General features: G+C 35.3%; 3 protein-coding genes across 4 annotated transcripts; 2 read left to right on the top strand and 1 right to left on the bottom strand.

Moving 5' to 3' along the window:
- Positions 1-23,657: 23,657 nt before the first annotated feature.
- Positions 23,658-33,765, bottom strand: LOC114188915 (stomatal closure-related actin-binding protein 1-like). Of its 2 annotated transcripts, none has more exons than XM_028077584.1 (13): positions 33,498-33,765; positions 32,828-33,127; positions 32,497-32,625; positions 31,714-31,806; positions 30,955-31,095; positions 29,709-29,777; positions 29,509-29,592; positions 28,885-29,065; positions 25,450-25,566; positions 25,221-25,279; positions 24,821-24,952; positions 24,335-24,484; positions 23,658-24,048 (listed from the first exon to the last, which is right to left on the bottom strand). In XM_028077584.1, the coding sequence occupies exons 2-13, from the start codon at positions 33,107-33,109 to the stop codon at positions 24,004-24,006; spliced, it is 1,482 nt and encodes a 493-aa protein (XP_027933385.1). In that variant the 5' UTR covers positions 33,110-33,127; positions 33,498-33,765; the 3' UTR covers positions 23,658-24,003. The 2 variants fall into 2 exon arrangements, with proteins under 2 accessions (XP_027933385.1, XP_027933386.1); XM_028077585.1 differs by lacking the exon at positions 33,498-33,765 and adding an exon at positions 33,270-33,481.
- An 11,000-nt stretch (positions 33,766-44,765) lies between these two features.
- Positions 44,766-46,403, top strand: LOC114188386. The gene is made up of 2 exons (XM_028076975.1): positions 44,766-45,756; positions 45,868-46,403. Exons 1-2 carry the CDS (start codon positions 44,766-44,768, stop codon positions 46,401-46,403), a joined length of 1,527 nt encoding a protein of 508 aa, XP_027932776.1.
- Positions 46,404-48,577: 2,174 nt separating this feature from the next.
- LOC114189125 lies at positions 48,578-49,322 on the top strand. Its single transcript, XM_028077835.1, has 2 exons — positions 48,578-48,868; positions 49,100-49,322. Exons 1-2 carry the CDS (start codon positions 48,593-48,595, stop codon positions 49,169-49,171), a joined length of 348 nt encoding a protein of 115 aa, XP_027933636.1. The 5' UTR covers positions 48,578-48,592; the 3' UTR covers positions 49,172-49,322.
- Positions 49,323-72,089: the final 22,767 nt, after the last annotated feature.

Raw genomic sequence — 72,089 nt, 5'->3', positions numbered from 1 at the left:
AAATAACATGAGTCGCCTGGCGGCTTTGAAAGCCTACCAAACGGTTTCTAGATATTTCTAGAAATCCAACACAGTCTAGAGAAAAATGAATAAATAAATTTATACATCTCATACAAGTCATAGTTACGAAATAAAAATTCTAAAACACATTAAACATCTCCCCTGACCTGGTTTCCTTGCTCAAGTGTGCAAAATTCCTAGAGTCCTTAATCTCAATTTGCCTTAGCTCTTGATTCCTCCTCCAAGAATCCCTCTCAACTCTCACTTTTCTCTCTTTCCACGTCATTTTCATCCATGCCAAAAAGAACTTTGGCAAAAAGGACTTATTTTGCATAAGCCAAGGTTTAAACACACAACCACACAATTACAAATAAAGTGCTCAACTAAAATAACACACAATGACATACACAATACTAAAACCCAAGTCCTTTCATAATAATCAAATACTCTTAACCATTTGAGCTAGTACTATTCCACATCATTAATCTCATCATTAAATGCCATAATTATTTCCACTACCAGCATTTATTAAATAATTATTTATTTTATTTAAATTTCTTGGTTCTTACACTAGTTGTGGGTTCTACTAACCATATAGTCGGAATTGGGGTTGTAGTGATGTTGCCTTTGTAACCCTATAAGTTCTCCTTTGGTTTCAAAAGGTTTTTCAAGTTTCAATTAACAATACTAAATTGTTAAAACCTTTTGCCAAGAGTTTATTGTTCGGAAATGTGTTTACGATGGGATTGAAATAAATGTACATACCATAAGCATGTTTTTGAAGACTCCAATGGGATTGAAGTTAATGACCCTAATAAATCTTGTCTTGATTAAAGTTTTGAAGGTTTCACTTTTCTTCTTTTTTGTTTTAATTCATCAACCCAACTCTTCGAATGTTTATATTTCTTTTTCTTTGGACCATATTTGTTCATAAAGCAAATACCTTTGGATGTTGAAGGTTCAGCCACATGTTAGTGGTAAGATGAGTACCATGTCATTGATGGTTCAACCAAATTGTAACTACTTTCTTCTCAAGTTCTAACACCCTTTCATAAACCACAATGCATGCTTCTATATAATATGATATATCATGGGCTAATCTTAAAAGTCTTGAACATAGTTGCTTATATTGTTTTGAGCTTTCCAGTCTAGGATTATAATTATTGGCTTTCCTCCATTATCAACTATTTATATATGAATTAATGCTTTCACTTAGCTTTGTGCTTTTCATGCCAAGCATAAAAGCATTCTTCATATCACATTGCTGCCCATTTCACTTATATTTTGATATATTGAATTCAACCATGTATTTTCTTCAAATTGTATTTCACCAATAAATCTCTTCATGAGTTTTCAAAATCTATTTTTTATTAATAATCATACATACATTAAATGTGAGTTGTCCTTCATTAAATTTTCGAGATGTTTTACTCCACCCCTCATTATATGCCATGTGCACAAACCATGCTTTTTCACCGGTATAATCTCCTATAATTCTTTTTTCATGGTTTTGTCTTGATCAACAAAAATAGTTTGTAGATTTTTTTTTTCATTGTATGCCTGCAAAAATGTTTAAAATAACCATTTCAAGTACTCAATAATTTCATCACACAATAACGTTTCCCCAAATATCACCCCTCCTCTATAATGATTAAATACTAAGAAAATTACAAAGGGCCTATGATCTCCATTTGTACAATATGTTGTATCCAACGAAATGACATCTCCAAATCATTGATAGTAAAATAATATTCTTGCATCAACCCAAAATATGTTTGTCATTTGTTCTTCCAAATCCATTAGGTAGGCATTAAAAAAATGAAGGTTTATCTATTAGTTGTCGTTGGAAATATTGTAACAAGTTTCAGCTTCACCGTTTGTTATATCTTTCTGCCACTTTGAATTTAGATAGTTCTTTGCATCTTCTCTTGTATAGCCCAAATTTTCTCTACCTCTTACATATTTTTGCTCATCAAATCAATTGATGCCTTTTGTTGAATCCTTGCATGTTTTTCCGTTTTAAGATCATATGATTAACAATCTATTATTTTTCATTGAGAACCTAATGGATGAATTGCTTTTGGTGGAGTAAGTGGGTGATTATGATCATCAATAAAATCAACTACTCTATATCTTTCATTTGCTCTTATTTAATTTTCATTCTTGCAGCACATCCTTGTGTCAGGTTGAGGATTATTGGTCTTAAAGTCTCTTTCATCTACTTTCTGAATACCTTCCTTAGAACATATCTGTAAGAAGTAATAAACCTATATTTCTTACTTTTAAAAGGGTAGTGTTTTCTAACTCGAAAATCTTTACTACCACTATAATTAGCCAAAAACTTCCATGCATTTTTTAGGTTATCAAATTCAAGACCAAGTTTAAGACTCAAACTTGTATCCATGAATTACTCCTACAAAAAACATGAATAAAACTAAAATAATTTATTAAATTTGTTATGAAACATAAAGACATGAATATTCTTAAGAAAAAGCATGACATGAAGACAATAATATATGTGTTTTTATTTTTTTGAAATATAATTATTGTGACAATTTTTTTTATTTTATCACTATTGTGAAAAGTATTTGTGATAAATATAAAATTAGTCATAATTAACATGTAAATAGCAACAATATTTTATTTATCGCTATTAGTTGCATCTTCACTAAATAAAATAATAACTAAAAAAAGATTTCACATCTAATTTCTTATACATATAATTTCTTATTAAATATAAAATAAATTTATTATATAAATTATTCAGACAATGATTTTAGCATTTTAATAAATAATAATTATTAATTTACAAATTAGTAAGGTGTATTTTAATTTTATAATAAACTTAATGTGACATTTTTTCCATTTTGTCACTATTATAAATAATACTTGTAACAAATAAAAAATTTGTCACAACTATTATATTAATAGTGACAAAATTTATCCTCGACACTATTTGTTTGTCACAAAAGGTTACATTTCTTGTAGTGAATGTTAAGAAAGTTGCCTGATAAACTTTGAAGATAAAGAAATAGCTACAATAATACTATTTCATCCATTTGAGGGTTTTTATAACAATAAAGAATGCATGTATAAAATGTTACCATTTAAAGGTATCGTTAAAGCTGCAAAACATATTTTATTTTCTAATTTAAGTGGAATGACATCGTTTGGAGAACTCAGCAGATGCATAACATTTCTTTTCCCAACAAAGAAACCAAACCCTAAAATTAAAAGCTCACACTATAGTTTGCTCACAAGCAAACCTAAATCCTCCACACAGATATATGACACAAATGAGTGTGTTGCTCTAGAGTCAAACAACACATCTGCCCATTTTAAGAGATATTTTTGTATAAGGTTAACTAGTTGAGTTGCCTATGCTCTTGTTAGGGATTGCAAAAAAATTCATACTCATGAAAATCCATGGGTGAAATATGTGATGGATACTAAATGGGATCTTTATGGCTACATGTATTTAATTATATATTTGCTAATGGGACGAGTACAAGTATCATGGTTTTTTACTCACAAATGTTTGTTACACACTCATAATTATTTTTTATATTTTTTCCTAGATAATAAATATTATTGAGTTTTATTTTAGTAAGTTTTTTAAAATCAAGTGATCAAAATAAAGTTACTAGTGAATGAAATATTAATTATTAAAGAATGGTTTAAAATTTGATTTCTTCTATTTCTATTTACTATTAAGCCCTATAAAATTGAAGTTATTTTTAAAAATATTAAATTTTTAAAATTCATATTTTAGTACAACTCGTTCAAATTTGCATTGCATTAATATTTTAGTGAGTAATTTGATTTAAATTGTACTTTAAAATTATTTTTTATTTAATTTAATATTTAAATTTTTTAAAAATAAATTTATTTAATATATATATATATATATATATATATATATATATATATAACCCATAGTACAAAGAAAAAATCGTAGATATTTTTGAAAAATATCTTACGTATAACGGTGCAGGTATGATGAAGGATTATGTTGTTTTCTTTTAAGATTATTGAATATAGTGTGAGTTGATTAAGAAAGCTAAGTGAAATTCTCACTGTACATTAAGATAGCAAGCTATCTAGATGTAAAGTTTCCTTTCACAAAGCTCAAGAGAAAAAGATGATGGATTGATTCAAAACAAAAAGGAAATGGAAAGCACATAAACCACAGAAAACAAAGAATAATTAAAGGAAGAAGAAAACATAAAATGGAAAGGAAAGAAATGGTAAAAAATGTGAGAAGCACGCCACTACAAGGCTCGGCTAGAAGCCATGGCAACCTTGAAGATGAGTGGATGTGTGCCGCCACTTGTTATGCAAGATAAGGCTTAAAAGTATTCACTCCCTAGGGAGGAAACTCTCACAAATGGTTGAGACACAAGAGTGTTTTTACTTCAAAATGTTCAACCCTTTTACATGTCTAGGAGCACCCCTTATATAGAAGAGTTTAAGGGCCTCTAAGCAAATAAAATATACCTAAGGATGTCTCTACAAAAACCTAACTCTAGCTTCTAGAAACTAGGTCAAATAAGGTTACAAAAAATGAGAGACAAAAGAGCTAACTATGGTGTGTGCAAGGCTAATTTTGTTCCAGCACAGAAGGAGACAAAGAATGTGTCTCATATGTCTCCAAAAAGTGGCCAAAGTGTACTAAAAACAAAGGAGACAAAAGGTACATAGGTACACTTTCTTCATGCCTTTTACTTTATGCTTTATGCCTTTGCTTTACTCTCTCCTCCACATCATTTATGCTCCCCAATCACCATGCGCCACCTAGCATTGCTTTCTTACTCCTAATTAACCTACAAAGCAAATAAACATAGATTAGCATGTTGGCTTAAGTCAAGTCAACTATAGTCAACAAGTCAAACCTAGTCAAAGGTCAATAAGTCAACTAAAGTTGATTCAACTAAGTCAACTTTGGGAATCAAAAATAACAAACACAAATGAAAGGGATGAAGGATTAGTGAACTTCCTTTTTAAACATGCTTAGTCTTCTTAAGCATGTGCCTCCCTCCTTGGTTGGGGTCAATCCTTCATCAGGGTAACAATGCATTTTTTAGACAGAACAATAGCAAATAGCAACTACTCATACTCGACCAGACCTATTGTCATCCCTAGTTCCCATCATAATAAACACCTCATTTGCAACTTGTGGTTTACCTCCATATTTCCTCGACAATACTCCTCCGGCAATGCCTAACATTTCTTTATTAGGATAATCTTTAACGATGTATCTGAACTTATTGGATGAGTAACATTTCCTTTCATCTTCTTTAGGACACTCCCTTCCCTAATAAGGCCCTCCAGAGTTTTTGCAATGCTTCTTAATAACCAGCTTAGGATGTAAAAGCGGGTTGTATAAGCTGAATTTCATTTAAGGCAAGTTTTTTCAAAGCTTCATTTAATATATTGAGTGTATGATTGTACATATTAATTACTCCACATTACCATGGATAAAGAAATTGGGAAAGAATATAGGATGTAAAAGGGCTTACTTCACACGTAGCTTGCTTCTTTAAACTCTTACAACTAGAACAATGAATCTAGCCACATTTGCATTCACAAACATGTCTTTGTGGTCCAGCCTCATGAATTCTGCCATGTTAGCAAATTTAGCATTATTTGGAAAACCTTTTTTCGTAAAAATTTGTAGCATTCTCATCCACCAATACTTTGCTTCTCCTTATAACAAGTGTGAAGCAAACACCACCCAAACACCATCTTCCTTTCTTCGAGGCAAGTGATTGCCCTAAAGATCTTCTTCATCTCTCTAATCCATGTTTCTGCTTCATCCGAAGTAGCGTTCCCAGTAAAATTGGACGTGTTATGTCTAATAAACTTTCCTAGCTAGATTATTCATGAGGGTGATCGTTATTTATGATATTTGCTCTAGTAGCTTCCCATTGTTGCAATGAAACCCGATAACTCTCAACCATCATAGCACTTTACTATTGGATTGCAAAGCCTTGTGGAATTCCATTCATTCCCTCAACGGTTTGGATTCAAGCTGTGATACTAGGAGGAATCTCTAAAAAATATTAACTATTATTTTGAACAAACTAGATAACACATTTTAAAATAGATTGACGATGCATATTAGAAGCATTACATGCTCACTCCCAACAAATTACCCATGATTCAACGCCTCTCATATTGAAAATGTAACTCACTATTTTTTTCGCTCTCATAGGGTATATAACTACACGAATAATCCTATTTTAAAAAATTACTTTAAAAATAAAATCTTCACTACTTTATTAAAATTCAAATAAAAAAGAAATTTGTTTCATACATTAGGGTACTTTTATTAACTTGACACCATTGTAAAATAAAAATGAAACAAAACGTCAAGCGTCAAACGTCAAGCGTCTTTCAGTACTTCTGCCACACAACTTTCTCCTGGTGGGACCAACCCTGCCGCCAGGCGCCACACACGTCCAATGGCCACTGCCACTATTTTGGGTATCTATCGCCTGAAACTCGACCCGCGCCGCCAGGTGTCATACTAGTTGCGTAATGCTATTGGTTTTTGGCATATTAAACAGGTTCTAAGGGACCCCCAATTGCACAATACGCAAAATTATATCACAATTACAATTATCCAATCATAATACTATGACTAAATCACAATGCACACATTTAATCATGCCACCAAATCAATCATTATCATGTCTACCATGTTCTCCTTCATTTACTAATTGAAACATGCCACATTCAACTCAACATACTACAGGTCTTATAGTCATACATATTAATATTTATGTAACTCATGCCACTAAAAGTTGTCAATATTGCACGTATACTTTAAAACAACACAACCACCACACCTGCCAATGACCAGGGAAGTACACAATCCAAACCACCTTTCACAAGATCAATCTCATTCATTCAGGCATAGTCATACAACTGAATTGCACTTTCTCACACTTCATTTAACATATTTTCCCAATTAATAGCATATCTTTCTTCAAATAGGTAGAAAAATACCACACATCAATTGTAATATAAATTAGTCCAATTTGGACTCATGTACAGTTCCCAAATAGGTACTGAAACCATTTAAATTAATACAGCCAACCACTTTTATGCTCATTCAACCTTGATCATCACAAAGTTATACATAACTTTATCCATATACATACGTGTTTACTTTTCCATACTTTATACATACTAGTTCTGTTTTCACATCAAATTATTCAGTAAAGTCCAAAATGCAAAATAACAGAACAAGCATTAGGTTTGTCCTTGTTCTGAGGTGTCGCTTGGCGGCAGTTCCTGCGCCGCCAAGCAGTGCATCCAAACCTGGGTCCTGCCTAGATTTCCCCACACATGTACGCACCCCAAATCTCCATCCAACCAATCTAGCACGTGCTTTAACATGAATTTAAGGTCCAATTACATACAGAGATCGTTTATGTTCAATTTTAACATTATTTTCTTACACCATACCTTAAATCATACTCAAATACCACATTTATTCCTTACCTCTCTTCCTTACGAACCCCAATCCCAATTTCATGCAATATTCATACATTCAACATTACCTACAGTCAAATATACCCATCAAAATTCATATTCACGCATATAGAACATCATTGCAACATCACAGATAACACAAAAATCCAAGGCAACCAAAAAAACTGGGCACCCCAATTCGCGTCGCCTGGCGGATCATCCTCCGCCACCAGACGGTTCATGAAGAAAACCCAGAAATTTGGGTCTAGAGCTTATGTCGCCTGGTGGGTTGCGCATGATCGCTAGGCGGTTTCTGGAAAATTCCAGAAACTCGAACGAAACTCGAATGACATGGGAAAATGCATTCCCAATTCCTTAAGCATAGCACGAGTACATACAATTAAAGATTAAAACACCAAATACCCCCATAACCTGGATTTCTTGCTTAATTTGATAAATCCTCTAGTTGCCCCTTGATCAAGGCTAGCTTAATGATCATTCAATGGATGTTTTGAGACATTTTTTTCCAGCCATCCTAGGTGTCCTCTGATGTCTAGGGTTTGTCTGACTCTTCACATTCATGCCAAAAGTTGATTTTAGCAAAAAGAACGTTATTTTGCTTAATCCAGGTTCAAACCCATAACCCTCCAATATCAATGCAAATGCACAACCAATTCAACCAATTCATGTTTCTTGATAATTTCTAGAAATTTAGAAATTTATACTCTCTTATCACGCTCGCAATATGGTAAAATAATACAATTTAAATAACACACAATTGGCACACATAGGACTTGAACCCAAGTCCTTTTAACACAACTAAGTACTCCCAACCACTTGAGCTAGCACTATTCCACGTCATGAAAATTAGTATTTAATTCCATAAAGACTTCCACTACCCGCATTTATTAAATAATTATTTATTTAATTATTTAAATTTCGCGAGTTTTACATTGATCAAGCCTTGTATGTGTGCTCTCTATCTGGATTAATCATGGGAAAAAAAGCTTGAAGATTGTAATTCATGTTGTAAACCATTCTGCATATGGGGTCTTAGTTGTGTCTTTTAATTTTCAACAGGTTAAATGGTGTCTTTTAATCTGTTGAATGGGTTTTTAACAGATTAAAAGGTGTGCTACAGTAGTCTTAATTCGTACATATTCAATCAGATGATTTATTTTGTAATCGACTTATTTCACTTAAGTTAAGTGAAATCAACCGATTGATTTGAAAATCAACCTATTTAATTTCGTAACAGTTTGACTATAAAAGTTGTATTTTTCGAAAGAGAGCTAAGAAGACCATTTTTTAGCACGAAAACTTTCTAGAATTTGTTCTCTCTTTAGTGATCATACGGTGTGCAGCTGTTGAAGATTGATCTTGGATCATTCTTGGAGGATTTTGCTTGGTGTTTGAAGCTTGGAGAAGGTGGTTTTGGTAGGTAAGGTCGTGCTACCATTGAGGTTTGGTCTTTCTCAAGCTTTTAGGTTGTGCCTAGTGGTTTTCCAAGTCTGCAAGAGGTGTCTTGTTGTGCTAGTTTGATTCTTCTGTGATTCAAGAGTCATTGTGTGGTGTTCTTGCATATTTTGAAAGTATAATGTTGTGAACTTTGTAAATCTTTTGAAATAGTGCAAGGTTAGGCTCAGGTTGCTTTGACCAACTAGATGTAACTTAGGTTTGAGTGAAACAGTATAAAAATTTTGTGCATTGCTCTTTTCTCTAACCCTTCTACTTGTATTGCACTTTAAAATTTAAAGAATTTTGATTTGAACCATCTTTTTGACATTCTTATGTGATCTAGCACTATCTGCAACATTACTCATGTTTGTCTAACTCAATTGAACCTATCTTGATTCATCTTTCATATTGTTCCTGACTTAAATCACAAATTCACATTTGTGCATTTTTCCCAATTTTTTAGTCAACTATTTTTTTGATTTAATATGTTGATTATATCAGTACTGTATTTGTTTAATGAAATCAATCGGCTATCTCTATTTTTGGTCGATTGAAAGTGTCCAATCCAAGAGTGTTTGCATCCATACTTGGTGATTGATTTGATACAATTGAAACTATTTTAGGCCTTTAAAAGTCAACATATTTTTTAACTAGCCAATTGAACCCACCCTTCTTGGCATTTCAACCATTTCAATACTTACAAATTCTCCTTTGAAACAACTACTAAACGAGTTTAGTAATTAAAAAATTGATTAAAAATTGAGCACACAAAAATGAGTGATTAAACAACTACTAATGTTTATAATTCTTAGAGAGAAGATATAGCAAGAATTTTCAAAAACACAAAAATGAAGAATACAAAGGTTTCAAACTAGGAGCTATAAGTTTGGCCTAGAGGTAAAATTAGAAAGGTGGAAGAGGTTGTGGGTTCAACTCGCCCCTCTAACATTTGGGAGATATAAGGTTGGTTTGAAGGATTTGGAAGAAAGAGTGGGAGAAGTGGTGGGTTTAACTTCCCCACTAACAAAAACTAAAAGCTAACATTTGTCATACTTATTATCTCGACTACCTATATACTTAAGTATAACTAACACGGGCTAGTTGACTCATCACCATTAAACATGAATATTGGAATAAAGAATTTTGAGATAGCTATTGAATAATAAACATGTCTAGACATTAACTGAGAAATTTTTTTTTTTTTGTGATATTCTTTTCTAAAAGAGATATATAATATTTTACAAAAATTATCAATTATTTATTTTGTTTATATATATATATATATATATATATATATATATATATATATATATATATATATCTCGTATAACATTAATTATCATGTTAAGCCTCGAATTTGCTTGATAATTAAAATTTCAAAATTCTCATTAATTATCATGTCGAGTCAGGTGAATAAAAAATAATATAAAGGAACTAATAATTGATTAAGACGAACTAATAATATATAAAATGAAATAAAGAAAAAAAGTTAGGTGAAAGGAAAAAGACTCATATTTGTTGATGTTTGCATTGCTCTTTTTGAACCCTTTTTCTGATATTTATAGCTTTAAGCTTCATATGACCAGACTACTTTGCACACCTCTATTTCTTATGTTTGCACCTCCATTATTTTTCTTTGTGCACCCTATGTTTTAGTATTTGCACTCCTCCAATAATTATTTTTCATAATTTTAATTATCATGTCGAGTCGTAGACTTGCTTGATAATCATTTTTCATAACTTTAATTATCAAGTCGAGTCCCAGACTCACTTGATAATAATTGTTTTTCATAATTTAAATTATCATGTCGAGTCCCGAACTTGCTTGATAATCATTTTTCATAACTTAAATTATAATGTCGAGTCTTAGACTCGCTTGATAATCATTATTTTTCATAACTTTAATTATCATGTCGAATCCTGATAACCATTATTTTCATAACATTAATTATCATGTCGAGTCTCGTACTCGCTTGATAATCATTAGTTTTTATACTTTTTAATTGTCTTTTTGGGTCCTTGACTAGTTTGATAACTACTTTTTACAACATACAAAACTTCTCTAATACAATTTGAGTTTACAAACCCTTACATCTTTTTCAAACATTTTTTTATTCTATTCTAGAACTATTTGATCCCTGATCCTCCATTCTGATTGGAGATACATAGAAGCAAGGTCAATCCTTGTGGGGTTCACTTTCCAAAAATCATATCTTTTACAATATATTTTTTTCATCTAGAACTATGTGATCCCTGATTTTCCATTCTCAATGGAAATATGTAGGAGTAAGGCCAAGTCTTTGTCGGGTTCGCCTTAAAAAAAATTAAAATATTTTCAAAATCATTTTTCGTAGTCTTTTATTTAAAACTACGTGATCCCTAATTTTCCATTCTGAATGGAAATACGTAAGAGCGAGGTCAAGTCCTTGTCGGGTTCACCTCCCAAAAATATAAAATCTTTGTTTTTTCAAATAGTTTATAAAGAACTACGTAACCCTGATTCTCTATTGCAAATGGAGATACGTAGGAGCAAGGTCAATCCTTGTCGGGCCAAAATAAAAATTTCAATATTATTTTCTTTAATGTTCTTAAAGGACCGAGGTCTATAATCCACAAATCAACCAAGGGTCTTGTACGTCTTTTGGGGGCCGGTCTTCTTTCGTCAAAGGGGGCCTTGAGGGCGGCGCAGGGGACCTGCAAAAGACACTCCGATGCCTAAGTCAGCACTGGTGATGTCAGGGTTTCAGAGAATAATTAATGCGTAATGAATGCATGGGATAGTGTGCTATTTATACCTTTTTACCTGTGGGTCCTACCTGGGATGGGCTTTCTGGCCCAATACTCCTTTTTAGCCATTCTTGGATCTAGTGTAAAAGTGGAGAATTTACCAGGGGGTCCCTCAGGTCCTTCAGGTGTTGGCGGCGTCCGGTGCTCGGCCATGAGATGCGTAAAAGGGGGCTTTCTTTTGGGAGGGTGCCTTTGGCGTTGGAACCGGCTGTCGGGCTTCGGTATGCTGGCCGCGTGGTTTAACAGGGGGTGTGGTGCCAGGTGGGGACCGTGTTGTCCATATGAAGGGGCTCTTGTGTGGTAAGCGGCTCTGCGTGGTAGGCGGCCATCGCGCTCTCGGATGGCTGCCTGGTTCTGTGCGAGGGCGTCTCTGTGAGGTAGGCGGCCATTGTGCTCTCTGATGGCCGCCTACTTGGGTATGGTTGGGACAGCGGCCATTGTGCTCTCTGATAGCCGCCTGGTTTTGTGCGAAGGCGTCCTTGTGAGGTAGGCGGCCATTGTGCTCTCTGATGGCCGCCTACTTGGGTATGGTTGGGACATCAGCCTCCCAGTCTAGAGGCAAGAAGTGACGTGTAGACTTATTTTGCAAATTTCATTTGTGGTTCTTGGCCGTGCACCATACTCACCATACTAGCCTCCCAGTCTAGAGGCAAGAATTGACGTGTAGACTTATTTTGCAAATGGCCGTGTCGTTGTGGTAATTGGGCCGATATCTCTTAAGAGGTGCTAGGGGGTGGTACTGTTTGATCTGACATTTGGTCAGGAGTTAGGTGGGGTGAAAAGACGTGACTGTTGGTTAGCCTGTTGGTGTCAGAGTTGGCTTTTCGAGGAGATTTTTGACGGCTGGGCCTTGGGCCTTTGGGGGGTTTGGTGGGAGGTGAAGGGTTTTGGCTAAGTTCGTTAAATAGGAGCGGAGCCATTGGTTATGTTCATCGCTCTTAGTTTGTGGTTTCGCTGTGGTTGCTGCGTTGGTGGTTTGCTTTGTTGGTGTTCGCGTGCCGCCTTCTGTTTGACCAGTTTTGAGGTATGTCGACTACGTCTTCTAGTGGTTCGAATGATGGTGATTCGGGTGCGAGCTTTGGTGGGCTAAGGTTAGAGTTCTTGAGTTCGTCAGAGACGTTGCACATTGAAGTTGAGCGGGAGGTGCGTGAGGACCCGGCCAATGAGCACGCGGAATCGCTCTGGCCGAGAAGGGGTGGGTACGAGTGGGTGGCTGAGGGGGTGAGGGCGTGCTCTTCCAAGTATCGTTGGTCTAGGTTGCTTAGATCGTGGATGAATAGCATCTATTTGTTTGAAAGGGGGGCGGACCCTGGTATGGTGGCTATTGAGAGGGTGAGTGCTGTGGAGGCCGTGTGTCATGGTCGCGAGGGGTTGGAGGGTGATTTTTTCTATATGTACGCATGTATGTTTACAAAGCTTCATGTTTGGTTGCCGTTGGATGATTTTTCGATGGGGGTCCTACGGCTTTTAAACGTTGCGCCGACGCAATTGCATCCGAACAGTTGGGGGAGTTTGCAAGCTTTTCGGTTGATTTGTAAGGCGCTTTATCTGACGCCGACCCCCGAGAGTTTCCTGTACTTTTACATCACGCGTCCGAGGGATCCGTTGTCTTGGGTATCTCTGGTGGGCAGGTCGAAGATTAGTTTGTTGGACGGCTTCACGCAGTCGTTTAAGAGGTTTAAGGATGGGTTCTTTCGAGTGCGGGTGTTGCCTGCCGGGAGGCGGGTGTATTATGATGATGAGGGGCGGCCCAGGTTTCCTTTCTACTGGACGAGTGCGCCGGCGCGTAGGGATGCATTGGCGAAGGAGGCTTTGGATACGGATAGCCGGAGGGTGGTGGAGGTGTTGGAGATGTTGCCGGTTAGGGTGCCGGGGAAGTGGGTTGTTTGCTGTTATTTGACGGACAATCCTGGCCGTGATTTATGTGGTATGTTGATTTATTGTTGTTGGTTTTGTGTTGGACTAATCTGAAAAATTTCCCTCTGTGCAGGTGTGATGGCGCATCATGCTAAAAAGGTTGGTGGAGAAGTGGACTTATTTGCCAAGATCAGAGACCAGATGGCGAATGCCGCGAAGGGGGAGGGGCAGTCGCAGGCTCCGAACCTCGTTGGCCCGGTTGTGGATACTTATCGACCTCCTGTTGCCAAGAGACCGGCTCCTTCTAAGATGAAGGGGGTTGGGAAGGATCGTAAGAGGCTGAGGGCTCTTGCGAAGACCGGGGGTGTTGGGTCCAGTGGGTCGAGTAACCCTGATCTTGGCGATTTTGAGAAAGTGAAGATTCAAATGAGGAAGGGTGTGGAGCTCAAGCTGAGTGACGAGGAGGTGGCCGTCGTGGAGGCCGCTGATCCGGGTCTGACTATGCGAGCCATGAGCGAGTACTTGGCGCGAGGTATGGTGTTGAGTCGGCGGGTGGCGACTTTGCTGCAGGGGGAGCTGGCTGCGGGTGATAAGAAAAAGTTGGCTGAGGAAGTTGCTTCATTGAAGGTGCAAAGGGATCGCGAGCAGGTGGCTTGGGCGGATGAGAAAACGAGGCTGGAGGCTGAGGTGAAGAAATTGAAGGGGAGCGTTGTGGGTTTGGAGAAAAAATTGAAAGCCAAGCAAACGGAGTTGGATGGGGTGAACGCCACCAAGGAAGCTGCTGCTGAAGAAGCTGCTAGTGAAGTCTTTGGTCTGCAGCAGGCCGTGTATAATGAACATGTGAATGGTTTCCAGAAGGCTTTGAGGCAAGCCGAGTTCTTGTACCGGGAGGTGTCCGTGACCGACTGTCGCTTTAATGTAAATCTGGATGTGTACGATGGTTGTATGCTGGATGTTGCGGAGATTAGCCGGCTCAGGGCTGAGAAGGAGGCGGTGACTATTGCAAATGAAGATACCTTGGTGACGACTCCAGCGGCCACCATGGTTGATGAGGGGGTGGGGTAGGTGGAGGTTGGTGATGAAGAAGCCGATGGCGTGGAGAAGGACGCGGTGGGCGACGAGGTGGATGAAGCTGAAGAATAACATTAGTGTAGATATTGGGGGCGAGGACGCCGAAATTTGTTTAGTTTTTTTGTATGTCCATGTGGGGACTATAATTTGAATTGTCGGTGTGTTGCCGATTTGTTTTGAGGGCGAATGTGCCGGTATTGAACTTTGGGGAGAAGAATGCTATTATTGTAATTATATTTTGAAATTTATGGAAATGGTAGTGTTATCAGCTTTTCACTTCTGTCGATTTCAATTTTACGTACAAGAATGTTTAACTTTTCTCGCGTAGCGGCATGTGGTTGTTAAGTTCGTCTAGCGGTTTTTTAGAGTAGGGGCTAGGGGTTTACCTATTCGACTAGCAACTCTTGAGAGTGTTGCTAGGAGATAAGTTAAGTTATTCGACCAGCGGTACTTATAGCAGTGGCTGGGAGTTTACTTATTCGACCAGCGGCACTTAGAGCAGTGGCTGGGAGTTAATTTATTCGACCAGCGGCACTTAGAGCAGTGGCTGGGAGTTAATTTATTCGACCAGCGGCACTTAGAGTAATGGCTGGGAGTTAATTTATTCGACCAGCGGCACTTAGAGCAGTGGCTGGGAGTTAATTTATTCGACCAGCGGCACTTTAGAGCAGTGGCTGGGAGTTAATTTATTCGACCAGTGGCACTTTAGAGCAGTGGCTGGGAGTTAATTTATTCGACCAGCGGCACTTAGAGCAGTGGCTGGGAGTTAATTTATTCGACCAGCGGCACTTAGAGCAGTGGCTGGGAGTTAATTTATTCGACCAGCGGCACTTTAGAGCAGTGGCTGGGAGTTAATTTATTCGACCAGTGGCACTTTAGAGCAGTGGCTGGGAGTTAATTTATTCGACCAGCGGCACTTAGAGCAGTGGCTGGGAGTTACGGTGAATGAGAGATGCATGAACTTGTATTTCATTGATGGGTGATGCCTCATTAAAACCTTCCCAGCCAAAACCCTCCTTAGGGAAAAAATGCTGGGGTAGGAAAGAGTACATCAGATTACAAGTGTAGTTCAGCTAAAATAGAATTTGAGGTGAGAGATGTTCCAAGTGTTGGGAAGCGGCTCTCCGGATAGTTTTTCGAGGCGATAGGCTCCCTTGCCGACCTCTTTAAGTACTCGGAAAGGTCCTTCCCAGTTGGGTGAGAACTTGCCTTCGTGCTTGCGGGCTTTGCTAGCCATCCTCCACACGAGGTCTCCTTTGTGAAAAGAACGTGGTTTCAGCTTGGAGTTGTACCTTCTTGCTGCCCTCAATTTGGTCGCCAAGTCCCGGATCCGTGCCTTTTCCCTTGTCTCGTAAAGGAGGTCGAGGTGTGTGGCCATGCAGTCGGCGTTTATCTGCGCGTCGTGGTGTTGTTGGCGGATTGAGGGTTCCCCGATTTCCACTGGTATGACAGCGTCTGTTCCGTAAACTAGAGTATACGGTGCTTCGTGGGTTGAAGACTGGGGGGTGCACCTATATGCCCATAGCACTTTGAGTAGTTCTTCTGGCCATTTACCTTTGGCTCCGTCTAAGCGTTTCTTTAATTGCCCGAGGATGACCTTGTTAGCGGCCTCAGCCTGGCCGTTGGTTTGAGGGTGTTCGACGGAGCTCGTTATGTGGGTAATGTTCAGGTTGTGGTAGAAGTCAGCGAGGCCCTTATCTATGAACTGGCGGCCGTTGTCGGTTATGATTGTGTGAGGGATTCCATAGCGGCAAATGATGTTTTTCCAAACGAAGCGCTGGACTTGGTTGGCTGTGATGGTGGCTAATGGCTCTGCTTCGATCCATTTGGAGAAGTGGTCGACCGCGACAAGAAGGAACTTGACTTGGCCTTTCCCTGCTGCAAAAGGGCCGATTATGTCCATCCCCCATTTTGAGAATGGCCATGGTGAGGAGACGTGGTGCAGTTCTTCCTGGTGCATGTGTGTAACCGGCCCGTGCTTTTGGCATTGGACGCATTTTTGGACGTACGTGGTGCAGTCTTCTTCCATTGTGGGCCAGTAATATCCGGCGCGTAGTATTCTGGCGGCCATGGTTTTGGGTCCGGAGTGGTAGCCGCAGATGCCTTGGTGTATTTCTTGGGTGATATAGTCTGCCTTTTCCTTAGTTACGCACTTGAGCAGGGGCTTGCTGAAGCCTCTTCTGAATAGTTCGCCTCCAATGAGTGTGTATCGTGCCGCTTTCCGCACCCACCCTTTTTCTTCACTTGGCGGGATGACCCCTGTTTCTAGGTATTTGATGAAAGGCTCCATCCAAGTGTTGGTGGTAGTAATGTTGAAGCACTGGTTTTGTTGCTCAATGGAGGGTGCGGTTAGGGTGTGTTGGAGGAGTGACTTGTAACGACCTTTCTTTTTGGTACTGGCGAGCTTTGAGAGAATGTCTGCCCGGGTATTGTCGCTTCGTGGGACGTGTTGAATTTGGAAAGTGTCGAAGTGCTCAGCTAGGGATACTACCATGTGGTAGTATTGTGCAAGGGTGGGATCTTTGATTTGGTACTCACCGTTGAGGTGTCCTACGATGAGCTTTGAGTCTGTTTTGCATAGGAGTTTGCGTGCGCCAACGTCTTGTGCCAAATTGAGGCCGGCAATGATGGCCTCGTATTCAGCTTGATTGTTGGATGTTTTGAAGGTAAAACGTAGAGATTGCTCTATGAGGACGTTGCCGGGTCCTTCCAGTACGATGCCGGCGCCGGCCCCTAGCGGGTTTGAGGAGCCGTCTACGTGCATGGTCCACCAGGTGTCGCAAGGGGCTTGCTCTTGAAGGTCAATGGCGAAGTCTGCCAGGCACTGTGCTCGGATGGGTCCGTGTGGTTCGTATCGGATTGTAAATTCTGACAGTTCGACGGCCCAGGAGGATAGCCGACCGGCTAAATCAGGTTTTTGCAGGATCTTTTGTATGGGATGGTCCGTTCTGATGATGATTGTGTGTGATTGGAAGTATGGTCGTAGGCGACGCGCCGCTGTTATGATTGCGAGGGCTACTTTCTCTACCACCTGATATCGTGTTTCGGGGTCTTGGAGGATGCGGCTCGTAAAGTATATTGGGTGTTGGGTGTTGTCCCTTTCCTGGACGAGTGCAGAGCTGATGGCGTTTGCGGATGCAGCTATGTACATAACAAGGGGGAGAGAGAGAGATCGGGTTTGGTCAGGACCGGGGGGGTGGTGAGGAGTTGCTTCAGAGTGTTAAAATTCTGCTCGCAGGTGTCATCCCAGGTAAACTTTGTCGACTTTCTCAGGAGTTGGATCATTGGTTTGATCTTATCTGCCAACTTGGGGAGGAAGCGCGAGATCGCGGTTAGTCTGCCCACCAATCGCTGCACCTCCTTGACATTCGCGGGGCTTCTCATGTCGATGATGGTTTGACATTTTTCAGGGTTGGCCTCGATTCCTCGCTGCGTGAGCATGAAGCCCAGGAATTTTCCGCCGTCTACTCCGAATGTGCATTTTTCAGGGTTGAGCCTGATGTTGTAGGTGCGCAGGGCTTTGAAGACTTGCGCTAGGTCTGAGGAGTGTTGTTGTGCGTTGGGGGACTTGACGATGATGTCGTCGACATATACCTCTACTGTCTTGCCCAGGAGTGGCTGGAAGACTCTGTCCATCAAGCGTTGGTACGTAGCGCCGACGTTTTTGAGGCCAAAGGGCATGACTTTATAGTAAAGGTTGGCTTCCTCGGTTATGAACGCGGTTTTGATTTTATCTTCATCGGCCATGGGTATCTGGTTGTAGCCGGAGTAAGCGTCTAAGAAGCTCAGTAGGGCGTGTCCTGCGGCCCCATCAACGAGTCTGTCTATGCTAGGTAATGGGTAAGCGTCCCGGGGGCAGGCCTTGTTCAGGTCTGTGTAATCTACACACATACGCCACTTCCCACTGGGTTTCTTGACTAGCACCACGTTGGCGAGCCAGGTTGTGTACTGGGCCTCACCGACAAAACCGGCCTGTTTCAATTTTTCGGCCTCTGCCATAGCCGCTTGTCTTCTACTTTCTCCAAGCTTCCTTTTTTTCTGGGAGATGGGTTTTGCGTTAGGGAAGACGGATAGCCGGTGGGCGGCTATCCTAGGGTGAACGCCGGGGAGGTCGGCTGCGGACCAGGCGAAGAGGTCAGCATTCTGTCTGAGAACTTGCTCTATGTGATCTACCCCGCCTTCAGGAAGGGAAGTTCCAACCTGGAGGAAATGGCCTTGCTGTTCGAGTGGGAGCTACCTTGTTTCGCCCACCGGTTCGAGGCGTGTTTCGGAGTTTAGTCTGGGGTCCAGGTCATCGCCGTACAGAGTGGGGTGGGCTTGGGAATGTTCAATGTTGTGGGTTGTCAAGGGTGGGACTGGGAGTCTTAGGCTTGCCATGTAGCATTCTCTGGCTGCACGTTGGTCGCCATGTACTGTGATGATGTCGCCTTCCGGGGATGGGAACTTCATTGCAAGGTGTGGGGTGGATACTATGGCGCCAAGCGCGTTGATGGAGGGACGGCCAAGGAGGATGTTATAGGACGTGTGGGCGTCAACGACCAAGTAGCGAATGGGAATGGTTTTGGTCTGCCTTCCCTCTCCGAACGTTGTGTGAAGGTCGATGTACCCTTTGGTGGGGACTCTTTCGCCTGAGAATCCGTATATGGGCTCATTGTGAGGGGTCAGGTCAGCGAGGGGTATCTGCATCCTGTTGAATGTTTTCCAATACAAGATGTCCACCTGATCAATGAGAACCTTCTTTACCGCGAAGCTCTCGACTTCTACAGTTATGACCATGGGGTCGTCTTGGTTGGGGTCGGTACCTTGAAAGTCAGAGTCTGAAAAAGTGATGGGCGGCATTCTTCTTTGTGTTCGGCTGGATATTACGTGTATTTGCTGGACGGCCCGCAGGTGCCTCTTCCTCGATGAAGAGGACCTTCCTCCTCCTGCGAATCCTCCTGATATCGTATTGATCGTTCCTCGTAGGGGGGGTCTGTCATCCGCTCATCGCGGCTGCGGCTGTGGTGATTCCCTTTGTTCCGCGTTCTGTGCTCTGGCTGGCTCTCTCCTGGGCTCTCGGCGTTCGACTCGTTGGTCATTGCGACGCTCGGTTCTCCTGTTATCGTTCCTGTCGTAACGGGGTCTGGGTGGACCCGCCCCAACTTCTCTTATATAGTGCCTTAGATGTCCAGCTCGGATGAGTTCTTCGATTTTGTCTCGTAGGGTGTCGCATTCGTCGGTGGTGTGGCCATTGTTGTGGTGGTAGTGACAATACTTGCTCAAATCTGCGTTGGGCGGGTTTTGATACTTCCTGGGTGGGGGAGGAGCTCCGCTTGCAGGACTTCATCGAGTATGCGGGACCGGGGTGCGTTGAGGGGGGCATAGTTCGAGAATTTTGCTGGTCTGCGTTCTAAGGGTCGGTTATGGTCCCGTGGAATGGGCTCTTTGTTGGTCCTTTTGGTCTCTGTCCACGCCGGGGCGGGTTGGGCATTGTTCTGGTAACGCCTCATGTCTTCAACCCTTATAAACATGGCCGCTCTCTTACGAAGTTCCTGCATACTCAAGGGGGGGCGCATCGCCAGCTCGTCGGCGAAAGGTCCCGGCCTGAGGGAGGTCATCATGTACATCAAGATGAGGTTAGGGGTGAGGTCCTTGATCTTCATGGCAATGGCCCCGAATCTGTCGATAAAAACTCGTAGGGGTTCTCCTTCTTCTTGTCTGAGGTTGAGGAGGGCGATTGTGGTTAGATCATGCCGCCTGCTTGTGTCAAATTGCGTGGTGAAGGTAGAGGTGAGTGTAGCGAAGGAGTCGATGGTGTAGGGGGGAGGCTCATAAACCACTCTAGGGCCGATCCCCTGAGGGCTACTGAGAATGATTTGCATAGCACTGCATCATCAGTGGAGTACAAGCTTATTTGATTGGTATAGATGGATACAAATTCATCTGGGTCCGTGGTTCCGTCGTAGGTGACTGTTGGTGCCTTCCATTTATGGGGTAGAGGTGTCTCCGTTATCCCATCCACGAAGGGGTGGCGGCGGTTTCTTCTGGAGGCGAAGGAGCTATAATTGCCGCCCAGGGTTGGAGCGGTGGGCCTGTATTCACTCTCGTCCTCAGTAGGGTGGACCTCAAGTTTTGAATAGGGAGGGGGGTCATTTTTCGATTGAGGGGGGGCCTCCATCCTCGAATGAGGGGGGTTTGGCTCCCCGGTCGCTTTGTCTGTCTCAATTTTCCGCCTAAGGCGGGAGTTTTCTTCCCTTAGTGCTTGCATCTCTTCCGCATTTCTCTTTTTATACTCCGCGAACTCCTCCTGCATCCTGGCTTGAGCTTCCAGGATGCGTGACACCTCCGAGGCGGGGCCGGGGTCGCCAACCTCCACAGTCGGCACCAAGGGGGGACTTCTGCTGTTCTGCTTCACGTGGACACCATCTCGCTTCCGGGGTTTACCTTGGATCTGTGAAATACTCTTCGGCCCCACGGTGGGCGCCAATTGTTCTTAAAGGACCGAGGTCTGTAATCCACAAATCAACCAAGGGTCTTGTACGTCTTCTGGGGGCCGGTCTTCTTTCGTCAAAGGGGGGCTTGAGGGCGGCGCAGGGGACCTGCAAAAGACACTCCGATGCCTAAGTCAGCACTGGTGATGTCAGGGTTTCAGAGAATAATTAATGCGTAATGAATCCATGGGATAGTGTGCTATTTATACCTTTTTACCTGTGGGTCCTACCTGGGATGGGCTTTCTGGCCCAATACTCCTTTTTAGCCATTCTTGGATCTAGTGTAAAAGTGGAGAATTTACCAGGGGGTCCCTCAGGTCCTTCAGGTGTTGGCGGCGTCCGGTGCTCGGCCATGAGATGCGTAAAAGGGGGCTTTCTTTTGGGAGGGTGCCTTTGGCGTGGGAACCGGCTGTCGGGCTTCGGTATGCTGGCCGCGTGGTTTAACAGGGGGTGTGGTGCCAGGTGGGGACTGTGTTGTCCATATGAAGGGGCTCTTGTGTGGTAAGCGGCTCTGCGTGGTAGGCGGCCATCGCGCTCTCGGATGGCTGCCTGGTTCTGTGCGAGGGTGTCTCTGTGAGGTAGCGGCCATTGTGCTCTCTGATGGCCGCCTACTTGGGTATGGTTGGGACAGTGGCCATTGTGCTCTTTGATGGCCGCCTGGTTCTGTGCGAAGGCGTCCTTGTGAGGTAGGCGGCCATTGTGCTCTCTGATGGCCGCCTACTTGGGTATGGTTGGGACATTTAATATTTGTTTTTTTATTTGTTTGATTTGTTTGATTTATTTATTTATTTATTTTTTATGAGAAACCAAATATTTTATAAAATTGCATTAAGTTTGCACACTTAATTAGAAAGAACCGTCTTTGGATGGGAGTTGTGGGAGTGCTAATACCTTCTCCACACGTAACCGACTCCCGAACCCAAACTTGGTTTCGAAGACTATTTATTTTTAAGGTTTTTCTATAATTTTTCTTAATAAATTATGGTAGCGACTCCTCTATTTTTATTTTTTTTTAAATTCGCCATCTCGTTGTGACCCCGATTGCGACATACATACATATATATATGTATATATGTATATATATATATATATATATATATATATATATATATATATGTATATATATATATATATATATATATATATATAATTGTATAAAGAAAACAAATTGGGGGGCCCTATACGTACACTAAGGTTCGTCCCTGCTTGGGGGCTACAAAGATCACATATCTAAGAAACCCGCCTTATGCACGACCTTGCCGAATACATGTCGACTCTGTAGGACGACATGTATTTGAATTGGCCGGCTAGTCAAGCCAACATAATCATCTCAAATTAAACAAACCTAAGATTAGATAGCTTATTCTTATTAACAGGTAACTAAGCCAATTGAATCAAAAGCCTAATCAAGCAATGTCCATAAACTTCGATATAAAAGATACATTTTACGAAATATATGCTTACGTATCTTTTACAGGCACATCCTATCCCTGATTCACACTAAAGGACAAGATATGCTTGAAGTCAAGACTGTGGATCCTTGAAGCTTGTTTGGAAGACTTTGCGGGATGGATATATATATATATATATATCCATCCCGTGAGAACAAAAGTAATGTTTTTACTATTATATAATTTTGGTTAAATATTAAATTATCAATAATAAAATAAGTTCGTATCCGCATATGCAACTCAGCCATCTGCAATTTGTTCAACGGCTTGGTTTCCTCATTTTTCGTTGTTGCTTTGTGAAGAGCATCTGCTGGAAAGTAAGTTCCAAGTGAAGCATGGGTCATCAAGCAAGTGGAACATCAAAGGAAAAAAAAAAATTGAGGGAAGTAATATAGGCTTTTTCTTCCTGACCCCATGATGTCTAACTGCATTGCCATATTTTTAAAATAAACATTTTATCCTTTGTAAAGGTTACTTTTATATATTATCTGTTCTGAAAATTTTCTAAAACAAATTTTTCAGAATTTTTACAAGAATTTTGAAATAGAATTTTGGATAAGTGAATAATTTTAGATTTTTAGAAAGTTCATCTTAACTTGAACTCACAAAATCCATTTGATAAGTGAAATTGGCACTTAAATATATATTATAATTTAATCATGTTTTTTTAGAAGTAAAATATTCGATACACTCTTTCACCCAACTTTTATATGTGTATATATATTACATAATTTATTCATATTCATAAATGATTACAAATTTTGAATACATTTTGTCATATTTGATCATGAAAATAGAGAAAGATCCAATACCACATAGTACACTTGACCTAAGCAAATTTTGTTAAAATATATTTTGATACTATCACAGAAAATCATTTTTAATCGTAACTCAATCTTATAAAACCATCAACCTTGTGAAACCAACCTAGTAAATTCACATCCAACTTATAATATCTCTATATAATTCAATATATCCATTATTTTTTTTCCAGCAGGATTTAATTCTTTCAGGTATTGTCTTCATACTCAGATTAGGATATTCCCAACTTTGAAGTAAATGTAGCTACAGCATAGTGAAGAGGTTTCAGAAAATCTTGCCAACAACGCAAGTATCAAGACAAAACAAATAGAGAAATTTAACAGTAATTGGATCAATCAAATACAATCAATTAGCACCTCAAACAATGAACATAGCTTCCACCAATTCTATAATGTAGGCTCTAAAAACTTTATCAAGTGTCACTCACAAAGGCAAACAAAAACATGCCCTGGTGTTGGTGAAAAAGAAAATTGAATAAAGGCATTCAAACCCCAAGGTATGAATCCTTAAGCACAATCCAAAGGCATATTTCACTGGTTACACACTTATAATACAAGGAAAACTCAAATAATTACAGTTGACAAAAATAATATTCAAGGTGAGAGACATTACGTTTCTAAAGGAGCTTTGTGATCAGGTCCAGCAAGAATAATCTGCATTACAAATATACCAATGAAGACCAAGAGGTTAAAAAGGGATTGAAATGGATCATAAAATGCTTCAATTCTAAAAGATATAGCTCTGATTTTACTCCACTAAATCATGCTTCAATCCAAACCAATAAACACTACTTTTTCTGGGGGCACTTTATAGAGGGTACAAAATTTGACATTGTTATAAAATACATGCACATGTATAACAATGTATGCTGAAAGATTAAAAGAGTCAAATCCATCTCATTATAAATCAAGTGTGTGTGAATAGTTTAGGAAGACTTACATTGCAGTCAAATGCAAACCTCCTTGCAAGCATGATGGCTGCATTCCGTTCTCTCTCTGACTCAAAAGCTAAAACAAAAGAACGGCCTTGCTTCGGTTGCCAGAACACTGCCTGTGCTGCAGCATTTCCCCCTCCTCGAACTCCACAAAGCTAAAGAAAACAAAAGAAGCATCATATTTTAATGTACAACAACAAACTTATACTTTAAATCTACTTGACCTCATAAAACTGACTTGTAAGATAAGGTTTAAACCTACTTATATATTATCATTTGGTCTTATGTGTAGTTAATATAAGATCTCCAACATATTTCACACAGAAATATAGCTACATCACTCAAGGTATAGACTGCCAGAACATCAGTATTCATCACATTTTTCTTGTTACTAAGACCAGACAAGCTAAAGAATGATAAAATGCGAAAAACTATTAGTTGTCACTTGTCACCAAGAACTATATACAACTGAGCACCCACGATTTGAATACCTGCATTGAACTAGAATAATATTCCTTGGTAATTGTTGTCTTTCCTTTACAGAGTTTCATCCTCATCTTTCCGACATGGAGCACATGAATAGATTCAGTTGGATGGTCTGAGCCAGTCTGAGTCACAACCACCTGCAATGTGTTAAACTATTATTATTATCACTGTTAATAAAGTGCAAACAAACAACTATAGCTAGTGACAATTCAACACTACTTTTAGTTAAAATTCGTTCAAGGACAAAACCATATATATTAGGCGACAAGGAACGAATGACAAGCTTATATAACATTGACAATTAAAATGATACGCATAGACAGATGCTTAAATATGATACAATTAGCTAAGTATAAGAGGAAGAAAAAGGAAACATTTCAAGTTGAAAAGGTCATAATGACATACATTGAATTCAGTGTCATGTTTTCGCACAAGTGCCTCGACATAGGTTCCCAAACCAGCAGCTGGATAAGAATATGATATAAATGAATAGCTTGATTGGCAAAGAACCAAGTCCATTTGTAAATTGATAATACAAAACATCTAGTTTAAATATCAGAAAATACATACAAATAATTCCTGTTAATCAATACTAAATCAAAAGAGTGGACAAGGTATGGGAACCAAACCAAACCTGGATCAATTGGACCAGTGGTTGACAATGTAATCTCCTGGCCTTTTGAAAGAATATCAACTTGCAATACACGTCCAACGTCAAAAGGCTCAGGGGCGTAAACTGACTTGGTAGCTCCTGATTACAGAAAAGATATATTATATTATAGGCAAGGACAGGACAGATGCTAGATATGAAATTTAATATCAATATTCCACTACTATGCATCTCGAATGTACACTTTATAGATAGATTAAGCCCTTCCAATAGTTAAGACTGGCTAACACAATGTATAATAGACACAAATACTCACATGCTATGGTTCATAAAAAGAATAGTTATAACAACATTCAATCAATGTGAACGTCTCCACAAGGAAAAACTTTCATAACCAGTGAGAATTTTGCTTAGAAAAATGAAACTTGTGATAGGGAGAAAATATGGCAATATCAGGTCGGCTAGATAGACAAAAGGTTAATGACCAAAATTGCACCTTCAACGGAAAGGTGACGTCTAAAAGAGTGGAAGATATCAACAGGGGTATTGGTAATAACCCGACGATGAAAGGATATAGCGAATAACACTTGACGGATTTGTTTCAGTGAACAGGGCAGGTCATGACAGCAAAAAGAAAACAGAAGTTAAGAAAAAGACGAACAGACAGAGAGAGAACTCCAGAGACAAGAGAAGGGTCAATACACCACACTTTTTACCCTCTCCACTCACACTTATATAATCCGTTCCCCACGTAGTCAATCCATTGTTTATGTGAATCTTTTCTCACTCTTGCGTGTAACACTCCTCTCTGGACATGTGCCAAATATCCTTTTCCTCCAACTAACTCTGGTTGTTGCCTTTTGCTGATTAGTCCCTCACTTCTATCCGCTGTTTTTGTGCTTGACTCCCTTACAATTCTCCCTCCATTAAAAATAACCTTGTACTCAAGATTGAATTTGCGGCAATGCTGTTATATCACTACTACATCTTCCCAAGTTGCTGAACACCGTTATTGGTTGAAGTAATGGACCTTTTTCATTGGTCAGCGGCGAGAATGGCATATATGGTTGAGATGCATCTCCCTTAAATGGTCTCAGAACCGATACATGTAACGCAGGGTGGATGAAAGCAGAGCTAGGTAAATTGAGTTTATAAGCCACAGCCCCTATTCTCTCCATTATCTCGAATGGTCCAAAACACCTCATTCCCAGCTTTTGGTTCTTCCTCAAGGCCAATGAGTGCAGTTTAACGAAAACTATATCACCTATTGCAAATTCAAAGTACCTTCTATTCTTATCAGCTTCTTTCAATAAGCGACATAAAGGGGTTATGGTCCCATATCTAAGCACATTCTTGTTTCTTTTCTCTTCATCCCATCAGAAGAGAAAAGAAAATCAAGAGGGAACCTAAAGTGCTCTACAGTTGGAAGATCATATACCACTCTTATCTACGTTGTTCCCGATGACCAATCCAGGTACACTTCTACACACTACTCTATGGAGTATTGGGGATTGTACATGATATGAGAGGGTTTGATTGCTCAATAATAATTATTAGTCTATATTTGATGGCATAATTTAACAATTGGTATCATAGCACATTACATTTATGTTTAAGTTTTTTTTGTCCCTAATTGCATGAACCCTACTCTATTTTTCCCCAAATTTTATTTGAAACCTACGAGTTTGGCCAGGGTTTGAAACCCACAAGAGAGATGAAACCAGACCTGGATTTAACCATAAACAATTAAAATAAAAATCCCTAAATCTCATAATTAGGGTTTCTGATAATTTTTGGGAAAAATAGATTAGGCTTCATGCAATTAGGGACCAAAAAACTTAATCATAAATCTAACCTGCTCTAATACCAATTGTTAGATTATGCATCAAATATAGATTAATAATTAATGAGCAATCAAACCCTCTCATACCATGAACAATCCCCAATACCCAATAGAGCAATGTGTAGAAGCCTACCTGGATTGACAATTGGAAACAACGTAGATAAGAGTGGTATATTTGATCTTCTAGCTTAGGTTCCTCTTGATTTTAACTTTTGATGGAGATGAAGAGAAAGGAAACAGGATTGTACCTGCTTACATATGGGAACCATAACCCTTTTATGTAACCTTTGTTTTTTACTTTTTCTTAAATTTCAATATTTCTAATTTGGTCCCTCATCAAATTAAAATATTGCTTATGGTACAATTAATCTTTCATGACATATGTGCCCTTAGTCATAAATTTAAATTAATTAGATCACTTTAATAAATTGGCTAATAAAATATAATGACCCAAACACATTAAATTATTTATTATATATATATATATATGTGTGTGTGTGTGTGTGTGTGTGTATGACCCAAATTGTTAACAGTATCTTCATATGTAACTGTATTCTCTCTAAATTCTTCTTCAACTGGTCCAACAAAACATTTATCTGTTGCAATAATTCCTCAATTGAAGGAGTTGGTATGAGTTGTGGAAAGGTTGTTAAACATGGGAGAATATTTTTATTATTTAGTCTCATGAGACAGAGGGGAGAGGGGCTTCTGATCAGATTCTGTTAGAGGAGCTATGCTCTGGGCAATTGGAGTTTTCCTCCTTTTGTAGTTTCCTTTCTATTGCAAATAACATACAATTTTCCAGTGCCTTCATATTTTTGCTTCTCTTTTTACCAACATAATATTGTTCTGTAACAGTGTCATTATTAAGATGGTGTAAGATAGCTTTCAAACACTTTGGCGTTGGTTGTATTTCAGACATACAAGTTGTATACCTAACTGCAATCAGAGCTTAATAGAGAAGACAGTGTGTATGATTTGAACTCAGAAACTTATATTACAGATTTCAGATCAGAAACGTTTTCTGTCTCCCTCTTGAATTGGTACACTGATTACTTTCACATTTTGTTGATCATATAATTGATTATTCCTCTTTTACTTAGAAGTTTGAAGATTTGTCTTCGGTTTATAGTTTATAAGGCTTAGTACCAGGAAGGTTGAACACTTAAGCAACCTGATATATATTACAGAATAAGACAGTAATCATGTAGACAGATACTTTGAAGCTGAAATGTTTGACAAAATAATAGAGTTTTTTGGGGAGAAGAAGTTAATTTTTCTTACTCCAAAGCAAAAAATGTGATAATAATCATAAGTTCATAGGTAACCATGCTAATTGGGTACATTACTTAGTTAGGTGAGACAGTATGAAAGATACATGTTGCCTTTAGAAAAAGGACGTTGAGAGAGATCTTGTCTTTTTGAGAAAGTATTGCACACTATAGAAATGTCCGATAATCAAATGCTATGTTAATATCAATACCCAACCATGGTATAATAGAAGTAGATAACAGTGTAAGCAATGAATCATGATTAGCATGATAAAAGAAATCCAACAGACAATATTAACTTCTAAAATATGATCATTTAAAGTGCAAAGCCCAACGAATTTTTACCTGAAATAAGTTCCTTTTTGGCTCCTTCAGTTGCTATGCGATACCACTGAATGGAACACTTTGAAAGTTCAGGGGCATTATCGGAGCAAGGTTGAATTTGCAAATATGAACCTAGCGTTTCAGCTCCTTCTAATTCATACAAATGGGGAACATTTTCCTCTCCTTCCTTTGTCCTTGATAACTGAAAAATAGAAATGGAAGAAAATCGATATTAACTTACTAAGGAGGACAATCGGATCACTCCTCAATTATATCAAAGAAACATATCACATTCACTTCAAACCAAAGTATACTTTAATGATGTCCAAAAATCCCCAAGTCTATGTCTTACATAATAGCAGGAGGAAGGAATATGGAAGATGTCAGTACATTTTTATTTCATTTTAATCATCAATTCCAACAAGTGATGCTGATTAGGTTTGAGAAATTGATGGTAAGATACTAGTGTGTATACACACTCACACATCAACATATGTATTCAATACACACAGAGAAACACATTTCATACAGCAGAATAAACAAGTAGTTCTGAAGTCTTGTACATTAAAGAAATGTACTTCATAGATCAGTCAACACAAAAGAAAATCACAACTACTTCAGAATGACTTAAGATCGTAGGAACACCTCCTTTTGTAGACGAAGATAAAGTCTAGACTTCTCGGCAAGTTGAGCCCTTAATGCTCGAAGCTCATGTTCCATATCCATAACCTAAAATTAATATACAAACAACAAAGAGATGGAGATCAGGGTACTACAATGAAGAGCAAAAAACATTAAATATTGGTCTATAGGAGATGAAATAAGAACAAAGGAACAATGTGTACCTTGCTTGGCTGATGCAGCATTTTGATTCTCCGTGCCTCTTGAACCTCCTTCATTAATTGATCCAGGTCCTAAAGTTCCCATAGAACTAAATTTTGTTAAAATGAAAATTACTTAGTTGATGCACCACTGCAATATGAACAGTTACATTTTTATGCAAGCAGTGAATATTATGATTATTGAGTAGTTTGCTTTATTTGATAATTAGTTTTAAAATAAAATAACATAATATATAAGAGTAAGTCAGTAAAGAACAACTAGAGGAACATTTAAAAAGTGAGGGAAAGAATCAATAATGCATAAGACTGTCTAGTCTCTCCATACATCAGAAATTATGTAAACTCCTCTGAAACAGGCAAGATCATGGAAAAAAAGAGAAGCAATAAGAACTGTTACAAAAACAAATCTATGATGGAAGATTGGTCCTTAAGAAAACACGCATTTTTTTCCAACCTCATACAACAAAAGAAATTCAAAACTGCCTAATACTACCATCTATCTGGTATCCTTGTTTTGTCCCTAAAACTTTGAAAAGAAATGACAAATACTTGTTGGTATTAAGTGAAGGCAAACACCCAATGATACATTTTCAGAATACCAGATATCATATTCCAAGGGAGAGAAGCTGACATACATATACAATCTAGAAATACAATAATTAGTAATGCAGTATAAACGAAGAACTATATCATACAAGGAGTTTTACATTTTTCATATGAAATTGCCTTAAGAAAACTTTTACCTGTTAGTAAACAGGTCAAGAAAATGAAGATACTCACAGGACTTGAAACACACTACATAAGAATCAATTTGTTGATTGGAAGAATGTGAGTAATTCAAGCAAAAGCAAAAAGGATTGAAACACATTACTCTGCCAACATTCAGTTCTCTTCCATAGTGAAAATTCCAAGGAGGATTAGATTTAAAATCAAGAATACAGTTCTGTAGTTTTGTACAGAAGATAAAGATATAGGTGTGAAAATGAATATAATAAGGAATATCCGTTAGCAAAACAAGCACCCAAAATTTGGCATGAGAAACATCATCTGAACCAAAAGAAACAAAAAATGCTCTAAAAGAACTACATTAAAGCTCAAGTAACTAGTTGGAATTTGGAAATATCAACTGAGGGCCTGCCTCAATAAAGGACTAATTTCATATACATAAATTCATTATATTTAAAGGAAATGTATTTGAATTGAGAGAAAAATACACTTAAAACATTATGGAAGAAGGAATGATCCAAACCTGCTTCCCTGAAGCTTCAGACATTCTCTCATGCTCCTGAAGTGCCTCCTCAACTCTCTGAACTGCTGCTCTGGCATTTTCTATTTCAAAACGAGCAAAAGCTCTTTCCTCATTCACAAGTTTCTTAGCATCTTCAGAAGCCTACAAATGAATTTAAACTCTCAACAGTAGGAAAGAAATTTATTTTGTAACTCACTCTAACATTCATTCATAATAAACGACACATCATGCTGATAAAATGTTGAATAAACTGAGCTGAGAAGTTTCATTCCCTGGACAAATTAGACAGCACATACACTAATAGACAGACAAAGTAGCAGGCTTGCAGTACACAGCATTTTTTTCATTATTATATGTAATAACTACAAACATGCTATGTGTTGATACTCTCAGATCATTCTTTCAATAGTATAGTCTCCCTTAGAAACAGAAATATGATGCTCCTCAATTTATAGCACTGCACTGTTTATGTTGTCCTTTGATGTCAGCAGTTGAAGCAAAGCACTTACAGGGAATCTTTATACCAAATTTATAAATAGACATCATAGTTGGTTTAGTGACTTTATAACAGACAACGAAGGATCAGAGTGCTGTTATACATTAATGTTTATTGTAATGTTATTGTTCTTGTTTTGCTTTCTTTGGCTCCGGAATTTTGAGTAAATATAATATGTTCTGTCAGTACAAACCTTTAATTTTTATCTCTCATCAAATTTCAGCCTAAAGCACCAAAAATAAAGTAAAAACAAAAAGCATCACCTGCTTAAGAAAATTTGTTAGCTTCTTCACCTCAACCTTCTCTTGGATTAGTTCCCCTTCCCTTTGAGTCAACTGAACTGCTAGAGCTTCAACCTGCAGAATGCACCAAATAACCTACAGTTTATTATAATAAAACATAAATTGATGCAAGAATAAATGACCCATAGAAGATTGTAACTTCGGCAAAGGAGAGGTTAAGCAGTGAATATATTATATAAATGACAAAAGTTAAGATAATGCAAATTTTAAGAAAAAACTATATTTTTTATGTTGTCATCAATAGCTTTCCATTCACTTCTCATCCATCCCAACCACAAACCCAGGTTCTCCACCCGAACTATTTATTCTGACCTATCCTGACAGAACAAAAACAATATGAAAAAACAAGTGCTCTTCTTGTTGGATATTTATTGAAGCAACTCCTTTAGAAAAATATAAACTTCAAGAGAATAATACTGTGATTTATATTATGAAAGAACTATTTTTTCATCCTTAATCACCAACTACACTAATCTGTGACAGTTATTTTACACTTTAGAGTTTCAAATGACCATAAAATGAATGCGCAACTCTAAAACTAATGGGATAATTTGCTGCATGGTAAAATTAAATAATCAATTATAAATAGATGATGCAACGAAAAAGTTGTCTGATGATCATACTATAATGAACGTACTTTAGAATATACTATCAGCTCCATATGATTTTTGTATCAAACATAGGATAAATAAATGGTTAGTTTGGTATAAGCACAAACAAAGTACATCTAAAATAGGACCTAACCATAGCAATAGCTTCTGCAACATCCTCCTTGTTTCTTCCTGCCACTCTCCCTTTTAAGGATTGCAGTGCATCTCGAAGCTTCTTCAAAAGAACATGTTTTTCCAGTGAAGCTGCTTCTCTGAGTCTAGCCTGAATTCCACCACCATACAAAAAGATTAGTACTGAAAACAACATGAAGAGCACTGCAAATTATGAACACTGATAATCTCAGTAGGTAAAAATACAAAAAACAAATTACATAATAGAATTCTCAAGTTGAAATGCTCTCCAAAATTATGCATTACATTGGCATTACAAAAATAAGTTGAATTCTAAATATCAAAATTATGACCTCTTCAGACAACTTAGCAGCAGCTGCCAAACCCTTCTCAAATTTACTGGCAAGATCGCGAACAGACATTCGTTTCTGCTGTTCCAACAGCTGTGCAGTCTCACGTGCAACAACCTCCTTCATAGATAGCACTTTTGGATCACCCTTTGTCTCCATGATCTGATTATTAACCCCTATTTTGTAATTAGGAAACCGAAGAGAAGCAAATATTACATCGGCCGACACTGCTGGCACTGCATCTTTCTTCATCGTATCCCCAAAATCACGGGTCATCCTCGTCATTTTCACGATCTAACACCTCTGTGACAAAAAAAATGCAATCTTTAGCCACAACAGTTGAGCAGATTATGCTCCACTTAATGTAGTCCAATGAATTTTCACAAACAAGCCAAAAGAAAAGGAGCATTCACTCACAATTAAAATAATAACAAAAAAGACATACCCCAAATCAGAAACTAATAAATTGAGATACCACTAATCCACTCTACCCACTAAACTCACTGAAATCAAAATAAAAATCTGACACAGACACTCTAACACAGACACTCTAACAATGAAACTAAACCCTATTCCACCTGCTTATCACATTTTTTATCCTTTTTTTCTAGTTGTAAGCTATGAGGGAAAAGCAAGATAACCAAAAAGAGACAAAAACAAAACTTGAACTTACAGATCATGAAATGACAAAAAATTGGTACTTGAGTTTGGATTCTTAGATCAGATGCAAAGGGGTTGCTGAAGTTTTGCTATCCACCAACAGGGTAACAATGAGAGAGAGAAGGAGAGAGAGAGAGAGAGAGAATAGGAAAGCAAAGATGGTAGCTTTACTTTTTGAAAGGAAAAAGAGAATGGCGCCCCAAAGGGTGGCCCCTAAACAAGTTTGTGTTTTAAGTGTTAACGTTTTTGGTTGTATTGTTACCATGTCGGATACTCTCTCTCTTCTCCATGCCTTATGCTTTAAACTCAAAACTCTTTGGCGGGTCCCAACGTTCTCTTCTTTCCATTCACATCTCCCTCACACTTCTTTCCAACTTGTAACCAACAATAGAAAATTATGAGTATCATTTGAAATATTTTGAAAATGAAGTTAACAAAGGATTAATCTATTATAAAAATAAAATCATATACCAAGCTAATTTTCAAAAGAAAGTCAACATAAATTGTCGTTTTTGAGAATAAATTATTTTCTTAGTGTCACTTTTTGTTGAAAATAACACTATAACTGTATGTATAGTGGCAATTTTTTATGCTTTACATGCAATTATTATGTAACTAACCACTTAGCTATTTGACTTGGGTTTGTTTAAAGAAAAGAAAGGTGATTTGAATTATTTTGTTAAAATGCATGATGGTAATGTCTGGGAAAACTACTCCAAAACATGAGTTGTTATATTCTTCTGGAAGGTGTGGTTTTCATTGTGTATTCAAATTTCTTTGCACTTCTTCCTCCTCAATCATCATCTATCATCCATCATCATAAATTATCTAACTTCCTATGTACTCGGATACTCATGAAATTTTATCTCCTTCACATAATTTATATATATATATATATATATTCAACTTACATGACCATTTTCACTTCCTATTCAATTTGCTCATTTTAAGCTTTTCTCTAAAGGGGTTTAGACAGTGAAATATGATTGGATGATGAAATGATATCATTTTAAATATATAAAATTAAATATGTTATAAATAGGACTCGTCCTATCAGTAATGAGACACACATAAAAACAGAAGTTGCTCCCTACTCTCTCATTCTCTATTCTTCCTCTCCTTTGTCTCTCTTATTACCTTTATTTTATAACACGTTATCAGCACGAGGGTTATCCAACTGAGCGTGAAGGCATATTTTTTTTTTTTCTCCCTAAGAACAACGCTCTATATTCCTTAACCGAGGTTCTTTCTAATCTTTTTCTCATTCACAAACTTTATCTCATTTTTTTTTTGTGTAATGATAATTGTTTGATTTATTTTTCTCTGTCATATTATTATTATTATTATTATTTGATTTTAATAATTTCATACATGAAATTTGATTATATTAATATTTTATGTGCTAGTTTTAAACACGCGAAACGTTGCAAAATTCTCTGTCATAATATTTTTATTATGACGATGATTATTATTAATATTATTATTTTGATGATGATGATTATTATTAATATTATTATTTTATGTGTTAGTTTTAAACACGCGAAACGTTGCAAAATTTGGATTTGTGACCCTTGATATTGTAAGGAAGAATTCCTTATATTGGATTTTAAATGTTGAAATATATTTAGATGCAATGGATATTGGGATACCATTAAATAAAGAAATAAAGCAACTAATTTGCTCATAACAAAAATATTGTGAAAAGAGACTTCACAAATATTGTGAATTTATTTCATGCCTATGCATGGCTGGCTGGACAAAGCAATAAAGCTTTTGATGAAAAATCATGAGATCCGCCTAATCTGTTCCATTCCCAGAAGTGAATGGAGCAATCAATATTATGAATTGATTTCATGCCTTCTTGTGGCTGAACAAAATAATGAGCTCTTGATGAAAAATCATGAGGCCCGACCAACTGGTTCTGCTCCATTCCCAGAAGTGAATGCAGCAACATCTGATCCATATAATCATGGACGAGGTCAAGACCATAATAATAATCGTGGTCGTAATTTTGGCCGTGGTCGTAGCCATGGTCGTGGTCATGGTCGTGCTATTAATCATGGTCGTGGACATGGTTATAAAGGAAATTTTCAAAGAGAAACTTCATCAACAGAAGTGGAACAAGAATGCGAAAAAGGAAAAAGAAAGGGGTGAAAATAATGGCAAAAAGGCTGAAAATATATGTTACCGTTGTGGTAGTAAAGGTCATTGGACCCGTGCCTGTTATACACCAAAGCATCTTGTTGAACTCTACCAAGAATCACTTAAAAGAAGAATGTAGAAACACACTTTGCTTATGAAGATGGTGATTCTGATTATGGTCATATGGATACTACTCATCTTGATATTGGTGATTTCTTTTCTAAACCCGATGGAAGCATTGATCACCTTATTGGTGATGGGAGTGTTAGAAAATAGTTTTATTTTATGATTAATTTTTAAGACAATGTTTTATATTTAATTCATGTTGCTTTTATATGTACAAGTTTTTATGTTTTTATGAATAAAATCCTCTATTTTATTTTTTTTTTCTTTCTCTCCTCTTACAAAGTAATCTCTAATATTGATATTTATGTTTATATGAAGAATGAATATTGGCATTAACACCAATGATGAGGATCTGTGCCTTGCTGATAGTGCAACAACTCATACAATTCTCAAGAGTAATAAATTTTTCTCTACTTTGGTAATGCGAGAAGTCAATGTTAGTACTATTTCTGGTACTACAAATATAATTGAAGGCTCTGGAAGAGCTACAGTACTTCTGCCAAGAGGTACAAGATTGCATATTAAAAATGCATTTTATTCTCCTAAGTCCAATAGAAACTTATTAAGTTTCAAGGATATTCGTCTAAATGGATATCATATTGAGACAAATAATGAAGGAGATGTTGAATATCTTTATATCACTCAAATTGAGTCAAATAAAAAATGTGTATTGGAGAAATTATCAGCCTTCTCTTATGGCTTGTACTACACATATATTAATGCGATTGAGACGCATGTTATTGTAAGCCAGAAGCTTACAAATAAGAATGAATTTCTTGTTTGGCATGATCGGTTGGGTCATCCTGGATATATCATGATGCGAAAAATAGCTGAAAACTCATGTGGACATCCACTTAAAAGTCAAAAGCTTCTTCAGTCCAATGATTTCTCATGTACTGCATGTTCGCAGGGAAAATTGATAATAAGACCATCACCAGAAAAAAATTAGAAATGAGTCAATCTCATTTTTAGAACGAATACAAGGTGATATTTGTGGTCCAATACACCCACCATGTGGATCATTTAGATATTTCATGGTATTAATTGATGCGTCCACTAGATGGTCACATATTTGTTTACTATCAACTCGAAATCAAGCATTTGCTAAGTTATTAGCACAATTGATCAAGTTAAGAGCCCACTTCCCAGATTATCCAATTAAGAAAATTCGTCTTGATAATGCTGGTGAATTTACATCTCATGCTTTTAATGAGTATTGTATGTCAATTGGAATTGAAGTTGAACATCCAGTAGCACATGTTCATACTCAAAATGGACTTGCAGAATCATTGATAAAACGTCTAAAATTGATTGCACGACCTTTACTTATGAAAGCTAATCTTCCAATGACTACTTGGGGATATGCAATTCTGCATGCTGCAGTATTGATTCGCATCAGACCAACAAGTTATCACAAATACTCTCCTTTACAGTTGGTTTTTGGTCAACAACCAAATATTTCTCATTTAAGAATTTTTGGGTGTGCTGTATATGTCCCAATTTCCCCACCAAAAAGGACTATGATGGGTCCTCAAAGACGTTTGGGAATATATGTTGGATATGATTCTCCATCGATAATAAAATATCTTGAACCATCAACAGGTGACTTATTTACAGCTCGATTTGCTGATAGTCATTTTGATGAATCAATTTTTCCAACGTTAGGGGGAGAAAGAAAGAAACTGGAAAAAGATATTGGTTGGAATGAATTATCATTATCTCATCTTGATCCTCGTACAAAAGAGTGTGAACTAGAAGTTCAACGGATAATTCATTTACAAAAATTGGCCAACCAATTACCAGATGCTTTTACTGACACAAAAAGGGTAACTAAGTCGCATATACCCGCTGCTAATACTCCAATCAGAATTGATATTCCTGTTGGACAATCTAATATAGCAAATGAATCTCAAACACGCCTAAAGCGTGGTAGGCCTTTGGGTTCCAAAGATAAAAATCCTCGTGTGAGAAAAAGGGAAAAAAGGCAAGATGGCCTAATCGAGGGGGTAAAAGTCCCAAAAGATTCTTTTGACATAATCAATGATTCGGTTCCAGAAGAACCTCAGGTACCTGAAATTGTTGAAAATGATGAGATCTCAATAAATTATGTCATGAATCATAAAATATGGAATCGAAATAAAGTCAATATTGACGAGGTTTTTGCATATAATGTAGCAAAGGATGTCATAAGTGACAATGATGATCAAGAACCAATGACAATTGAAGATTGTCGGCAAAGAAATGATTGGCCAAAATGGAAAGATGCAATCCAAGCAGAATTAGATTCGCTTGCTAAACGAAAGGTTTTTGGACCTGTAGTTCGCACACCTGAGGGTGTAAAACCTATTGGGTACAGATGGGTTTTTGTACAAAAACGAAATGAGAATGGTGAAATTGTTAGATACAAAGCACGGTTAGTTGCTCAAGGTTTTTCACAAAGACCTGGTATTGATTTTGAGGAGACATATTCTCCAGTATTGGATGCAACAACATTTAGATATTTAATTAGCCTTGTTGCACAAGAAGGTTTGAATTTGCACCTCATGGATGTTGTTACAGCCTATTTGTATGGCTCTTTGGAAAATGATATTTATATGAAACTCCCTGAAGGATTTAATGTGCCCAACAAAGCAAATTCTAAAAAGGATTATTCAATAAAATTGAATAAGTCCCTTTATGGATTGAAACAATCAGGACGTATGTGGTATAACCGTCTAAGTGAGTACTTATTAAAGGAAGGGTATAAAAATGACCCTATTTGTCCTTGTATTTATATGAAAAGATCCGAGAATGAATTTGCCATAATTGCTGTTTATGTAGATGACATAAACATAGTTGGAACTCCTAATGAGCTCACAAAGGCAATTGATTGTTTAAAGAAAGAATTTGAGATGAAGGATCTTGGAAGGACAAAGTTTTGTTTGGGATTACAAATTGAGTATTTAAACAAAGGTGTTCTTGTACATCAAGAAGCTTATATAACGAAAGTGCTTAAAAAGTTCTATATGGACAAATCACATTCACTATGCACTCCAATGGTGGTGAGGTCATTAGATGTTGATAAAGACCCTTTTAGACCTCAAGAAAAAGATGAAGAACTACTTGGTCCTGAAGTACCATATCTTAGTGCTATAGGAGCACTAATGTATCTTGCTAATTATACTCGACCCGATATAGCATTTGCTGTAAATTTGTTAGCAAGATATAGTTCTTCACCTACAAGAAGACATTGGAATGGAGTAAAACAAATACTCCGTTACCTTAAAGGCACTATGAATATGGGCTTGTTTTACCCAAATGATTCAAAATTAGATCTAATGGGTTATGCAGATGCAGGTTATTTATCAGATCCTCATAATGGTCGATCACAAACAGGATATTTGTTCACATGTGGTGGCACAGCGATTTCATGGCGATCTGTGAAACAAACAATAACAGCAACATCGTCAAATCATGCAGAAATTTTAGCATTACATGAGGCAAGTCGTGAATGTGTTTGGTTAAGGTCTATAATTCAACATGTGCGACAAACTTGTGGTTTATCCTTGGGAAAAATGAAACCAACAACGATATATGAAGACAATAGTGCATGCATTGCTCAATTGAAAGAAGGATATATTAAAGGAGACAGAACAAAACATATTCTTCCAAAATTCTTTTTCACTCATGATCTTCAAAGAAATGGTGATGTAGAGATCCAAAAGATTCGCTCATGTGAAAATCTAGCAGATTTATTTACAAAGTCTTTGCCAAGGAGAACTTTTGAGCAATTGGTTCATAGGATTGGACTCCGCCATCTTAATGATGTAAGTTTACATGAGGGGGAGAAATTAGAAGATGCAAAGAACAATATTATATAGAATGATGTACTCTTTTTCCTTCACTAGGTTTTTATCCCAAAGGGTTTTTCCTAGTAAGGTTTTAACGAGGCACATTCTTTTATCAATGGACACCCAAGGGGGAGTGTTATGAATTAATGGTCGTCCATTGATTTATACAATTACTCATATGATTGATAATCATATTATTCATTACTCTTTATGATGTAATATTTTGTATTTACTATTTGATTTTATATCCTTTCTGGGTTACCATATTGTACCTATAAATAGGACTCGTCCTATCAGTAATGAGACACACATAAAAACAGAAGTTGCTCCCTACTCTCTCATTCTCTATTCTTCCTCTCCTTTGTCTCTCTTATTACCTTTATTTTATAACAAAATAGAGTTAGAGTTATTAAAACTTGTAGGATGAGTTTAAATCAACAATAAAATACAGTCCTTGCCTCCTGTAATGATTAATGCTTGCTCCCATAAAATATAATTAATTTGTATGTAATTATGAAATACAATTAATTTGTTATAATAAAGATTAATAAAGATTAGATAAAATTCTTCAAATTTCAAATTCAATTCAAAGATATTAATAATAAAATAGGAACATTAAAAGATTCATTGCACCATTTAAAATTGTAACTGAACTTAAAAACTTACTTTGGTGGTTAGTTGATATGTTAAACGATACAAGTTAAATTTCTTAACCTTCTCCTTACAATTCAGAAATTGTAATTGCACAAACAAACAAAAAAAAGAAGTAAAATGTGAAACAAATTTTTACCCTTCATCGTATACGCGGGGTTTGAGTAGATATTTTTGTTATTATTTATTTATGTTAGATAAGTTATTTATTTATTCATTACTTTTTTATATTTAAGAAAATATTAATTATTTTTATAATAATTACATATTTATTTTTACTTTACTTTTAATTAATTTTAATATTATTTTCCTACTTGTAAATCTGAGAAGAGTTAATATAATACACTTCATAACAATTTATTAAATCAAAATGATTTATTTATTTAATTAATTTATAATGGTTGAATTAAAGATTTACAACACACAAAAAACTAATAAGGAGCAAAGACTGGTAAAATGTTGTGTGTGAAAATTTGAGTGATTTTCTAAGCACTGTGCAATTAAAATTTGGACAACCTTACATTATAATATTTTAAAATGATGTAATGATTCAGTGATTTTTTTATGGAAGTGAATTGCCGCAAGTAGTTTTTCTTGGTTCCGTTGTGGTAACCTAAACCCCTTAATGGACTCCAGTTGCAAGCAGGTTGCTAAAATTTGTTGATTCTCGTGTTGGAAGCTTTGGGTTGGCACACCCAGTAGCGATTCGAGGTTAGCTTGTGTTCTTAAAACTAATGCATACCAGGTGTGTGTGAAAAGGAGTCAGTGCATAATTTTGTCTCGTTTGAATTGGTGTGTTTTATGGAAGCACGCAGTGTGTTGTGCTGTCTCATGGGGTGGAAAACTATTGTTGATATTTTAGAATACCGATTGATAGTGGACTTGTTGGTCCATCTTGAAGCAGCAGAGGTCTTGTGAATGGTGCTGCAATTGTTTCTGTATGGATGGAGGGAGGCATACCACACGTTTGTATAAATGTCTCAGTGGAAATTAGTCATCTCCAACGTTGATTACACTACGGGTCACAATTTCAACACTTAAATTGGGTGGATTCAAGAGGTTGTGGTGCAGGAGATTTGGACAGCAGCTTCAGAGGTCCAAGCTTTTGTCTCAAGCGGTGGCAGCTCCTTTCGATTTTCGTTTATATAGTTTGAAGGTTCAATTGATCTGGCTCCATCATACATGTGGCAGTAGCTAAGCCCCATTCTTTTTGGCAGCAAAGGGTCCAATTACACAACGCTGGTCAACAACAAGATGGAGGTGGCTGTTTAGAGCGGTGTAAACATGAAACTTTCTGCTGGATCACAGTTCTGAAGCATATGGACTTCTATTTGGTCCAATTGTCACTACAAAAAAAAGGATATATAACATGGGTCATTTTATGGAGGTTAAAAAGACCTCCAAAAATAAAAATCATATAGACATTATGATAACTTTTCTAAATGCTAATAATGGAGGAGGTTTTTTATTTTTTCTTAGGAGGTTTATGACCTCTGCAAATTACAACACATTCTTCTCTAAAGTAAATGAAATTTTCCCAAGTGAAAACCTAAGTTAACCCTGCCATAACCTCAACCATTCAAAAACGTAAGTTCACAGTGTCGTAACCTCAACCAATCGAAAACCTAAGTCGACCAATCGAAAACCTAAGCCATGTCGTAGCTCCGTCGCGCTGCGCCGTCTTCGTCGCGTCGTCGCGCCCATCTCCGTCACGCTGCGCCGTCTTCGTCGCGCAGTCTCCGTCACGGCGTCTCCGTCGCGCAGTCTCCCTCGCGCCGTCTCCCTCGCGCAGTCTCCGTCGCAGCGTCTCCGTCGCGCAGTCTCCCTCGCGCTGTCTTTGTCGCGCAATCTCCCTCGCACCGTCTCTGTCGCGCAGTCTCCTTCGCACCGTCTCCGTCGCGCAGTCTCCGTCGCGTAGTCTCCGTCGCGCCGTCTCCGTCGGCGTGCTCTTCTTCGCTTCATCTCGGTCGCTCTATCTCCGTTTTCCCATCTCCGTGGCGTCATCATCCCGGTTAGCCTCTGTGGTAGCCTCTTTCGTTATGCCCTCTCCTTCACTCTGGCCCTCCATCACATCCAGTGGCTTCTTTACAGTCAAGGTACACCTGGAAATTTTTGTTACCTTATCGATATACCTACATCTTCTTTAACACATTGCACCACTTTGCTCGATTTGTCACTCTCTACAGTAGTCAACTTTACTTCATAGCACACTTTTACAATTGCATCAAACACTACTTTCATGCTATCTGGGAGAGATTGGATGGAACTATTATCCCATCTGAAATTCATACAAACAAAAGGAGGATTATAAAGGAATACTTAAGAACTACAAATTCATGAGTGTGAAGGATTTTCAAATCATTAATTTTTCCATTGTCGTATAGCATGATATAAAATTTGTCGATCATATAATTTGGATTGAGATAAACCTTTGAATTGCCTGTGTGAAGAGTTCAATTTCTTCTACTGTGTCGTAGGAATCATAAGTATCATCTAGAAGAGAGATACAACCAATCAATTTGCTCTCTATCTTTCTTGCAATACTATATTCAGCTTTGTAAGTCATGGTCACTGACCACAAATAACACTCAACTACCCTATCTCTTGCGTAAGGCACCTTTGTCGCACTCTTGTTCAATGCTTTATGAGAGTATCACTTATGGTCAATTAATGTGTTTCTTCACTTTTGTTTTTACTTGCAGCTGTCAATGGACTCATTACCTAATCTCAACTAGCATCCTGGTTTTATTCTCTATCTCTTTATTCATTTGTCATTTGTCATGTTTATGTTGCCTATATTATTAAAACTAGCATTATTTGTGTAGCCTATATTGAAGAACAATTACCATTTGTGTTTTTAGTCTTGTCTTTATTCTGCAGAAAATTTAAAAATTGTTCTAAAGTATATCCTAATACTAAAACTTACAAAACACTATTATAACAATGCTAACAAACCTAAATTTCCCTTTAGAAACTATTCTTAAAATTATCTACTCTCTAGAATTATAACAGCAAAATAAAAAAGTGCACTTATGAAAAAAAAATACCAAAACTAAAACTACAGCAAAACAGAGCAAGTAAAGTAAAACTAATTTTCTATCTCTAACTAGCTCTAAACTAAACTAAACAACTTCATATTCACTAAACTATCTAATTAGATAAAATGAGGGCTCTGTGAATTGTGTGAATGTGCTAAGGGTTTCACTTTCACTTTCATAACTTCTAACAACTTTTAATAACTTCTAATAATACATTTAATATACTACCAACAGCTTTTAATATTGCATTTAATATTCAACTAACAACAACATATATAATAATTCCTTGATGACAGGAATATCAAAGGTAGGACTAGAGATTGATGGAATATGATTGTTATTAGCAAATATTGGAAGAAACAATCCTAGGTGATATCATTGGTAATATAGCCTTAAGAAATTTAGCATATAATAAGAGGGTACGTACAATTGTAGTCAGTCCATCCAATGGTCATATTTTCAAGATCATATACAACTAACTTGTTTGACAGCACCAAATCTGCAATAGGAAACAATTCCATGTAAATAAATGATTCTCATCCAATGACACTAGTTTCCAAAATGATCAGAAATTTTGAATTACCATCAATGAGGTTATGTCTATTATTAAATTTTACCACACAAAACAAGGAATGTACAAACATGATATGAAAGTTTTTAATTTAACAAAAACAGTTATCATATAACAGAAACAAACTCTTCAGCTCACAACATTATATGCAAGTTCTTAATTTAAGATAATAGACAATTAAGAATAGAATGCTCAAATAAAAACAATAACAACCAGTAAATAAATTATATTATAAGTGAATCATAATTCAATTTTCTTTTAATAACATTTCAGCTAAGCTGACAACTCAAAGCAAACTTCGAAAATTTACCTCCAAGAATAATTATTTCCTGTCCATCCTTAGTTTGTGCCATACTTTTTTGCCAGCCAACACACCACATGTTTTCCTGAGTACCATGACAAAAGAAAAAGTAATATTAAGAAATAACAATATTGAACATCTGAAACATATTTTTCAAAATTGAAATTTTCTCCATATTATATATACTTACACATGCATCACTCCAATCATAAAAAAAATGTGCCGTACATTTCCTATAGAATATAATTTACTTTTTTAATAGTCTTTTTATAATACATTATGTGTATCTTTATTAGTATCTTTATTAGTATCTCCTTTCAATTTTAGAGCACATTATCATTTTTATCATTATTCTTCCTACATGCATAATGGGCTTCAACTTAATAATTGGTTCTCAAATTTTATTTTCTTTGTACCGGTTTACATTGGTTATGTGTAACATTTCAAATGAGAAATTCTTTATTAGTGAGAAAATGAAATAAAATTTGTAAATAAAGATTAAAATGAAAGGGTTACATATTTAGTTATTGGTGAACCATATTTCTTATATTCTTCTATGCTTTATAAGTGTTTGTGTATTTTATAAAATACTCATTGCCATTTTGTTTAGGTATCTATTCCAATGGATAAATCTTGGATTGTTAAGCCTCGGAATACAATTGAATACTCAATTGGTTTAAAAAAATTCTTAGATTTTGCTATTGAAAATGGGGCTATTGGAGATACAATTAAATGCCCATGTCCCAAATGTGGGTTTATGAAATGGCAAACTAGAGGCGTAGTTGAGGAGCACTTGATTTTAAAAGCATTTCGTAAAAATTATGTTATATGGAATCTTCATGGTGAAAAACAAATAGAAGATATTTCTAGTAATGAAGATGATATACAAGAGGCATTTCATTATGAAAATCCAATGGAAACAATGATCAATGAAACATTTGGGCACTATAGGCAAGAAGGTATTAATCTAGGCAAAACACAACCATTGGGTGTAGATGATGTTTTGAATGAAAGGCCAAAGGAGGATCATAATGAGTTTATTGATTTTCTCAATGATGGAAATCAAACATTGTGTGACGGGAGCAAGTACACAAAATTAGAGTTTGTAATCAAATTATATCACATCAAGGTTTTGTGTGGATTAAGTGACAAGGCAATGACTATGATCCTAGATTTGTTAAAAGATGCATTTAATGAAGCCAACTTGCCTCTTTCTTTTTATGAGGCTAAGAAAACCATCAACAAACTTGGTCTTAACTATACCAAAATAGATGCATGTCCGAATGATTGTATGTTATATTTAAGAGATGATGAAAAAGATTTGCAAACATTCAAACATTGCAGTACATCTAGATGGAACCCAAAGAAGAAAAAAAAACAACCTGCAAAAGTTTTGCGTTACTTTCCATTGAAACCAAGATTGCAAAGATTGTTTATGTGTTCTAAGACTGCAGAGCATATGAGATGGCATTCTTTAGAGAACAAAGATGGGTTCATAAGGCATCCAAGGGACGGTGAGGCATGGAAAACATTTAGTTTATTGCATCCTGAGTTTGCTTCTGATCCTCAAAATGTTCGTTTAGGCCTTGCTAGTGATGGTTTTAATCCTTTTGGTACTATGAGTTCTACTTATAGTATTTGGCCAGTGTTTTTAATTCCATACAATCTTCCACCATGAATATGTATGAAGCACACTTCATTGATCCTATCCATGATCATTCCAGGCAAGCAAATGCCAGTAAATAATATTGATGTGTACTTACAACCCCTTGTGGATGAGTTACGTGAGCTATGGAATGATGGTGTGGAGACCTTTGATTCTTCATTGAATGAAACTTTTAGGATGCGAGTAGCTCTTATGTGGATAATTAGTGACTTTCCTGGCCTAGGCATTTTATCTGGTTGGAACACACACACAGGTTTAGCTTGCCCTACTTGTAACTTTGATGCAATACCTTGTCGTCTTCCTTATAGTAAGAAGTGGTGTTTTATGGGGCATCGTCGCTTTTTGAGTAGAAACCATAGATTCAGATTAAATCGTGTTCGCTTTGATGGAAGCACTGAAACAAGGAATCCACCACTAAAATTATCAGGATCTGACATTTTTAGGCAAGTTGAAAATATTAATGTTACATTTGGGAGAGGAGTAATTTTGGATGGTAGAGGAAAAAGATCTAGAGAAGAAGTTAAACAATGGAAAATAGAAGCATTTTCTTTGAACTTCCGTATTGGGAGTCTAATTTGTTACGCCATAATTTAGATTTCATGCATATTGAAAAAAATGTATTTGACAATTTGGTATATACTTTGTTAAATGAAAAGCCTAAATCCAAAAACAATGTAAATGCTCTGAAAGATTTAAAGGAAATGGGCATAAGAGAGGATCTTTGGCCAAATGATAATGGAAGATATCACCTTGCTTTGTTTTCACTAACTCGTGATACCAAAAAGTTGTTTCTCAAAACTTTGAAAAATGTTATAGTACCAGATGGTTACTCAAGTAACATTTCTAGATGTGTTGATGAGGTGCAACAAAAAATATTCGGGCTAAAAAGTCACGATTGCCATATTATTATGGAGTAATTACTACCGCTGATAATACGTAATTTGTTACCAAACCATGTCACTGCAACCTTGGTGGAGTTTTGCTCATTTTTTAAAGTCCTTTGTAGTAAAAGTTTAAATCCACAAGAACTTGAAATGCTTCAAGATCGCATTGTGCTAACACTTTGCCACTTAGAGATGTTATTCCCACCATCATTCTTCACGGTTATGGTTCATTTAACTGTCTATCTGGTAGAGGAAGAAAAACTTGGAGGTCCAATTCATTATCGATATATGTATCCTATAGAAAGGTAATGCTTAGTACTTTTAGATTAAGGTATCATTATCATAAATATCCAAGTTGTTTACTCTATTTATTTCCTGATTATTATTCTAGATACTTTGACCCAGTTTCACTGAATAAACTTTTTTTCCTCTTGGATAATCCCCATGCATTCTTTATATCTAGTTTTCACTGTTGTGATTCACTTTTGGTTTCTCATAAATATATGTAGCCATGCCAAAGGTGAAGCGTTTCCGAAATCCACAGAAATCATCACTTCAGCCTCCAGCCAATTCTTTACCATCAACAAATCCTGCACCAACAAATGAAACCTCATCACACACTTCAATAAGCACAACACCGCCAATAGATTCCTCATTGCCCACCGAGAACTCACAACAACCTGAAACATCTACAAAACATGCTCGACGTGAATCTTCATCATATTGGACTGTTCATGCAATAGGTATATGTCATATTTATTTTTACATGACCATAATTTTTAAAATTTTACTTATGGTTAAGTAAGTTGTTTTATCGTTAAAGACTTAGAAGGAGTTATCAAGAAAATTAAGGTGAAGGTCAGAGAAGTAAATAACTTACCTCGTGGGGAACGCATCATTGTGGACTTTGATGAGTTAGGCATGACAATTGGTGAAGGATAAGGCGTGCTTGCAGGATATTGTGGTACATTGAAAATTGATTGTAATTTGTTTCCAATTAATTTTTAAAGATGGTCTGGGAAAACAGGTATGCCTGACACTTACTTTTTGGAATGCTTTAAGGAAATATTACAGGTATATCTTTATGCATGTATGACCTTATATCTTTTGTAAATGTTACATTTACTCAAATGTTTACACACTAACTATGTCTTCTTTTTTCAAAAGCCTCGGTTTTGTTTTAAGACTGGTGAAGCTAGTGCACAACAGTATTGCAAACTAACTCTCAGTAGGAAGTGGGCTGCACATAGGCAGAATTTATGGAATGAGTTCTATGATCCAACAAAAAGCAAAAATGAAATCATAAGCAATGTGCCAAATGGTATAGACAGAACTCAGTGGGCTCATTTTGTTACTTATCGTCTAAAACCGGAAACATTGGTACAAGTTACATTATTTTGAATGGTGTGAATTGTTTGTGTAGATATTTTTTTATTGTTGTGTGAACTTGCAATTTTTTTGTTCATAGGAGATTTGTAAAAAAAAAATAGAGAAAATCGCAAAAAGCAAGTAATTCCTCATACCGATGGTTCTAAACCTATGTCAAGAAGAAGACATGAGATGGTAATGATATTAGTTAACATGACACTATACTATTTTTTAATTTTTACTATTTAACTTAGCTTCTCTTTTTATTTAGCTTTTGGAAACTGGACAACTGCCTAGTCGGGGAAAGTTATACATTGATACTCATAAAAGAAAGGATGGATCATTTGTAAATGATGATGCAAAGGCTATATCGGTTAGTTGTACCATAATATGATATTTTCGTGCATTTTCCTTCAATGTTTAGCGTTTTCACTACATATTGTTGTATGCCTATAGGAACAAATTGAAGTGGGTTTGACTCAAAGCACTAATGATGAATCAGATGTTTCCCCTAATGATGTTGTTGGTAAAATGTTATGCCTAGAGCATTCTGGGAGGGTGCGATGCATAGGTTTAGGAGTAGCTCCTACTAACTCATTTAGAAATACAAGATTTCGACTTTCGGATTTAAGCATTGCTTCATCTAGTGCTGCCACATCATCAACATTTTCTGATCAGTGGCAACAGAAGTACACTAATTTAGAATCCCAAATTCAAACCACCTTGGGTGCACTAAAAGCCTACATGATAATGAAGGAGGGAAAGATCCCTGATGAATTAACTGCCTTCTTTGATCCTCAACCACAAGTAAGTTATGTCCAGCCTTTGGAAACTAATTATCTTGGTACTTATTTGTGAGGTGATTTTTGATACAAGAATTATATTGTATCGGTGTGAGTTAATCATCGATACCAAATAATCATGATTTTTGTGCAGGTCAATGATCTAGTAATAAACTATTTTAGTATATGCATGTTGATTTCATGATTTGAGGTTGACTTCCTTCTTGCAGCTAATATTTATCTTTTATAATTTCAACAAACAGGTGATGCAAATGAGCCTGAGTCTTCTATGGGTACAAGAGGATCATCTGGTGGTAGCAACATTTAGGATGTTGATGATGTTTTTTAGGATGAAACTATTTTAGTGTATTATGAACTTTGAGTAAGTATGGATTAAGTTGTCATTGTTTCAATTTAAATTGCTTTTATGTTAATATGTTGATTTTGAGAATCAAAAGTTCTAATGATATATATTTGAGCACTTTGGTTGAAGTATTTGATTGAAGTTTACAAAAAATATTGTTGATGTAAAAATATAAGTACCTCAAATGATGACATACATTGTCAAGTATAATAGGAAATTCTAATTACAAACAAAATATTGTTTTTTTATGAGATTTGAATAATGCAAGAAAAATACAGTATTAAATCTACAAATTAAATAATACAAACGAAACAGGTTAAAATTTTTATAGTATAATCCTCAAATTGAGGAGGGTATTAACCCCCACAAAAAAATGAAAAATAGGAATTTTAAAATCAAATAGGTTTATGGAAATAAAGGAGGTTTTAAACCTCTACAAAATAATAGTCATGAATAGGAGAGGTTATAACCCTCCATTAAAAAACTTCCACAATATAAACATGATACCAGGGGTTATAGAAAACCTCCACAAATAACTTGTGGTGAACCTAACTGTGGAGGTTTGAAAAACCCCTGCAAATTATTTTGTGGAGGGTAAAAACCCCCACTAAAGGAAATTAAAACCTCCACAATTTAGCTTTTTTTTTGTAGTGTGTGGCATACAAACTAAAATTGTTGTTTTAGAAGTGTGCTAAAAAAAGTCTAGTGCATGAGTGTATTTTGGCTTGCAATTTTGCCAAATCTATTTCTAATTAGGACACAGTGATAGCAGCGGGCCTAGGCCATTTGGTGCAGAATTTCTTCAAAACCTCCTTTGCCTCTTGCAATTGACAACAACTGGTCTAGTCAATTTGGTGTAGGACATCAACCTTGTCGCTTAAGCGAAACAATTTGGCGCAGTAGGTGGTGACAATCTTGGAAGCAAATTGGTTAGTGGACCACCCAAGACTTGTACCGTTGCATTCAATTCCAATTTGGTGAAGCAGTTCAGACTCCTTTTAGTGCACAATTTAGAGTGTTCCAAGTAGTGCAGATTGGAAAATGGATGTTGCTTTCATTGGTGTAGAACAAAGTGGTTGTGGCAGCAAACTAAATAGGTGAATTAGCAACGTGCTTGCTGAAAATTCAGTGCTGCAACTGCTTTAGGCAGTAAGTGAAAATTGTGGTGCCACTTGAACTAAATTTTTGGCACGTTCCAACTTATGTGTGTGGAATCGATTTGGTGCAAGCGTGGACCCTTGGCTGAATTTGATGAATTAGAAACTGCATACCTTTTAATTGTTTCAGTGGCTCTTTAGTCCATGCGGTGCTAATCACAAGACCAGGTTTGAAGGGTGTAGATAATTGCAAAGGAAGGATTCCGTGATTTGGGATTCCTTGTTGCGGGAGTGGTGCACACCAAATGGCAATTGAAGCAGATTCATTTGGTGGTGGATGAAATTGAAATTTTCTCTGACGTTGGTGTAGCAGGCACGTGGTTCACATTGTTTGCTAAAATTAAGTGCCAAATAGATAGCTTGGACAACAACTTTATTCGGTGCCAGCCACATATGCATGTGGTCCATTCGGTGCAATTAAATTTGGTGCAGCAACAACACAATTCTGTCTTGGGGCAATGGTTTTTATTGGATGCAATCAATTAGCATGCAATTTTAGTGCCAAACGTTGTTGCGTGACAATATTTGGCCTTAGGCGGTGGCACTATAATTGTTTATTACAGCGGTGCAAGACATGGCATCAAGTTTTCTTGCAACACATTCCAAATTTTTACTGCAGCAGTAGTAAGGATGCTATTTGTTTTTGTTTTGGCATGTTGTAGTGCATAATCTGATGCAATGTTGGTGCAGCACGGGTGCTTGGTTCACTCGTTTCCAAGCAATGCAGTAGTTTTGTGGAAGCGGTGGCACGTTTAGTAAAAGGAAGCAATTGAATTTATGTTTGTGGGAAAGTAGCTTTTGGATTTGGAACACTGGATTGCAAGATTGAAACGTGGCTAATTGAAGAGTGCTTTTTGGCAGCTTTGATGTGCATAATTTGGTTGAGGCAACGTTTCCAATTATTAGCAGCCTCTCATTTATCCTCATAGCTGCAGAAATTTTGTTTGATATGGTGCAGAGTTTGATTGGACAACAACCAATACCTTGAGAGGTTATAGCTTGAAGCAACACTGAATTGGTGTTGTGGGGCAATAACAATTTTCTCTTCTCTGCTTTTTAGTGGTGCCTTTAATTATCATAGTTGCCCACCCTTTGATTTATGCACTTGGCTGTAAACGTTCTGGCCTATACTGAGCAGCAACCACTCTCATTTATCCATTTGGCAACAACTTCCTCGGTGCATATTGTGGTGCTTCGTCACTTTTTCTAGTTCAATTTCTAGTGCCTTCTAGCATTATACTTTGCCTAATTCTTACCATTTAGAGTCATTATTTGTTCACCTTTGCTTTGCTTTGAGTTTTTTGTCTATCATATTCCTTTGCGTTTGCTTTTCCTTTGTTTCTTGTGTTGTGGGACAGTGTGCCTTAAGCTAAATTGTTGAAAATATTGTTTGTGGGAGTTTGAATGGATCATCACAGTTTAGCTTGAGTATTTTCTTTCACATTTCCAGTAGTAATTCTAAATACTTTGTTTAAATTACTCTTGTCTTTTAAAGTGTTTTTCTCGTTGTCAGGGTCTTAGTTTGTCACATATTCACTCTCTTTGGTTTAACACTTTCTTGCTTTTGGTGCTTTTTTAGTTTGTCTTCAAATTCCCTTGGTTTTGTCTTGGAGTTTTCCTTTCCTTGGCTTCTTGAGTTGAGCTTAGATCTGCTACATCTTTCACTCTGATGTTGAATTCTAGATGGGTTGATTGGAGGTTCTTTGAAGAACTGAACAGGAACTTGAGAGCGAGTGAATACACTTTGAGAGTAAAACACAAGTGGAATTGAGTGTAAACACATAAGGAGTGGTGAGACCCATTTGATAATTTTATCTACGTTACTTTTGCTAACCACTTATTGTGTTTTGTGTTAGTTCTTGTTTCCTCTCTTTCATTGCATGAATTAGCAATTTTGAGCACTCCACAATGTTCCATACACGTTCGACTTTGATGGAGGATATCAACTTCATTGTGTCCAGAATCATCAGGCTGAATACCAAACTTGGGGAACATAGAAAGGAGCACAAACATGATAGAGGATCATTGCCAAGCGACAAAGCAAGTGCAATTAGGTACACCAAGTGTGAAGGATATGGACACGAAAATTATTAATGTCCTTACTAGAACGCAAACTCTTCAGGAACTCCAAGATTACATTGTATACTTAAAAGAGGTGAAAATGAGTGTTAGGAAAAAGCTCGAAGTCAAACAAGGACAACAAGCACAAAGGGAGAGAGAAAATGCAAAAAAAGTACTAAAGGAAATGTGGGAAAAAGCCAAACAAGAGAAACAACTAAAGAAGCGAGAAGAGAAAGAGCGAAGAGAAAAGGAAGAAGACGAACAAAGAGAAAAACACGAGAAGAAGTCTCTCCTCACACCCTTGACATGCATGGTTGAGATGAAATCCTTAAAGGGGGATGATAATGCGTTAAATTGTTGTTCTCATTCACATCATGATATTGCATTTTCATTGGGAACATTTACTAACCCATCTCTTTTTGTCTTAATGCCTAGGGAAGACTTATACATTAAGGAGCAATGGCATAAGCAATGGGGTGAGGAAAAGATGATAGAAAAGGCAGCAACAACATGGGCCAAACATGAACCTGACTTTAATCATCTGATTGTGTGTTTGGCCTATCATGAAAATCCTGAAGAATTTTGGGGACACTCTTTTTCTATTTTGATAATTATGGATTGTTCTCCTTTTTGTTTCACAGTGAATAGTATACTTGTGGTTAAACTCTTTGACATGTTCTGCAGGTTTATCTTTGATCCTGGAGGACAATCTCTAAGCACCTTGATAATAAGAGATTGGGCTCTCCATGATCCCAATCTCATCTTTTCTAGATAACATTTTATTTCTGTTTTTAGACTATTCTGGTTTTGCGTGCTTCTCAGCACTTGTATGTTTGTTTATAGGTAATAAAGCGCTAAAATTCGAGGTCGAATTTTCTCCAACCCAGAGGCAATGATGGAGGCGTTGTTCGGGATCGTCAAGGGATTAGAAAACAGATGATGGAATCATGCCCAGGATCTTCAAAGAGATCTCAAATTAACTTCAGATCGTAGAATAAGAACTCTTTTATATTTTTTTAGTAATGTTTTTGTTTGGGCATTTTCGAACCTTTAGTTATGTTGGGCCTTTTTTGTGTTTCGACCCATAGTATATAAGCCCTTGTGAGACACAATTGTATTCAGATTTGAGTTTTATGAAACAGTGAGTTTTCTCTCAAGTCTCGAGGTTCTCCCCAGAACCACCGATCCTTATCTTTGAATCTCTGATTCAAAGTGGCGGATCTTCCTCACTTATCTTGGAATCTCCACCATGTGGCGTGAATTCCTCCCGTCCCGAAAACTCCCAAATCGACTTCCTCCATTTTCCCCATTCGTTCTAGGGTTCATACCCATTTTCGTTCTAGACGAATTTCACCCCAAATCCGAGACGATGCTTCATTAATGTGTGTAAACAAAGCATGCAGAGCCGAAAAAACATAGAGAGTGCATACATAAGGGAAGATATTGGAGGTGAATGCAATAAAATGCATGATTTTGCTTAACTTGCATTGTACAAATTTTCAGTATGCAAGTGATACTACACAATACAAGTAGTTTGACTTATGTTAGTATGTTATTTTGAATCTAAAAGAAGACAAGTCTACAACTTATCTTCGATATTACTTTAATTACTTCAGTTTGTTTCATACTAGATAGTCTTTGACTATTAATCATAACTTTTTATGGTTATTTTATGATATGGTAGTGAATAATGGTCATTTGTTTTTTGGATTCTAAGTGTGTTTATTTTGGGTATAGGAAATGAAGACGAAAAATGAAAACTTTTTTTTTTGTATATAAAAAAAATCTACTTTAACTATGGCCCCTGAATTTTTTTGTTAAGATTCAGCCACTGGTTATCTCATAAAAATTTATTAAAATATATATATATATATATATATATATATATATATATATATATATATATAACAAACTACACCAAATCCATGATTAAAAAAAAGTAAGCCTTATAAAATATATTATAAAAAATATATAAAAACATTTTATGAAAAATATTTTAAATAAATATATAAAAAGCACTTATAGAGTTTCTATGAATAAAAGCCAATATGACTAACGTAACCACATCATGATTTCCTTTGCAAAGAAGATGAAAAACTTTGAACTCCACATGTCACTCATCAGTTGCACCATAAACATGCATGATGCAAACTATACTATAAATCATTAGAAGTTCTTTTAAAAGTTTATGATAATTTAATATAAATTAAGCATATATAAAATTGTTATGAATTAATGGTCATCCATTGATTTGATACAATTAATCATATGATTGATATGATTTGTTACATTTACTCATATGATTAATTACTATTTTATGAGGTTTAAATATTTGCATTCACTATTTTATTTGTATACTTTATTTAAATTTTGTATCTATTAATAAGACTTTTTCTACTACAAATAAGACACACAGAAAAGTTGTTTTTGATTCTCTACTCTTCCTTTTCTTCTTCTCTCAATTATTAGCTTGCTTTATTTTATTACACTTTATCAGCATGATGCTCTAACCAATTATGCATTAGTGAGTGTATTTTCTCTCTCATAACAGTGTTTTGCATGTCTTAATCAAGACTCTTTCTAATTCTTTCTTCATTTACAATTTTATCTTATATTCTTATTTTTTTGTGATAAGAGTGATTTGACTTTATCAATTTTTATCTCTGTTATTTTTATTATGATTATTATTAATATTTTATATGTTAGTTCTAAACATGTCAAATCTTGCAAAATTTGAATTTGTGGTCTTTGATATTACAAGGAAGAATTACTTATATTGAATATTTGATGCTAAAACACATTTATATGTAATGGGTTGGTGATGCCATTAAAAAAAGAAATAAAGCATTTGAGCAACTAATTTACTCTTGCAACAACAATATCGTGAAAAGAGTTTTCACAAATATTATGAATTTATTTAATGCCTTTTTATGGCCGAACAAAACAATGAAGCTTTTGATGAAAAATCATGAGATCTGCCTGATTGGTTCTGCTCCATTCCCATAAATGAATGCAACAATACTTTTATTAATATTTTCATGTTCATAGTCATGGCCTTAGTTGTGGTTGTGGTCATGCTAGAGATCATGGTTATGGACATGGTCATAAAGGAAGTTTCAAAGAGACGTTTTATCATTAGAAGGGGAATAATAATGTGAAAAGTGGAAAAGAAAAAAGTGAAAATAACGGCAAATAAGATAAAAATATAAGTTATCATTGTGTGGTAAAGGTCATTTGAGTTTTACTTGTTGTAAACCAGAACATCTTGAAAAATGAGGAAGAGAACATAGAAACACAATTTGCTTATAAAGATGGTGATTTTTATTATGGCCATATGGATGCCACTTGATATTTTTGTTTTCACATATTATGTTCTTAATTTTAAGACAATTCTTGTATGTAATTAGAGACCAATGATAATTTTTCATTCATAATAGTGACTTATTAGTAACCAAAATTTTTTTATTTTGTAAATTGGTAACTAAATTGGTCACTATAGTGACTAACAACTTTTGGTCACTAAGAATAGTTACTAATGTGGCATTTTTTTGTTGTGTTAGGTATATGCATTAGGTAAAATTTGTGATGTATATGTATCTTGACTTGTATATGGGAGGGTTTTGATTCAATTGTGTAATTGGTATGCCTGAATGGAAATGAGGTTACTTAATTGAAATTGGTGTGTATTTTTGTTGATTGAGGTATGTTATGGTACCTTGAGTGTTTAACATTATCTAAAAATACAAATTTGTGTGTTTGCGTTATGCAGACTCACTAGGCGAGCCCTCTTCTTATTAGGCAATGCACAATTCGGGTTTGATAGTGAGTCAAGCAAGGCCTGCTCGTTGGGTGAGCATACTCTCGTTGAGCAACAATCAAATTTGAGTTTAGTAGAGAGTCAAGAGATGAGGTCTCGCTATGGGTGGCAATGTAGGTTAGCTTGGCCCGTTTAGGCCCAACCTGCACTTGACCCACAAAACGCGGTCTGGGCTAGCCCGTCTCGCATTTTCAACGCGGGATAACAAGTCTAACATGTCTCGTACATGTGCAGGCCCGTGGGCCAACCCATCTATTCTTTTTTTTTAAAAAAAAAAAAACATTATCATAAAGCTTTCAATGTTCAAGAAATTGGGAAACTTTAACAAGTTCACAAAATTAAGCAAAGATTTTGGGGAGTTGAATGATAAATTGATAATTAAAAATTTTCATTATATTCATATTTGTACTTTGTCATACACGATGTATTCATCAAATTTTATTACATTCAAAAATATATAATACTTGTCTTTTCTAGTTATACAAGAATTTAGAACGTTCATACAAAAGTCCAAAAGATTTTGAATTGTATGATTGTTTGAGATTTTGGCTTCTAAGGATAAAGTGCAAATCTTTATTAGTGTAGTGTTATGCATTGACTAGGTATACATATTGGTCATAAGCTATCTTATACTCTACTAGGCTTACAAACTCACATAGAATGTCGTAATATAGGTGGTAAGAATTGAAAGAGGTCTTATGACGAGAACTAGGGTGAGATCCCTTATTTGGTGAAGTCATAAGTTAAGTTATCAAATTCCATAGAATGTGTTTGTGTGTTTTTATGATTACTACAATAATACCTTAGTTCTTAATCTATTTTACAATTATTATTATTTCAAAAGTTTAACACTTTTAATTGTGTGCACGTCAAAAATCATCGTAGCTGTGGACAAAATTCTAACATTAAAATCAAACTTTACCAAAAAATTTAAGGTAAGAAAAAATATAAAAATAAAATAAATTTATGTCATAATGATGAAACGTAAATGTGGAGGCAAAGTAGTTCCCATGAAAATAAAAAGCAATCTCAAAGTTGCCATACAAAATAAATAATGAGTGTGACGGAAGCCCTCCACCAAAGAGAAGTTAACGTATGGTTTTATTGATTGAAAAAGTGATACACAAGGAGTGTATTTATATACAATTCAAGTGATACCAAATTGACAATTTAATTTCAGAAAGTTTTTTGAACATATCTCTTGTTATACTGTATCACATGGAAATATCTTCTGTTTTATTATATGTTTGGTTTTGAATTTGAATGGAGACCTTATTACATTAAAATATGGTTGTATGTTTGAATTAGGTGTAAACTCACTTATAAAGTTACCAAAATTCATTAATATTTAATATTTAACAATGTTGGAGATTTTATATCTATTAATAATATAGTCAAATTATAATATATAACATCTTAGGAAATGACTAAATTTTACAAAGCTTTAATAAGATGAAATGTTATATATATATATATATATATATATATATATATATATATATATATATTATATTTAGTTGATGTAGATTCTTTAACTCACCCTTCAAGCTGAAGATTAGACATCTCACAAGTGTGGGACTAAAGGAGAATCATATTACAGGTTATGATCATGTATTAGGTGGATTTATACATAACCCAATTTTACAAAAGTAGCTTAGCAAGGTAAACTTTTCACTCACTAATATATTATAATTTAACCATATCACAAGTTAATGTAGAATTTACAATATTCTCATCATGTCGAGAACATCAAGTGTGAGAAGAGAGGGGAAGCAAAAAGAATATCAGAATGATAGATAACATATTATTTTTCGAAAATAAGATAGTTTATTGAATTATAATATCTATAATATCTACAAACACAATAAATGATAATACATAATATCTAATTATATTTTATTTAATATCTCCTCAAGTTAGAGAATAGGTATTTATGATTACCAACATGCCAATAAAATGATTGAAGACAATACTTAAAATTACCTTTGTAAATGTGTTTGTTATTAGATGTTCAGATTTGAAATAAGTGAGAGTGAATAGGTGTTTTTTACCTACCTCTTAAATAAAATAACAATCAATATTTGTATGTTTGAATCTTTTAAGGTGGAGGATTTAGAAGCAAGTTGCATTTGTTATAACATTGTAACATATTTATGTTAATTAAAACTTCAAAATGTTTAAGTAATCGTTGTAGCCAAATCATTTTTCTAGTCACTGAGGATAAGACTTGTGAACTTGAGTGGACACCTAAGGGAAAAAGATGACATGTGTTGTTGTTTGGAAAAAAAGACCTTGACCTTGAGTGGACTTGAAGAACTTTAACAAGTGATGGACTATAGTTAAATATGTGGTCAATGAATTCTTCATGTATTGACTTGTGAACTATAAAGGTAATGTCTGACTTGAAAATAGTCAAGTACATAAGTCTTCTAATTAGTCTTCTACATATAGAAGGATCCTTAAAAGGATCATTATCATTGATGCTAAGTTTTAAACTAGGATCCATATATGTAGTGTAACTACTTTGCTACCTAAGAAAGCAATATCATCAAATAATGATAAAGTATATTTTCTCTTACTCAAAGAAATAATACTTTTGTTGCATCTGAAAATTTCCAAGTATAAGAAGTATTAGAGAGAACTAAAGATCTTTATTTGGAACAAGGAAACCAATATTGTTAACATAAAAAGAATTAGAAGTTGTTAGGTGATGCCATCCACATAAACAAGAAAATATGACCAATGAAGAGCCAAAACCATAAAAGAATAAAGAATAATCATATTTAGATGATGTAAAATTGTGTTGTTGTAATGTTAAGGAGAACTTGCACAACCATTGTTTGGAGGTTTCATATACAAACTTATTTAACTTGCAATTTTTTTGTTGTTGTTTGTAACCTTGGGAATCCATGTATACTATCTCAAATAATTTCACCATATAATAATGCATTGCTGGTATCTATTTGTTGTATGTTCTAAAGACCAAGTGTCATTAACTTCCAAAGCCATAGTCTATAGAGTCATAACATCTCTTCATTAAGGGTATGACATTTCCTAATGATAGACTTGAGGATCATAAGTAGTGAAAAATTGATTGATAAAAGTTTTACATTTTGGATTGAGTTTGTCTAGAGAATTAAAAAAAAAATTAAATGGGACAAGGTTTGAGGTGTTAAAGCACATAAAGTCAGAAAAAAAAGAGGCTTTCTTACATAGTCTTGATGATAATCAAATAAAAGCATCAAGTCCATTAATTATGTACATTAATGTTTCAGATGCACAATGAGACTCATTAGTTGATGAACAACAAAGTATTCAAGGAATTATCATATCATCAATAAAGGAGGAAGGATCACTAAAAGAAGTGACTCCCTTGAAAAAAAAATGTTTCATGAAAAGCACATCCCTTGAAATAAAAATAAAATAGTTTTCTTAGTCTCTAGATTGTACAATTTGTATCCATTGCAGCCTCCAGGATAACCAACAAAAAATGGATGAAATGGTGTGAGGAAAGTCACTACAAAAGCCAAATATCCAAAAAGCTTTTAAAGAGTAATCATCAGGTTTGAATCCATATAAAACCTAATAAGATATTTTTTTGTTGTAGTTCCAAAAAAAGAGGACCATATTAATTAGAAAGACATTAATGGAAATACAATCCCTAATAATTGACCTATTAATTGGAGACATTAGTGAAAAAAAAATGTTTTATTGCATTAGAAACTTCAAATTCGCGTGTCATAAAAATATTCAAGTAAATCTAATACAATCATCTAGCAAGGTTAAGAAAACATGCTTACCATGATAAGTAAGCTTACCACAAGGCCTTCAAATGTCATAATGTAATATATCAAATAATGTTTTATACAACTTGTCAAGCAAGGTGAATGATAATATTCCGAACTTAACAAGGGGACAAATTTATTAGAAGTACAGAAATTATATGAAATATCAATAAGAATTCCATTACCTTAAAGTCAATTAAGAAATTTATTAAAGACATGTCCAACCTATAATTTCACAAGTATTCTTACAAGATTTGATATTCTAAAAAGTGACATTAATTACCATTTGACATTTAAAGTGCTTTCAATTTAAGATATATAATATATTTATGAGATATTTGATTATCTAGAAACATTTTAGTCGTTTTAATTTGTCAATGTCTTTTAAACAAATAAGCTAAGCAAATAACGAATAATGAGACAATAAAACAATTAAGGAAGTTAAATAAAAATGTATCAGACGAGGTCTTATAGCTATCTGATAGAAGTATGCGTTGATAAAAAAAGGTTGCTGCAAGACAATGAATAACTTGGGTCGTTTGATTAAGTATCGTTTGATCAATACATTACAAGTATCATTTGACTAGTGAAGTATATTACAAGTATCTCTCGATTAATACATTACAAGTATCATCTTATTAGTGTATTATGATTATTGCCTAATTAGTGTATTATGAGTATCATCTAATAAATATATTTTCAACTATCATCTAATGAAACCAATCCATTTGTCATGTATGAGTCATCCAACACGTATCATTTGGTAGACCTCATCTACATCTATAATTAAAAATATGAAGATTTGATGAATCCAATCTTAGCATTAACAAATCTTCACACTACAAGAAAATCATTAAATAACAACCAATTTTAGAGACAAAAATAATTGGTCACCACAGATACTAATTTATAAACTACAAATAATTGGTCTCTAAAATAGTCACTATTATGAATCAAAAAAATTATAATTACTGACCATTTAGATTCTAAATTGATCACTAACATTTGATGAAGGATTATCTTGTTCCTTTTTAAGATTATTGAATATGGTGTGAGTTGATTAAGAAAGCAAAGCGAAATCCCCTCTGGACATTAAGATAGCAAGCTATCTAGATGTGAAGGTTCCTTTCACAAAGCTCAATAGAAGAAAATGATGGATTGATTCAAAACAAAAAGGAAATGGAAAGCACATAAACCATAGAAAACCAAGAACCATTAAAAGAAGAAGAAAACATAAAATGGAAAGGAAAGAAATGGTAAAAATGTGAGAAGCACGCCACTACAAGGCTAGGCTAGAAGCCATGACAACCTTGAAGATGAGTGGATGTGTGCCGCCACTTGCTATGCAAGATAAGGCTTAAAAGTATTCACTCCCAAGGGAGGAAACTCTCACAAATGGTTGAGACACAAGAGTGTTTTTACTTCAAAATGTTCAACCCTTTTACATGTCTAGGAGCACCCCTTATATAGAAGAGTTTAGGGGTCTCTAAGCAAATAAAAGATACCTAAGGATGTCTCTACAAAAACCTAACCCTAGCTTCTAGAAACTAGGTCAAATAAGGTTACAAAAAATGAGAGACAAAAGAGCTAACTATGGTGTGTGCAAGGCTAATTTCGTTCTAGCACAAAAGGAGACAAAAAATGTGTCTCATATGTCTCCAAAAAGTGGCCAAAGTGTGCTAAAAACAAAGGAGACCAAAGGTACATAGGTACACTTGCTTCATGCCTTTTACTTTATGCTTTATGCCTTTGCTTTACTCTCTCCTCCACATCATTTATGCTCCCCAATCACCATGCGCCACCTAGCATTGCTTTCTTACTCCTAATTAACCTACAAAGCAAATAAACATAGATTAGCATGTTGGCTTAAGTCAAGTCAACTATAGTCAACAAGTCAAACCTAGTCAAAGGTCAACAAGTCAACTAAAGTTGATTCAACTAAGTCAACTAAAGTTGATTCAACTAAGTCAACTTTGGGAATCAAAACTAACAAACACAAATGAAAGGGATGAAGGATTAGTGAACTTCCTTTCTAAACATGCTTAGTGTTCTTAAGCATGTGCCTCCATCCTTTGTTGGGGTCAATCCTTCATCAACATTAGCTATCAAGGTTTTGACTACCAATAATGTTTGTAAATGATGATGGCGCTCCACAATGAAGTCAACACAAAGTCTCCAAATCTTCGATCCTTTAGAGAAGATCGACGAACATAGAGGAAAAATATGAATAAGCACTCTCGGTGGAGAATCGAGCCTCTCTTTCGCGTTCCAGTGGGGAACCTTTTCGACTCTCATTATCTCGGGGCAACCCGAAGAGGTTGAAATCTCATCTAAGGTTAGGGTGTGGGCGATAACAAAAAGGGGAAAAAACCATTCTATTCATCAAAGCTACCAATTACAGTTTGGTGGCCTACCTTTTATAGGAAGAAGAAGGTAGCCGTGAGAAGATAAACAGAAGTGAAAACGGGAAAAAGAAAAATGCTAACAGCTTGTCCAAAAAGAGATGTGAGATGCTACTATGATTTGACTAACGTTTGTAGGCCTAAACAGATATGTCTGAAGCCAAATGAAAGGCACGCTGGTGTTGGAGATGCATGTTGCTAAAGAAAACCTTGGATGGGGTTACAATTTGGATGACCCACGCGTGCACAACCTACAAAGAAATGTGAACATGGGCTACACATTGTTGGCCCATTATGTTGGACATGAGATATTTTGGTTGTACGTTTAAAAACACAAACATTAGGTTAATAACAAAATAAAAAATTTAATGGCCCAAAGAGTTCAAGGCCTAAAACAAAGTAGTTATTTAATTAAAAACAAGATAAAGAAAATTGGGCCTAGGCATTGGCCCAAGCTATAAGGCCTTAAGGTGATTTCAATCAGTAAGCATAGTTGTTCAGACCCTCAAGGTGAAATAGTGAAGTTTTTCTTATGAATTTTGAGTTGAATAAGTTGAACTGACTAGTAATTCTAATAAGTTTTCGTGTGAGTGTCTCTGTGTGTGTATACACACACACACAAGCACACAAGTAACAAACTCAACCACACAAAATATTATTAAATAAGAATAAAGAACTCACACCCACCCTCTTGGTCTGCCCATGCCATTGATATTCAATGTTTTTGGGTTTTAGTTACGCAAAAACTCATTGTCAATTGGAAGATAAAAAAGCAAGCAGCACAAGATATTATTTTCACAACTTCTATCCCTAAATACAACAAACAAAATACAATGGATATGCCAACACTAAACCAGACATACAATTTCCAAAAAAAGTAACAGAATCAACATTTTTTGTGTGTGTGTGTATGGCAGCGTCAACGAATGTATGGCGGGGAAGAATGTAATTGCTTACTTGTCGGTGGATCAATCACTTAAGGTTTGTTATTGAACCTTGGGAACCTTGGGCGACAAAGAAAGATGCATAGGTCAAGAAAAGAAGTACACAGATACACAATAACTTAAAATAAGATAACCTAATAGGGGATAAAAGTGTAATTTCATTTTTTTTAACGGGTGGCGGATACTTGCGAATACGGGTAGTATGATACCCAACCCCGACTCGTTAATGAACGAGTACTAATTTACCCGCTACCCATGGGTACCTATTTAAGTTATCCATTTACTATCCATGATGGATTTTACATGCAAATATCCATAGGTACTAATAATTTTGCCATTCCTAACATTATCTGATCAATTCACTTTGAATAGTTTGATAGATTCAAATTTTGTATTGTCTAATTCGTTTAAGTGTGAATTTGATGGAGATAAGATCAACTACATGACCATATGTTAGACATTCAAGAATAAGCAATATATCAAAGTATAAACAAATTAGCACAAGTGATTTCATTCTATGCTTGAGGTTTGAAATAAGGATTTATAAAACTAATCAGTTATTTTATTTTGTCCTCACATCACATTTCAATATAAAAGAGCAAGGTCTTGTATTCGTCTAATCCTTTTTTATTATTTGATAATCAACAATTCCTTAACTTGAGAGCTTTCATTTGCAAGACTAAACATATTAAATGAATAACCACATATGTCTTCATTATCGTATAGTGGTATTTATCATCAAAACTACTTAGAGAATTCATATAATGGTAAGTTTGATACCTTCTAAACTTAAAAAAAAAAAACTACTTAGAGCTTTAATCTAATGGAATGTTTTATATCGTTTGGACTTAACACTCACTCCTCCTTAATGGCAGTAGTCTTTGGTTCATAAACTTTGGGCATGTTATCCAACAACTTCAAGTTAATGTGAGCTTAGAGAAGAATATCCATAAAGCTTCCATTTTGTTTAAAAGAATAGATATTCTTCTAAACATATCTTCTATTATCTTACCATCTTTCATGGTGAAAGACTCGTTCTAGCATGTGAGGATGATAGCCTTCCTTAGCTTGACATCCTCATACCCTTCATAGCTTTTTTATGTTCATTTTTTTGTAAAGCACAAATTATAATATATGGGCTTTATTGTTTAACTACATTTGATTGAACTCAGCTTGTGTTCAATCTTCCTCTAGAGATTTGATGATGATATCTTCTCTAGTTATGATAGACCATAATTGATAATGCATGGATTTGATGTACATCTCCACCTTGTTCTTCCACCTAGACTTGTTGGTGGCCTTGTGAAGGATTCTCCCTCAACAATTAGATGTCTTTCTATGTTAGCCATGTGTGAATCTTCCCTCTAATCGTAGTAAGACACTAAACCCTTTAGAGGCTAAGCTTTGATACCAAATGTGAAAACAAGCCAAATATACAAGAAAAAAGGGTTGAATTGTGTATTTAAGATTTTCAAGAAAAGAAATTATAAAATGTCAGATGGAATTGAATATACAAGGTTTAAGCTAGATAGATGCACTTGCGATGAAGAATTTTCATATGCAACTTCAATACGACAAACAAACTTTAAGAAAAATTCTCTGAAAAACTTGCTTTTCCATGATCTCTTTCTTTGATTTGATACAAATAAATAACATGTAATATAACAAAATAAGAGACAACAGAGATTTGAGTAAGTTATTTTTATTTTAGTTCATCAAACAAACCTAGAAAACATCCATTTCTTGATCAACACGATCAAACTCCCATTAACATAGCCCAAAACTACAAGGATACGAAGCAAATATTATTTGGACCCAACCACTTCTAGCTAAATTCAAAGCATTATTTGGACCCACTACTTCATGTTACAAATTTTGTACACATTTATAGCTATATTGTACAACGAATGCATTTTCCATATGCTTTATTTTCATTTTTTAACTCATTTGTTTTCAATAAATAAATTGGTTCAATGTTCATATTTACTTTAATTTTATATTTTCATCTTGTCTGATATATGATCATTGTTTTGGCTATTACTTGTTTTTTTTTTTATAAATATCATTTTTGGTTGTGACTTCTATTGCTTTGGATTCTACATTTCTATGGCTTTGATGTTTAAATATGGTTCACTAAATTTGGAGTTCTCTACTATTTTATACACTTTTTAGAACTTGAGATAAATTTGCTAAAATTTTGTAGCAACCAGTTAGGATTAAATTTTCTTTGTATTAGCTTAAACTTTTGTAATAAGACTTATGAACCTTATTAGAGACCACATTTAGATCTATTTTTACTTTAGATTTTAGATGCTATATATAATCTAAACATGTTCTAAACATAGACACAATAATCATTTATTGAATGTTCAGTTTGAGGGATAGTATTTGTATTGTTATGAACAAGGTAATAAAGGAAAGAATAAAGAAGAGAAAAATAAACGACACGGAGAATTTAACATGGTTCGACGTACAATGTGTATGTCTACGTCCACGACTACACTATGAAGTATTTTTATTTTTGCTGTGTATCAAACTTTACAAAGGGTCTCTTATATAGAAAAATAGAGAATCACATCTCAAAATCCTAAGCGATGTGGGGTTTGATTTACATTACTACCTAATGTAGTGCCTTCATCATCAATTTTCTTGAAGGCCAATTGAGGAAATGCAAAGCCTCAACTTAGTTGTTGTGATAGTCTTGATCAACATATCAGCTGGATTTTTTGCACATGGAATCTTCAACAAAAACAAGTCTCCATCATTTATCAAGTTTTTGATAAAGTGATACTTCAATTCAATGTGTTTGCATGTAGAATGAAGAATAGCACTTTGAATGTCACTGAACAACGAAGAGTCATCTTGCTCTTTTCCTAATTCTTTTAGAAGATTCTTCAACCATATCAGCTTCAATGGTTGAAATGGAGACTCTTCCTTGAAGTTTGGACTTCTAACTTATAGTTGTACCACCCAACGTAAAAATGTAACATGTTATGCTCTTTCTACCATCCAAATCACCTTCCAAAACTGCATAAGAAAATTTTCTATATATTTTTCCCGAGATAAGTTTAGAATACCTTCAAGATCCTTTATTTCAAAATTTTCTAACAATTGTTTCTTCAACCTGTCAATTTCTGTCATATTAGCACCAAAATCAACATGTTGTCAACATACAAGGCAATAATGATATAGCTGTCAACATATTTCTTCACGTAACAACAATGATCTTCTTCACATCTGTGAAATCCAGAGTAGCATAAACTCATTAAACTTCTTGTACCATTGTCTCGATGCTTGTTTCAATCCATACAAACTTTTATAAAGCTTGCATACAAGATTCTCTTTGCCTTGTACTTCAAAACCTTTTGGTTGTGCCATAAAGATTTCTTCCTCAAGATCTCCATGTAGGAATGTAGTTTTCACATCTAACTACTCCAAATGAAGGTTTTCTGCAGCTACTATACTCAAAATAACTTTGATGGTAGTCAACTTGACAACAAGAGAGAAAATTTCAGTGAAGTCAATTCCTTGTCTCTGTTAGAACCGTTTCACTACGAGTCTAGCCTTATATCGTTTGCTACCATCTGGTTCTTCTTTTAACCGATAGACCCACTTGGTTTGCAAAACCTTCTTTCCTTTTAGTAGCTTGGTTAAAGACCGTGTTTTATTCTTCTGAAGACACTTTATCTCATCTTCCATTGCTAGCTCCCACTTCATAGATTCATCTCCCTGCATCAGTCAATAACAAGTAATGCAATGAAGGAGAATGAATACCTTTGTTGTGCTACAATTGTTCTACTAGATCTTCTAATTAGTATTTTAGGAGTTATTGACTCTACTGCTTATTCAGGTTCTGACTTAAGCTCTACTTCTAAATTATGCCTTCTGTTGACTACATCACTTTCCGAAATTTCTTCTAATGAAACTTGCTTTGGCTGTTTATTTGCATTTGCGAATTTTGCAGTCCTATCTTTTTAGAACATGTTTTCATTAAAAGTAACATTTTTACTTCTAATAATTTTCTTCTTTTGGTTATCTTAAAACTTGTAGCCATACATGTCAGATCGATAACCAATGAAGCACAACAAAAAACTTTTAGATGTGAAAGGTTTACTTCATTTCCAGACCATACTTCTTCAAGTAACTAATAGTCTAAGGGAACTGATGGACCTCTGTTTATGAGATAGGTTGTTTTGCTTATTGCGTCTGCCTAAAATACCTTGGGTAATCCTAAATGGATTCTCATACATCTTGCTCTCTCATTTAAGGTTTTGTTCATTCTTTCTGCCACACCGTTTTGTTCTGGTGTTCCTGGAACCGTCTTGATCATTCTGATCCCATTCTCTGAACAAAACTCCTTGAATTGACTATTGTCATATTCTCCACCATTATCAGGCTTCAAACATTTAATCTTTAAACCTGTTTGAGTCTCAACCTCCTTTTTTCCACCTTTTAAATATAAAATATACATCAAATTTATTTTTTAGAAAATAAACCCATACCTTTCTTGTAGAGTCATCAATGAAGGTTACATAATATTGTGAACCTCCAATGGATTTCACTAGAGCTAGTCCCCAAACATATGTATGCACTAGTTCTAGTCTTTCAACTTTAGACGACTTACTTGTTTTGGAGAAGCTAACCTTTTTCTACTTTCCAAAGATACAATGTTCACAAGGTCCAACGTCAACATGCTTCAAGTTAGGTATTTTACCTTTTGGGACCACGAGCTTCATTCCTTTCTCACTCATATGCCCAAGCCTCTGATGCTACAAAGATGAATTGTTGCCAACTTCTACAACTGATATCATATCCTCATCTGCAATCATGTAAAGAGATCCTTGCTTCTTTCCACGAGCAACAACAAGATTACCTTTCATTACCTTCTAATGTTCATCTCCAAAGGTGGTGTAATGTCCCTCATCATCCAACTACCCTATAGATATTAAGTTTCTCTTTAAGGTAAGAATATGTATGACATTATTCAAAGTCCACACACTTACATTAGAGGTTCTGATGTTAATATCATGTCTTCCTATAATATCAAAAGATTTTCCATCTACAAGGTAGACCTTCCCAAACATTCCTTAAACATAGTTCGATAATAGTTCTAAGGAAGGTGTAGTATGAAATGACACACCTGAGTCCATAATCCATGAGTCAATAGAACTATCTAAACTACATAATAGTGCATCTTCAATTTCATCAGTTGCTGAATTTGCTGATTGATCATCATCCTACTTCTTATTGTTGTTGTGCTTCCTTGGAGCCCTATATTGATTTGTAAAGTGACCCCTTTTTTGACAATTCCAACAAGTGATATCATTCCAGAATTTTGGTTGTTATCTCCCTCTAGACTTTGATCTGCCTCGACCTTGATTACGACCTTTCTAGCTACTTCTTCCTCTAGTTTTAGTACTCAATGTTGAATCAGAATTAGAACTGGAAGATTTCCCCGAACTTTTCCTGCGAACATCTTCGTCTAACTGCATTAATAGTTGCACTCCAACTTTCTGGAAGAGATGATAATAAAATTAATGCTTTCACCTCATCATCAAATGTTATTTGCACTAATGTCAACTACACAATAATTGTATTAAATTTGCTAATATGATTAGTAACCGAGTTACCTTCACCCATTTTTAGGTTGACTAGCCTGCGAATCAAATACACTTTATTGTTTGTAAATGACTTCTCATACATATGTGACAATGTCTGTATCAAATCTACGATTGTTTTCTCGTTCATGATGTTGAATGCAACATTCTTAGCTAATGTCAATCGGATCACACCGAGTGTCTACCGAGCTAACAACTCCCGTTCTGATTGCGCCATGTTGGTTGGCTTCTACCCTATTAAGGGTAGATACAACTTCTTCTGATACATGTAGTCCTCTATCTTCATCTTCCTAATTTTATATATATATATATATATATATATATATATATATATATATATATATATATATATATATGATTTTGGTTTCTTTATATTTACATGTACTTTCTAATTTTGTCTTTTAACTTAAATTTTTTTTAAATCAAAATAATTATTTTATTAATTTTACTATTTAAATGGTCGTTTTTTTTAAATTTAGCTATTTTTTTCGATTTCAACTTTTTTTTTAAAACTTAACATTTTTAATTAAAAAATTACGTAAAAAATAAATAAAACTATTTACAATAAAGTTATAAAATTAATTTTATTTAATTTTATAATTATAATAATAACAATAATAATAATAATTTTATTATTTTTTATTATCTTAAAGAAAAGTGAACACATATAATTTAACTTTGTCTATATTTTTCTTTCTTTTTCATATGGTATATTTTCCTAATACCAATGTTGAGATTTTTTATATATTTCATCATATGGGTTATGGTTATAGTTATAGAGAGATTGTAGTTTTATATATATGACATTCCCCAAAACCTTAAGACAATGGTATTATGGGTCTTTATGCTTATATAGTTTTTAACTTTGTTTGTTCTATCCAATGTAAGACTTTTAACTTACACTTGGACTATTCCCAACAAAGATGATGTTTAAACTACTCATGGTTTGCATTAACCATTTTTGATTTGTTTAGAAGTTGTATGATTAAAATATTTCCGAAAAAACTTTTGAAAGTTGATTTGATTTTGTTGTTGAGACTGATTTTTCTATTTTTTTTTTTTTTTTTGCTTAAGTGGAGGATTTTTGCTTAAGTGAAAATAGAACAAAGTTTCAAACTAGACTCTCAATCCTATTTTGCACAAGCAAACCATTTTTCACTCTAGAGAAAATAGAGTTGAAAACAACCTTACTCTTAGCCATATTTCACTCAACCCTGAATCAACCTAAACTCTATCCAAGCTAAGATATTTTCCATAAAGACTGATTGAATATGAATGTTTAAAATGTAGTATTAATGTTAATTTTTATATTTTATTGATTTAAGGTTTTGTTTAATGAGTTATATTGTAAGACTGCTTTATGGGATTGATGAAATTCACATGAATTTGGAGTCATACATATAGGATGATGAGTGAATCATCGTTTTAGTTGTGTATTAAATATTGAGATCTCTGTTGTAAAAAAGATTCACTGCTTTATCAATGATCGAAGTCACATAAACTAAGATATCAAGTGGTGAAAAGATGAGGAGAGGGTTCTTATACACTCATGTGTAGATGTGTAGACTTAGGTTGTAATAAATTTATTCTAATTCATGATTCATAGATTCACTTATAAATCTAAGTTCTAGTTTGGATCATATATTTGTTTTTTTAAGGACATACTTAATATGAATATTCGGAAATTAAATACCAGACATTCAAATGTTTTTTTTTTTGTATGTTTTGTTGGATTGAAATTTGATTGTTTATGGATTTATAATATATTTATTTATCTTACATACATGAAGAGATATAGATGCATAAGTAACTTCTAAAAGACACTAGAGACTACTATTTTTTAATTTACTTTTATAAATTTTGTATGTATATTATTTTATATATTTTTAAATTCTAGTTTAAAATATGTTATGTATTATACAACCCTCCGTTAAGATTATAATATAGTAAATAGTTTTTCTTTTGATGTTACGATATAATATTTATTAAATCTTGTCTTTTCTACTAAAGTATGTTATTAAAAAATAATAATAATGTCATGTAGTGTTACTATAATGTTATAGAATAGTATAATAATAATAATAATAATATTATTATTATTATTATTATTATTATACTACATTTATCATGTTACTCTTCTATTGAAAAGAAAACGTCACTACAAATATTTAACAATATTTTTATAGTATTACATTTTTATTTAAAAATATGTTATTAAAATTTTTTAATAACATTATTAAATGTTCATATTAATATATAAAACTATCATTAAAAGTTTTTAGTAAATTTTACACATTGATACTAAATTTTAATAATATATTTTATATTTTAGTAACACTTTTTGAATGTTGCTCAGTGTCAAATAGTAATAGGTCCAAGAGATTGAAATTCAAAACCAAGGTTCCAAAGCCAATTTTCAAGCTGTCTTGTAATTAAAAAAACTACCCTTGTGGGGGCGGTGGGTGAATGGGACCATGATTCTTAGTTGTCACAACTTACCTCCTCTTGCTTGCGTATGTGAATACTAATTATAACTTCTTTGTTGCAAAAAAATGTTGAAATTATTTTCTTATGTTAAAGTTTTAAGGAAGTGTTTGGTTTGTGAAAAAAAAAATTTAACTAGTTTTAGTTTTAATTTGTTAAGACTTAAAAGAATTGTTTAGTCTTTAATTTTTCTTTGCAATTTTTTTTATTTTGTTAACTTCCTCATTCTTTTCCTTCTGTTTTCATCTTTAAACCCATTGTTATATTTTCATTACAAGTCATTGATGCTTTAGAGGGAATCTAACAATGATGATAAGAAACCCAATCATTATTTGTGATTAAGACAACAAGAAAACAATAAACGTGAGATAAAAACAATTTTTTCTTTTATTTTGAAACCTTTTACCTTTTTAATATCTAATTAAACGGATTTTTACCTTTTCTTTTCTTTTCTTTTTCTAAATGAAAACAAAAAAATGTTTAAAGTAAATACCCTTGAAAAATTTTCAATGGCGAGGAATAGAACTGCAATGCAATGAGTACACCGTCTTCTTTCACGATGCCAACACTAATTGCAAGTAATTTTTTTTTTCATTTTCTTTCCTTCTTTCTCC

The sequence above is a fragment of the Vigna unguiculata genome, chromosome 6, assembly GCF_004118075.2.
Source record: "Vigna unguiculata cultivar IT97K-499-35 chromosome 6, ASM411807v1, whole genome shotgun sequence".
Classification (NCBI taxonomy): domain Eukaryota; kingdom Viridiplantae; phylum Streptophyta; class Magnoliopsida; order Fabales; family Fabaceae; genus Vigna; species Vigna unguiculata.
Note: the sequence above shows the minus strand (reverse complement) of the source record. Positions and strands in the feature narration are given on the sequence as shown.

Excerpts from the sequence above, each read along its gene's own strand:
- LOC114188915 (XM_028077584.1), bottom strand. The coding sequence starts at position 33,109 with ATGACGAGGATGACCCGTGATTTTGGGGATACGATGAAGAAAGATGCA. Across the intron at positions 31,096-31,713 it reads TAACAAATTTTCTTAAGCAG|GCTTCTGAAGATGCTAAGAA; the intron begins GTGATGCTTTTT and ends ATTCATTTGTAG. Across the intron at positions 24,485-24,820 it reads ATTATTCTAGTTCAATGCAG|CTTTGTGGAGTTCGAGGAGG; the intron begins GTATTCAAATCG and ends TGTTTTCTTTAG.
- LOC114188386 (XM_028076975.1), top strand. The coding sequence starts at position 44,766 with ATGGATAAATCTTGGATTGTTAAGCCTCGGAATACAATTGAATACTCA. Across the intron at positions 45,757-45,867 it reads TGATGGTTTTAATCCTTTTG|GCAAGCAAATGCCAGTAAAT; the intron begins GTACTATGAGTT and ends TGATCATTCCAG.
- LOC114189125 (XM_028077835.1), top strand. The coding sequence starts at position 48,593 with ATGTTATGCCTAGAGCATTCTGGGAGGGTGCGATGCATAGGTTTAGGA. Across the intron at positions 48,869-49,099 it reads TCTTTGATCCTCAACCACAA|CAAACAGGTGATGCAAATGA; the intron begins GTAAGTTATGTC and ends TTATAATTTCAA.